The sequence below is a fragment of the Salvelinus namaycush genome, chromosome 4 (genome assembly GCF_016432855.1).
Source record: "Salvelinus namaycush isolate Seneca chromosome 4, SaNama_1.0, whole genome shotgun sequence".
Taxonomy (NCBI): domain Eukaryota; kingdom Metazoa; phylum Chordata; class Actinopteri; order Salmoniformes; family Salmonidae; genus Salvelinus; species Salvelinus namaycush.
This window is the reverse complement of record NC_052310.1, coordinates 42,826,265-42,897,320: the sequence shown is the minus strand read 5'-3', so window position 1 is coordinate 42,897,320 and position 71,056 is coordinate 42,826,265. Positions and strand designations below refer to the sequence as shown.

Genomic DNA, 71,056 nt, shown 5'->3' with positions numbered 1-71,056 from the left:
GATTTGTGTTTTAGGTTATTGACCTGCTGAAAGGTCTCCCAGTGTCTGGTGGAAAGCAGACTTAACCAGATTTTATCCTGAAAAACTCCCCAGTCCTTAACGATTACAAGCATACCCATAACATGATACAGAAACCACTATGCCTGAAAATAGGGAGAGTGGTACTCAGTAATGTTTTGCGTTGGATTTGCCCCAAACATAACACTTTGTATTCAGGACAAAAAGTTTGTTTTGCCACATTTTTTGCAGTATTACTTTAGTGCAATGCTGCCAACAGGATACACATTTTGTTATATTTCTATTCTGTACAGGCTTCCTTCTTTTCACTCTGTCAATTAGGTTAGTATTGTATTTGGGGTGGCAGGTAGCCTAGTGGTTAGAGCATTGGGGCAGTAACTGAAAGGTTGCAAGATCAAATCCCTGAGCTGACAAGGGAAACATCTGTTATTCTGCCCCAGAACAAACAAGGCAGTTAACCCGCTGTCATTGTAAGTAAGAATTTGTTCTTAACTTACTTGCCTAGTTAAATTTAAATGATTGTGGAGTAACTACAATGTTGTTGATCCATCCTCAGTTTTCTCCTATCACAGCCATTAAACGCTGTAACTGTTTTAAAGTCACCATTGACCTCACGGGGAAATCCCTGAGTGGTTTTCTTTCTCTCCGGCAACTGAGTTAGGAAGAACGCCTGTATCTTTATAGTTAACAACTTCAACATGCTCAAAGGGATATTCAATGTCTGCTTAGACATGTTTCACCCATCTACCAATAGGTGCCCTTCTTTGCGAGGCATTGGAAAACCTCCTTGGTCTTTTTGTTTGAATCTGTGTTTGAAATACACTGGTTGACTGAGGGACCTTACAAATAATTGTATGTGTAGGGTACAGAGACAAGATAGTCATTAAAAGCACTATTATTGCACACAGAATGAGTCCATTCAAATTATTATATGACTTTTTAAGCAAATTCTTACTCCTGAACTTATTTAGGCTTGCCATAACAAATGGGTTGACTACTTATTGACTCAAGACATTTCAGCTTTCCATTTTTAACAAATGTTGAAAAACATAATTCCACTTTGACATTATGCGGTATTGTGTGTAGGCCAGTGACAAAAAAATCGACGTTTAATCAATTTTAAATTCAGGCTGTAACACAACAAAATGTGGAAAAAGTCAAGCTATGTGAATACTTTCTGAAGGCACTGTACAACAGGCAGACAGTAAACAGAAGTGGGATCTTAATTTGATTACTCTGTTGTCGCTGAGAATGTTCCCTCCGCCACAGGATTTACATAAATCCACTGAAAACCTGCACTAACACATGGTTAAATTAACAGTATTGCACTTTCATGTAGCCTAATTTTGGCCAGCTAATAGCCTAACCACGATCAAGCAACATTACATCTGCAGAAAAGAGTGAATGGACTAAATGTTCAAATCCTGTTGCTGCAGGATTATTTTGCTGCGACAATACTTGTCAAATTACGATCCTACACGTGTACATGGCGGACAAAGACGATAAACCAGCATTTTTATATACCACAGGAGGTGAGGGATCACATACAAGTATCTTTTGTTTGACCTTTGACCTGTAGATTTCCGCTTGCTAAGCCCCCTATAAGAGCCACCATCAGGCCACTCAGCATTCCTGTGGGAAGCAGTTCTTGCAGATCTTGATGCATAGATAGGAATCCCTTAGTTCCACTCTCCTCTGACATGACTGGGAGGGCAATAACTAGTTTCCAAGGTGACACAGGTCTCAAGTGACAGGGTTTGTCCTTGGTCTCTGTTAAGTGGGTCTCATGGTTACACAATACACACCACATTGCTTTTGTACAGAGAAGAGGATTTGAGGATGTTGTTGGGTAAGGGATAAGACAGGAAATCATGCTGCGAATGACACCCCCCTGTTGACTCAAAGAGTTGTTGTTGTATCTGTAGGTTTGATCAGTATGTGAACAGCCTTGAGGGCCACAAACATATTTTCTTTCCAAGTACTTCAGTCTTCAAGGTGCATTTCCCATTAACCTTATCTGTCAAGTTGCCCACATCAATCCAGTCATAGTACCTTAGAATAGAAAATGTCCATGTCAACATTTTCCAAATGTTAACTGATGCTGCTGAGAGACAGTGCAATGACCTGAAGAGAGCTTTCTGTGCACATCACTGGGCATCACTCAACCTCATAAATAAAAAAATACTGTAAATTAAATCAAATGTTATTTGTCACATGTGCCAAATACAACAGGTTTAGACCTTACCTTGAAATGCTTACTTCCAAGCCCTTAATCCATTCACGACAAAATGTGAAATAAGTCAAGGGGTATGAATACTTTCTAAAGGCACTGTAGCTCCATCGCCTTAATCTCAATTTCGATTGGTGGTGGTTGACCCTCGCCCTTTGACCTCTGTGGATTACAGGCTATGGCATCTGATAGCTGACGATCCTAAAGCTTTGAAAACTTCTACTGTCAATGTGAAGGGTGTGGATAAAGTGTGACTAAGCAACCCAATAACAACACATCCAGTATATATGGTTGATGAGGAGTCACACTTTGTAGATTCTGCAAACTGTGTCTTACATTATAATATTTTGTTCCAGTTTTTGATATGAGTTTCTTTATTTCAGCTCATAATGTTCTCCTAGGTTTCAAAATGAAACAGTGCTTTGCATAAATCATAGAAAGCCATCAGATGATAATTATGCATACTAGGCAGATTCTTCTATCAGGGACTGTGAACTGTGAAGCCAGAATAGGAGAAACAAATTGGCTTGGGATGCAATCTAGGTCAAGGTGTGAGCCTGAGTGTGAAACTGAATATGCAGATGTAGAGTAGGTGTGTCTCAGATTTGCGTGAGTAGGCGTGTTTGCAGGGACACAAAAAAGGAACTGAGTTTTAAAAAGCACCTGCGAATGAACAATAGTGCACTTTGGAACTGCCGATACGCGTTACACCGAATCCACAGTTTTCACAGGAACAGGTGTGAGCTCCACAGCATGAGAGGGGTGTTGTGGCTAACGCTGAGGTAGCTAAAGCAACAGAACAAAGAAACTAGAGAGGAGCACTGGAACAACACAGACCTGACCCTTTATGAAGGTAATACGAGACATTAAATTGGACAGGACAAGTTATTATGCCTTCCAATCCTTCCTATTACCACATACATGCATGGCTTTGTATTATAACTTAATTCAGTCGGTGACAGGTGGTTATATAAGATTGTTACGGGTTTGTATGCAGATAAGAGTTTCAAAGAGTGTCCAATAGGTAAAATGTTTTGCTGTGTTGTACCATATGGTCCTGTTCCTTTATGCACACGTACGAATGTCCTATATGTACACAGCATAGGGGCTCAAATGCAGCATATGTGGCACTTTCATTTTGTTTGCTGTCGTGGACATAAACATGGACATTAGTATTTTGTCTTGTGGGTTTCCCGGGAGACAGGAATTAGATCAACCATTTATCTACAATATGACAACATCCAACTCCCATGATGCTCTGTGGCACAACCCCAATACACCACATCTCCTCCCCACCTACTTGAATTGTCCCCACTATGAACAACAGTCCTGAGAAGGTGACTTTAAACCCCTAGGTGATGACTTCTGGGTCAGGGTGTCACCTAGTAACAGTTCTGGACCACTCACGACTTGTGGTTCTGTCGGTGTTGCTTTTCTCAACAGTAACTGATCTGTGTGGCTTTTCCAGACTACGGCCTCTGCAGTCTGGACAATGTAGGACACAGGACCAGTCTGAGCAATGACTGTAGCAGGAACCCACTTTGGTCCGTTGAGGTAGTTCCTAGCTAAGACAGTTTCTCCAGGATTGAAAGCTCTGTCCTTTGCTCTCAGTTCACAACGTTTGACTTGAATCTCCTGTTGACGTAGGACTGTCTCCTTTGAGTTCGGATGTTTGAGTAGGTCGAAACTTGTGCGTAGCTCTCTCTTCATGAGTAGCGATGCAGGCAAAGCCCTCGTGGTTGCATGAGGCATGTTCCTAAAGGATAGCAGGAAGCTGTTCTAGCGTTGGTGCAGTGTCCCTTGACCCTGAGATGTTTCATGGTCTGTACGAACCTCTCCACCAGCCCGTTGGTTGATGGATGATATGGTGTGGACTTGATGAGTTGTACGCCATTCACCTGTAGGACATTAGCCATTTCTTGAAACACTAGCTGTGGTCCGTTGTCGCCAATGAGTTGGAGTGGCAAAAATTAACACTGATGATTGACATTTGTCCTTACGAACTTGCAGTTCATAATCTTTTAATCTCTGTAAGGTCGCATCCAAGTTCTGGAGATGGTCCTCTTCGTCCTTTCCAGTAAAGAGGATGTCATCCAAGTAGCATTGTACTCCTGGCAATCCACTCAAGATCTGGAACATTGCCCTCTGGAACAGCGCTGGCGCACTTGTGAATCGAAACGGTAATCGACAGTACCTGAAAGGCACCTTTTGTGTCCTTTGACTTTTCATCCACGTGCATCTGCAAGCAGGCTTGTCAGAGGTCGATTTTGCTTAACTTTTGATTGTCAGCTAAACCCTCAAAAAGGTTGTCTATGTGTGGTAGCGGATACTGCTCAGCGGACCACACAGGGTTAACTGTGACTTTAAAGTCTCCACATATCCTGATTCCACCATCCTTCTTAAGGACTGGTATGATGGGTGTTGCCCATTCACTCACGCTGACAGTTCTTTGTTTTTACTAAAGCGTCCAAGTCAGCCTCGACTTTTGGTCTGAAAGCATAAGGTACGGGCTGTGCTTTCAGAAATGTTGGTTTGCTGTCTGACTTAATGCTTAGCTTCACTGTAATGTCTTTAATGCTACCCAGCTTTCCATGAAAGATTTCTCCATATTTCTTTACAAACCTCTACAGGATGGGTGTCCCTAAACCGAGACGGTTGTTGCTAACGTGCGCTAATGTGACTAGAATGACGTTGTATACAACAACCAACTTTCCGGAACATAGACATGTCTTATATGGGCTGAAAGCTTAAATTCTTGTTAATCTAACTGCAGTGTCCAATTAGCAGTAGCTATTATATAGCATTTTTGTATGTTCTCTATAGTTATGTACTTGAAAATGTATCAATTGACAAATTCGGCACATTTGGGCAAACTCCTGACAGACTTGATACAAAATATTGTGCAGTAATGTAATTCTTCACAGGATCAGTTTGAAACTTTGCACACACACTGCTGACATCTGGTGGCCAAACTCTAAATTACACCTAGACTCCTATCTGAAAGTCTCTTGCATTTCAAAATGATTTTAAAAAGTAAAACAAATTACCGCATGTTTTTTTGTTGTTGTTGTATTATCTTTTACCAGATCTAATGTGTTATATTCTCCTACATTAATTTCACATTTCCACAAACTTCAAAATGTTTTCTTTCAAATGGTATCAAAAATATGCAAATCGTTGCTTCAGGTCCTGAGCTACAGGCAGTTAGATTTGGGTAGGTCATTTTAGGCTAAAAAAATAAAAAAAGGTACGAGGTTTTTAAGATAGTGGGTAGGCCTGTGTTTCCATGTGTCATTGTACACACTGATGGCTAGTCCAGTGTGATCTACTCCAACCAAGAACATCCCAGTAGTGATGGATAGTCTTCTTTCACAACATAGAGTGGCAGCTTTTCAGTTTGTGCTCATTAATATCATTTGCAAAAACAAAATGTTAAAACTGTTCTGTATATGCGCTCCACTGCTCCATACTTTCATCAAATGGTCCAATGTTTCCAACAATTCCATACATTTTTTGTTTCTCAATAGGCTCCTGATTGTCACTCTATTCCACGTTGGTGTACCGTAATTTAATTGAAATGATGTGAAAACAACATTGATTCAACCAGTGTGTGGGCAATGGGTCACTTCAATATTGTCCTTAACCAAGGCAATATTTCCCTCAGTCATGTGATCTTCACTCACTGACGTTTCATCCTCAAGTTCATTCATTTAGCAGTTTTAAAAAAATGAGTTGAATAAATGTCCTTTCCTTCACCGTACCCAGCTAGCACAGTGGATCTGGGCCGATTCCGTCTGAGAGTCGGGGCACTCGGCCGATGTCATGTGGCACGAGTCTGGGCCTCCTTCGGCAGTATCACTTATTGCTAGGATGCGGGGATTGCGCTTGGGCCGATTCCGGTGTGAGTTATCTGGCCCAAATGCATTACTTGGGGCTCGGGACCATTATGGCTACTCTTTGGCAGATGATTACATGGGCTGCTTTATATAATTAACATTTCATTATTTATTTTTCCATATTTTCTCATTGTTTCTGTGATCAAAAAATAAAATTAACATTTAAAGTCCTGTTTAAGTAGTATTTTAGTATTTTGATACTTTGTGCAAGGCAATTGATAAGCACTAAAAATTTGGATGGGGCATCCCGAGTGGCGCAGCAGTCTAAGGCAGTGCAAATCGGACCGGAATTGATGCTACAGATGCTGGTTGGATACCCGTGCCAGCCGCAACCGGGAGACCCATGAAGCAACGCATGGGTTTGGCCCGGCCGGGATGTCCTTGTCCCATCGCGCTGTAGCGACCCCTGTGGTGTGCCAGGCGCATGCCCGCTGACATGGTCACCAGGTGTAAAGAGTCCGACACCAATTCCGGTCCGATTCAATCAGTTCAGGCCCCTCGGAAGAGGGCCGCTTCTGGGCCGACTCCTCATTACTAGCTGGGTATATTCCTCCCTTTTTAATCACGTTGTTTTCCTGCTTTTCATCCATCTCGAATCCTTTTCTTCCATGCATGATGATGCTAACACTCTCTCTTAACTAGCTAGACTCTGCATTTGCCTCTGCTAGTAATACGCTGTGCTAACATTAACTTAGACTGTACCACGGGATATAACATTTTTAAACTTGTAAAAACCGACTTCTTCCAGACAAAATAGTTCCTGTAGGTTCAGACTTACTCGTCGCCAATCTTTTGTTATGTCTTGTGGGTTTCATAACCACGTCTTTATAACGATTAAATGATGAGACAGGAATTAGTTCAACCATTTATCTAGAACGTGATCATCTACCAACATCCAACTCCCATGATACTCTGATGGGACAACCCCAATACACCACATCTCCTCCCCACCTACTTAAATTGTCCACATTATGAACAACAATTATGTACAACCTTACAAGTCCAAGCGTCTTGGTGCCCGCCTATCTCTCGTAGGGTAACGGCGGCCAACCTGCAACAATGTCTCTTGACTGTGGCGTTGACTCCGGTGTAGGCATGTGAGTAGCCTATGTCACAGTCTCATCATACACTTGTGTGGGTGCGGCTGAGTCAGTGTCCTGAGAAGGTGACTGTGAGCCCTTAGGTGACAACTGCTGGGTCATAGAGTGCAGGTCAGGCCTGCAGATGAATCTGTCCCCCAAGGGGGAAACAGTTTGACTGAATATACAAAATGTAACATGAAACTTGAAGGATAATTACTTATTGTGATGTTCCTTGGAAGTTGAGGGAACGTTTGTTTTTGGTTTCACATTGGTTGTTGGAATGAAGCCATATGTTTCCTGACCGGTAAAACTGAACGTTTTTTAAACATTCTCAGAACAGAAATGAACATTTTGCCTGTTCTGGGAACATTTATTTTTAGGTTGCAGAGAGGTTCTGAGAATGTTTTATTCTGGTTCCTTTAAAGTTTTCCTGGTAGGTTTTATTAATGCTCTGAGAATGTAAATTATAGGTTATTTTGAGGTTTTTGAATAATTTCTTTAAACATTTCACTGAATGTTAAAATAAGACTTAATAACACTGCAAGCTAATTTTGGATTAACTTTTTTGAACTCCAAGCACAGATAGGACACATGGAAATGAATTTCCATAGGCATTAATCATGCAAACACATGTATTTTTTATTGTGAGATGGCATCAGTGAAATTCAAACCTATAATTATCTATTCTCCATCCATGGAATTAGTCCACTGCGCCACCAGAATGGAGCTAGCATGCAATATTTTTTTACACATACAAAGCAGTTCATTTTAATCTATTCAAACAGACCCCATTTAAAAGGAAAAAGGCACTCATTAAGATCAATTGTGACCAATTAATGGGCACGGTGAAAACACTTCAACACACTTAACAAGATAAAGAGTTTTGCTGATGCTGAGAATGGAATTAATGTTTTTAAATAACATTCTTTGAACGTACTCTGACCATTACTTCAGTTTTCTTGTGTTTTTTATGGAATGTTTTCTTAACGCTCTGAGAAAGGAATGTATGTTTTTAAATAACATTCTTAGAACTTTCTCTGAATGTTACAAAAGATTTCTTCTGTTTTTTTATGGAATGTTTTCTTAAAGGGATAGTTCACCCAAATTACAAAATGACATATTAGTTTCCTTACCCTGTAAGCAGTCTATGGACAAGGTATGACAGAAATCCATGCTTTGGTTTAGTTTCCATGGCACTGTTTCCACATGCTAATGTTTTAGCATTTGTGGCCAAATCCCATTCAAGTAATGGAACCGATATTAACATTTTTCACGCAATTCTCAAAACATCTATAAGTGACTTTGTTGAGCTTCACAATCATTTTTTGATACTTTTGGATGATTTGGACATGAAGCACAAAAAATGCTTATATCGGTCCCATGACTTGAAAAGGATTTATGCCACACATGTTAAAACATGAACATGTGGAAACAGTGCCAGGGAAACTAAACCAAAGCATGGATTGCTGTCATACCTTGTCCACAGACTACTTACAGGGTAAGGAAACCAATGTGTCTTTTTGTAATACCAAGAAAATAATGTTTTTGTTGTCAAGTTCCTTAAATGTGCTGAGACTGTATCAAAGCCAAGCAACTATCCTTCACCATTCCCAGAAAGTTGTGGGAAGGTTGTACGCAAAATAACACATGGTTCTGAGAACGTTATGTGCTAGCTGGAACTGCTGATAAAATGTGTTTTTGTAATGCTTATTCAAATGATCATGGATAGTTTGCACAAAGAATTGGGGAGTTGTTTGTGTGTGCAGGGAGTAGTAGGGGATCTATTCAGTGAGCCGGGTGTATCAGCCATGTTATATCTGAATTATATCTGAATGCATGCAGCTAAGGCTTTCCTGTCACAACAATGCCGGGAAAGATATCACGGCCATGCTAGGGCATTGCTGTTGCTGAGATACTATCAGGGTTGTATGATAGTGGATCTCATTTAATTTCAGTTTGCAACAATATGGTTTGCCAGCTGGAGAAACTCACTGACGAATGAAATTTGTCTCAATCTGTCTCCTTACCCTTCCTTACGCCTGATACTATTTAGGTCCTAAAACTGTTACTGTAATTGGTACAGGTGCCCTCCCTGACATTGTTCTTAGCTGTGAAGGCTGTTGGCCAGCAGGATCTTCCACAATCCTCCATCCCTCGCTGACTCTCTCTTTGAAATCTGACCTTTAATCCCCACACGTCTATCCCTGGCACTGCCCTCCTCCAGATGTTCAGTCTGCCGTAATGAGACTTTTGCTCCTAATACTAACACTACCTCCCTCCCCTCCCCCCAGAACTTCTACTACAACAATCCCAACCCCTGTACTTGAAATACCGCACAAGTGTAGCCCATCCAATCACACACAACCCCTACCCTCACCTCGGTTAACAATGCAAAAAAAACAATATTTTCATCATAGCAGCATGCACTAAGCACCGCTAATTACCAAGATCAAAGGTTACTTGTGTTCCTTCTGCCAGATACATATCATTCTTCCATTTGAGCTTCTACAGATGTACAATTACAATAACCCAAACAAGGATGTGATATGTCTGACAGGCTTTGTTATGACTGCCTTTTGTTTGATCACACATTTTCTGTCTTACACTCAAACCCCCTGTCTGTTTTTATTTTCCACCTGTTACTGCGGTGAGGAGTGGTCCTTTACTGTGGGTCCCCATCCCCCGGTCTTTACCCTCTTGTACAGCCAACAGACTCTCACTCACACATCTGTAAATTAGCCAGGTTTGTCTGACTAGCATGTTAGCAAAGCAGGATACAGTAAATTGACCCTGGATAATAATCTAAGGTCAGTTTTTCATTGTTCCCTCTAATGGTTAAGGTTTGATTTGGGAAGGGTAAGCTGATCCTAGATCTGTGCTTAAGGGCAACTTCTACCCATAGCCGTATTAACTACAAGAAATACTGTTTTATACTCCCATTACTTCCCATCTTAATGTGACTTCTCAAGCAAATGACATTCCTGCTTTTTAATTAATCGTCATGCAAAACACGGACATACCATGGCATGTGACATCCATGCACAAAAAAATTGACATAAAATCACATTGTTCTCTTGTTACTTGACAACCATGAGCACTGTCGTTTCCCGGCTGACATGTTTTTGCTGTCTGTCGCCTCACAGCAACATAGAAAATGAACATTCATCAGAGTCCCATTGAGTATTGCAGTTTCCATAGCAACGGGGACAGAGTGATGGAGAGTGGGCGAGAGTGATGGGGAGTGTGTAAAGGAGTAGGTGAGGTAGGAGTCAAAACAATGTGTGTGTGCGTGGGTGTGTGCATATGTGTGTGTGTGTGTGTGTGTGTGTGTGTGTGTGTGTGTGTGTGTGTGTGTGTGTGTGTGTGTGTGTGTGTGTGTGTGTGTGTGTGTGTGTGTGTGTGTGTGTGTGTGTGTGTGTGTGTGTGTGTGTGAGAGAGAGAGAGGAGGATGAGTGGGAGAGAGAGAGAGAGAGAGAGAGAGAAGAGGATGCGAGAGAGACAGAGACTGACTGTCTGTGTGAGGGGAGGCTGTTTTATCGCCGTGAAACCTTCTATTCGATAACACCCATTCATGCATTTTTCTGTCTCTTTTTTTTCTCCCAGGTGGATGGAGTGACAATGACGCTGTCTTCCTGACTATCTGTGCATCTCCTCATTATCATTCCCCCTCCCCCTCTCTCCATCCAATCCCCTAGTCCTATCTACCACCCCCCTGTACACCACACACAAAGCCAAACAACCACCACCACCCATCTCTAACAACGTCACACACACACACATATAGACAAACACACACATTCGCACACACACTACTCTTGTCTCCTGGAAAGGGATTTAAAGATTCGCAGCCTCTCATTTGTAATCAGATGAAAGAGAGGATTATCTCAAGGTTTCCTCCATCTTGTTCACAGCCAGGATAGAGGGAGGGAGGGAGAAGGAAGAGGAGGAGACTAGTGGAAGGGAGGGCGCTGTGAATGGTGCGTGGTGAGAGAGGGGGGGTCACCTGTGGATTTGAGGGAAGGAGAAGCGCTTTCCTTTTCCTTTCCAACATCCTGGACTAACAGGGGTTCTCCTGGGATCCTGGGGGATAACTGGACTCTGACACAGAGTGATTGAGGAAGAGAGGGAGAGGAGGAGGAGAGAAAAGGAACATAAGGCACGGATCTCATATTCTTCCTGAAAGGTAAGCAGGGGTTAGAACAGAGACTTTTCAGGATGAAATGGTTAAATCTCTGTGTGTGGGTGTGTGTGCATGCGTGGCTTGCATGTGTGCGCGTGTGTATGTACTGCATGCATGTGTGTGTAGGGTGGGGGGGGATTGATGTAGGCCCTTGAGTGAGTCAATACATGCAGTCAGTCACAATCTGGCCCTAGTCTCATACAAAGTTCAGATAGTTGAGGCATTATTATTATTTAGATGTGTGTATAGCATAGCAGAAAGAATATCCATTTGTTGCATTGTGTGAGGAGGTATATTCTGAAATATTATTGTAAAAAGAAACATTATTGTAAAAAGAAAAAAGGCCACGGATTCATTAATTTGACTTCTCACATCTCTATTTTCAGACTACCACAGATCAGATGTTTTGTTCTCGTGTCAGTGGGCAAAGTGTTAGCACACCATTATTTTTTACTGACTAGCCACATGTTCCTACACTTTATGGCATATCATCTGCCTGTTCTGTCTATTGTCAGAAGTGACCTTTGCTTCAAACCAGCTTAGATGTAGCCAATTTACAGGAGAAAGACAACTCCGTGCTTCGGATCAACAGCAGCTTGTTAGCTGTGGGGAACATGCGGCTAGTCAGTCAGTATTAAAGAAAGGCATTCTAACACTTTGCCCACTGACACCAGGCCATACAGTGATTTCACTGCACAACATTAAATGACTTGAGCGTTTGCTGTTATCTGTCAACATTGTAAACATTGAATTGAATGGGTTTGTCTTGTCTGTAGACAATAGGATTTACATGTGTTGTAATTCACTGTGGAAACATTCAGCTTGTGAGCTGTCAACACAGATTCCTTCAATAAGTACACTGAATAAGGCACAGAGACCAACATGGTCTTTATCATGCATGTTATCCCAAAAAGACTGTAACTGATATTCATTATTCATTATAATATTCATATTCAGCCTGTAGAGCCCCTCACAGAGACCCTACATGTAAATAACGAGGAGGTATACCATGGGACTGTGGTGGGATGGAGAGCCACCATGGGGCATTTGGCTCCAAGGGTAGAGCAGACTCATTGGTGATGCTTTTTAAACTGCCCCTAGAGGCCTCATATGTAAAGTAGAATAACAAAACATCAATGGACAATTAAATGCACATTTTTCAAAAGCCCATAGAAGGTACATGATCATTTATGTATTGTGTGTATATAATATAAGGGTATTTGACTTAAAGGTTATGTGATTGAGGTTCAGCACTCTAGCCGACATCGTATCATCACGCCATGTCACAAGTTAACACATGCACTACCAAAGCTTTAGAGAGCCTACATTGAAGACAACCCCTAATGCTCTCAAAGAAGACATAGACAATCCTGTGTTTCTCTTGTAATCTTATGGATCAGTGAGGGGCTGATCCAGACCTAATCTGAACGGCCTAATCTCTGCCACTGTGAGTGAGAGATACCTGACCAGTTTGCTCATGGCATGCCCCCTTCTGTAGTGGACAAAACCAATGACCCTCTGGTTTCGGCTGGCACCACAATCTGTGTACAAGAGATAATCAAGGCCTTAACGTTTAAGCTGCAGAGACCAAATGGTTGTGTCTGTGTCTCTCTTGTAAAGCAACAAAACAACTACACTAACACTTTGAAAACACTTGGGACTAGACTCAACTTCAATTATAAAAATGTAAAAAAAACACTGTGAAATTCTAGCTGTCAAGTCTGGCGTTACACTAGACTACTCCCAGCCGGATGATGACTCATCTCATAATGAAGCAATTAGCATAGTACCAGATGACTGGTTTCATCAGGGCGTCCTCATGCATAAACTGTGTTAGCTCTCCGTATCATACAATAAGAGCTTATATCCCTGAGCCATATTGTTGATGCTCTGTCTGTTTCCATTGTGTTCCAGGGCTTTTCCATGGCAGAGAGTGAGCGTCCTGTGTCTGAGTTATACCCACCAGAGGGCAGTGTTTCCCTTGACTCTGCCCTCATTACCGACCCCTTTCTACCCCTCTCCCAGAGCTCCACAGACGGGCTGACAGGTCACCCGAGGCAGGAGGAACTCAGGAAGAGCTCCAGCGAGCATACAGCTCTATGCTCTAACAGAGACAGAAAAAAATACAGCCAGGGGCCTACTCAGGCTGTCCAGCACACCATCCAACAACACACACCTGACCATGTGGACCCCAGGACTGCTGTTCGCCCTCACAGTATGGCTGAGTCATCATACACAGCCCATCGCCATGAAGAGGGCATCACCAGCTATGGTCACCAAGCCAGCGGGGACGTGTTATCAGCCTTCGGAGAGAGCCAGGAGCCCTACCCCTCGTCATCATCCCAGAAAGACCTGAGAGGACTCGATCTGTCCAGGCTGCCTGTCCAGAGGAGTCACTCAGATACCCTCCACATGCTCAGGGAGGTCCCTGCCCCCCCACCCCGCAGTGAGACCAGCTGCCCTTTGTATCCAGGGAGAGACTACCTTTTCCAGGATGCCTCTCCTCAGGCCTTCTCCAGGTTTGCCTGCAAGCAGCCCATGCAGGTCCAGAACTGCAACCCTGTCAACACCACCTGCAGAGGGGGAAATGGTGGAGGAGGCAGCCCCACACAGCAGCCTCAGGCCGGGAGTGTCAGGGTCGGTGCCCCTGGCCCCTCTAACACAGCCACTGAGGTCGGCGATGAGACCCAACAACAACATTCATGTGAGGAGGCCATCTGCTATTGCGCTTTTGTCCACCACCACGGGGCGTTGGAGGACACGTTTGCGGCGTACTGCCACCCCCAGCCCATCCTCGCCCCTGCCCAGCTGCTGCCACGCTTTCCAGGCACCGAAGCTAAGTTCAGGGACCAGAGGGTGCTGCCACCTCACCCGGCACCTACCCTCATCTCTCTCCCTTGCCTCATGTCCTCCGTCAGTGAGACAGGACTGGATGCCAAGCGCCTGCTGCAATGCTGCAACCTCAATTGCAACCTCAACTGCTCCTGGGCCAACACTCTGCCCCCTAGTGGAGCCCTGCAGCAGCAGGAGTATAGCTGTCCTAGCAGCAACAATAGAGCCACCAGGAACACAGGGACTATGACATCCCACAGGGAGCTCAGGGACGTGGGGGTGCAGACTGGGCAGATCCACGAGGCACGCCTGGCCCATATGTTCCCCCAGGTCTGCCTGGTGGAGAAGAACAGGAACGAGAATGGGAACGAGAGCGGGAATGAGACGGATACATCCCAGAAGTCCCCAGTGAAGGAGGTGAAGTGGGACGCGGAAGGGATGACGTGGGAGGTGTACGGGGCGTCTGTGGACCCTGAGGAGCTGGGTCTGGCCATCCAAAAGCACCTGGAGCTGCAGATCAAGGAGACGGCTGGCCGCGCTGCTAACCTTTCCTGCCAGGATACGGCCACGTCCAGGAAGAGCAGTAGTGGCGCCGGTGGCAGGAAGAAGAGGGGAGGGGTGATGGGCTCAATCAGGACCCCAGCCTGCTGCGCAAGCTCCAGCACGGCTGTGGACTGACAGGGGGAGACCTGAACACTGTGCTTAGTGGTCAAGATGGCTGCAGCTTTATTATGCATCAAATGTGACCCCAAAACACCAGAGACAGTGTGACCAGCCTCACGTAGTGAATAAGATCATCTGTGTGTCAGTCAGAATATTGGCATGTGTACAAGAACCTACCATCATATTGATAAAAGAGGTGACTGGACAGAGAGTGAAAGGTTGTATTTGGATGGAATTCATTCGTAATTGTACCTTCATCATCAGCATAGATGCCCAGTGATAGAACAGAGCGCTGCCACAACAGTCAAACAAAGGGATACAATTATTTCTTTATCATTTAGAGTTGATTTATTTACTAGGGGGGAATAACTAGGGGTTTCTGTAAATAGACAAGCTAAAGGTTATTAACAACACAGAGTGGGAAAAGAAAGCATCAATACACCATAGACTTCTAATCACAATGGCTAGAAATATATGTCTATCTTCCTCTCATTTCTAATGCTAGGATTTAATCAAATTCTGTGTGAATGTTTGAAGCATACAGTAGTTTTCGTTTTTGCATTTCTTTTCACATTATTTCTACTGCCCCATATTCACATTGAAAATCTAGAAAAGTTATCACAATCCTGATTTAGCAGTACTTCATTCGACTGGCATAAAATAAGTCTTTAACTAACCTCAAATTCTGTGATCTCAGATGATTCATCCGACACTGTGATGCAGCTGAGAATACCGTGACATAGAGAAAGGGTTAACAGACTGGAAAATGTTGATCAAGAAAGCTGAAATCTCATCAGATATCATTCAATATATTAATGCACATAACAATAGGCAAAATAGCCTATTTGTGAATAATATTTTCTTTACATTTTTCAACTTTGTCATATGAACATTTATTACATTTGACCCTGTACTTTAATATGTCTCTAAAACATTATGGGTAAAGGATCTAATGTGTTATATGTTCTGCATGATGATTGTCTCAAAACTACAGCCAATGTTTTAGTCATGTACTGTATCTAACCAGAGGGTTAAAGTTTAACTAGCACCACTGTAACAGTATCTCATCCATTTACTGTTCCATAAAAATGTACTGCAGTGGTAGGCCTATTGTAAAATGGATGAGTTACAACTAGCCGGTCAGTTTGATAAACCTTTCAAGTATGTCATTTCCATATTGCGTTTGAAAGAGATTTTGCTCAATCAATTATAACCAGATTTAAAGTAGCTTTTACTGTTGCTACAATGCAGGAATAACTGTTTTATCATTAAATCAGTAATATGAATGTTCAAGAAAGTTATTCTTGTGTATTAAATCATTACCAAGCTTGGCATTAAAGGGCTCTTTTGTTCTTTACAGTATAATTTGAATAAAATTCCTTTATCATATTTTGCCATTTCAGGTCACAGCACAGGCTGTTCATCATTGTTGGGTTTGTAGTGGAGGGCGTGATTGTCACGCCCTAACCGTAGAGAGCTTTTTATGTCTCTATTTTGGTTTGGTCAGGGTGTGATTTGGGTGGGCATTCTATGTTCATTTTCTATGTTTTGTATTTCTTTGTTGTTTGGCCGGGTGTGGTTCTCAATCAGAGGCAGCTGTCTATCGTTGTCTCTGATTGAGAACCATACTTAGGTAGCTTTTTCCCACATGGTTTTTGTGGGTAGTTATTTTCTGTTTTGTGTTTCTGCATCTGACAGGACTGTTTCGTTCCTTCTCTTTGTTATTTTTGTATTTAGTGTTCAGTTGAAATAAAAGCATGAACACTTACCACGCTGCGCTTTGGTTCACCTCTTCTTCAACAGACGACCGTTACAGAACTACCCACCAAAAGAGGACCAAGCAGCGTGGTTACCTGGAGAGTTGGACATGGGAGGAAATCTTGGAAGGCAAGGGACCCTGGGGACAGACGAGAGAACATTGCCGTCCTGAGGAGGTGGCACAGCGGAGCAGGCACGAGAGGCAGCCCCCAACATTTTTTTGGGGGGGGGGGGCACACGAGGAGTTTGGCTCAGTCAGATTGTAGACCTGAGCCAACTCCCCGTGCTTACTGGGTGGGGCGTCGTACTGGTCAGGCACCGTGTTATGCGGTGGAGCGCACGGTGTCTCCAGTGCACGTTCACAGCCCGGTACGCTACATCGCAGCTCCTCGCATCGGCCGGGCTAGAGTGGGCATCGAGCCAGGAGGGATGGTGCCAGCTCAGCGCATCTGGCCAGTGCGTCTCCTCGGCTCGGGTTATCCTGCGCCAGCCCTACACACGGTGTCCCCGGTTCGCCAGCACAGCCCAGTGCGGCCTGTTCCAGCTCCCCGCACTTGCCGGGCTACAGGGGGTATCCAGCCAGGACGAGTTGTGCTAGCTCTGCGCTCGAGACCGCCAGTGCGCCTCCACGGCCCAGTGTATCCGGTGCCTCGGCCAAGGACAAGGCCTCCTGCATGTCTCCCCAGCCTGGTGAGTCCTGTGCCTGTGCTAGGAACTATTCCTCCTGCATGTCTCCCCAGCCTGGTGAGTCCGATGCCTGCTCCCAGAGCCAGGCCTCCTGTGTGTCTCTCCACTCCAGTGGTGATCCATGGCACGAAGCCTCCAGTGATCCATGGCAAGAAGCCTCCAGTGATGATCCATGGCACGAAGCCTCCAATGGTGATCCATGGCACGAAGCCTCCAATAGTGATCCATGGCACGAAGCCTCCAGTGATGATCCATGGCACGAAGCCTCCAGTGATGATCCATGGCACGAAGCCTCCAGTGATGATCCATGGCACGAAGCCTCCAGTGATGATCCATGGCACGAAGCCTCCAGTGATGATCCATGGCAAGAAGCCTCCAGAGACGGCCTCCAGCCCGGAGCCTCTAGAGACGGCCTCCAGCCCGAAGCCTCCAGAGTCGCCCTCCAGCCCGGAGCCTCCAGAGTCGCCCTCCAGCCGGGCCCCCGCTACGAGGGTCCCCAGTCCGGGGTCGGCAGCGAGGGTCCCCGCTCTAGAGGCGCCACCTAAGTGGGCCAAGCCAGAGGTGGAGCGGGGTCTACGTTCCGCTCCAGAGCCGCCACCGCGGTGAAATGCCCACCCAGACCCTCCCCTATAGGTTCAGGTTTTGCGGCCGGAGTCCGCACCTTTGGGGGGGGTACTGTCACGCCCTGACCGTAGAGAGATTTTTATGTCTCTATTTTGGTTTGGTCAGGGTGTGATTTGGGTGGGCATTCTATGTTCATTTTCTATGTTTTGTATTTCTTTGTTTGGCCGGGTGTGGTTCTCAGAGGCAGCTGTCTATCGTTGTCTCTGATTGAGAACCATACTTAGGTAGCTTTTTCCCACATGGTTTTTGTGGGTAGTTATTTTCTGTTTTCTGTTTCTGCACCTGACAGGACTGTTTCGTTCCTTCTCTTTGTTATTTTTGTATTTAGTGTTCAGTTGAAATAAAAGCATGAACACTTATCACGCTGCACTTTGGTCCACCTCTTCTTCAACAGACAACCGTTACAGTGATGATACGTTAATAGCAGTCCTTATCAGTAGAATATTACTGCTGTTATCAGGTCTTTAGTAACCTGTATTAATGGTTATGTCTAATGTATATCAGTGGAGGTTGCTGAAGGGAGGATTGCTCAAAATATTGTCTGGAATGGATTAAATGGAATGGTATCAAACGTGTTTGCTACCATTCCATTCACTCCATTCCAGCCATTATTATGAGCCGTCCTCCCTTAAGCAGCCTCTACTGATGTATATTAGGACATAACCAGTTTATTAGGTATACCCAGCTAGTACCAGGTTGAACCCCCCCTTTGCCTCCAGAGCAGCTTGAATTCTTCGGGGCAATCTACAAGGTAAACTTTCCACAGGGATGTTGATCCATGCTGATGTGATGGCATCATGCAGTTGCTGCAGATTGGACGGTGGTACATTCATGCTGCGAACAGCCCGTTCCATCTCATCCCAAAGATGCTCTATAGGGTTGAGGTCTGGGGACTGCGCAGGCCCCTCAAGTTAACTGAACTCACTTTCATGTTCCGGGCAATGTTTTTCAACTCTTCAATTGTCCAGTGTTGGTGATGGCGTGCCCACTGGAGCTTCTCGATGAGTTGTGCGTTCCAAGATGCAGCTCTGCACACCACTGTTGTACTGCACCGTAATTTGTCTGTTTGTGGCACGCCGGTTAGCCTGCACCATTCTTGCCATTCTCCTTCGACCTCTCTCATCAATTAGCTGTTTTCGACCACAGGACTGCCGCTGACTGGATGTTCTTTGTTCGTCGTACTATTCTCGGGAAACCCTAGACACTGTCGTGTGTAAAATACCACGCTCAAAGTCGCTTAGGTCACTGGTTTTACCCATTCTAACATTAAATCGAACAGTAACTGAATGCCTCGATACCTGTCTGACAGATTTATATAACAAGCCACGTGACTCACTGTCTATAGGAGCGATCCATTTTCGTGAACGGGGTGGTGTTACCTAATAAAGTGTATGTCTCAGATAATGCATTCTAGGCTACTGTTGATGCTAGCAATAAAGTCTCTTAGATGAAGTCTGAAGTGGTGGTAGCATCTAGGAAACTGTTTCCCCCCTTTGTATTACTGAGGTTAAACTAACCTCTGGTGACACTGATGTCAGGTATTTAGAATGTCACACTGTAATTCAGTCACTACAAAGAATTAAAATATGTTGTGTCTCATTGTCTACCTTGCTGTAAAGCTATCAAAAACAACGTCACTGGAGCGGATAATTCACAAAATGCTAAATATTTTTCACCTACGGAAGGTTCAACCTGCAGTTGAGAGCTTGAGAAATGTAACCATGTTCTGAGGCGACACAGTTTTTGTTTATAATCAAGGGAGTAAAACAAGCTTATCTTTTGGAATATGATCGGGTATGACAGTTGAACTAAGCTCACGAGGTATTTAAGAATCAATGGGTACATATAATTAATTTCAACGTTTAAAAAAACGTATGTACTAATGGAGATTGCCCCTTTAAATGAAACTAAAAAGGTGTGTTTAATTAAAAAATATATTTCACCTTTATTCAACCAGGTAGGCCAGTTGAGAACAAGTTCTCATTCACAGCTGCGACCTGGCCAAGATAAAGCAAAGCAGTGCGACACAAACAACAACACAGAGTTACACATGGAATAAACAAGCGTACAGTCAATAACACAATTGAAAAAAGTCTATATACAGTGTGTGCAAATGGCGTGAGAAGGTAAGGCAATGAATAGGCCATAGTAGCGAAGTAATTACAATTTAGCAAATTAACACTGGAGTGATAGATGTGCAGATGATGATGTGCAAGTAGAAGTACTGGTGTGCAAAAGAGCAAAAAGTAAATAAAAACAATATGGGGATGAGGTAGGTAGATTGGATGGGCTATTTACAGATGGACTATGTACAGCTGCAGCGATCTGTTAGCTGCTCAGATAGCTGATGTTTAAAGTTAGTGAGGGAGATATGTCTCCAACTTTAGCGATTTTTGCAATTCGTTCCAGTCATTGGCAGCAGAGAACTGGAAGGAAAGGCACCCAAAGGAGGTGTTGGCTTTGGGGATGACCAGCGAGATATACCTGCTGGAGCGTGTGCTACGGGTGTGTGTTGTTATCGTGAACAGTGAGCTGAGATAAGGTGGAGCTTTACCTAGCAAAGACATAGATGACCTGGAGCCAGTGGGTCTGGCGACGAATATGTAGCGAGGGCCAGCCGACGAGATCATACAGGTCGCAGTGGTGGGTAGTTTATGGGGCTTTGGTGACAAAAATGATGGCACTGTGATAGACTGCATACAGTTTGCTGAGTAGAGTGTTGGAGGCTATTTTGTACATGACATCGCCGAAGTCGAGGATCAGTAGGATAGTCAGTTTTACGAGGGTATGTTTGGCGGCGTGAGTGAAGCAGGCTTTGTTGCGAAATAGGAAGCCGATTCTAGATTTAATTTTGGATTAGAGATGTTTAATATGAGTCTGGAAGGAGAGTTTACAGTCTAGCCAGACACCTAGGTATTTGTAGTTGTCCACATATTCTAAGTCAGAACCGTCCAGAGTAGTGATGCTAGTCGGGCGGGCAGGTGCGGGCAGCGATCGGTTGAAAAGCATGCATTTAGTTTTACTAGCGTTTAAGAGCAGTTGGAGGCCACGGAAGGAGTGTTGTATGGTGTTGAAGCTCGTTTGGACGTTTGTTAACACAGTGTTTAAAGAAGGGCCAGATGTATACAGAATGGTGTGTGTGTGTGTGTGTGTGTGTGTGTGTGTGTGTGTGTGTGTGTGTGTGTGTGTGTGTGTGTGTGTGTGTGTGTGTGTGTGTGTGTGTGTGTGTGTGTGTGTGTGTGTGTGTATGTGTGTTCTCATTCATGTTTCTGTCTCTGTCCTCTGCTGCCTGAGGAGGTCCAGCTGTATGAGTTGCTCCAGGAAGCCAGAGTTTGGTCCGATGGATCTGTTCAGATAGAGAAAGGCTCTTGTAGACCATCAGATACCCCAGGGCCAGAACATTGGATGTCCATGGCACAGTGAACAAACACCTTGCCTTCAGGACACACAGAGCATTATACCTTAGTAACCATTTTGTTTCAGTGTGTGTGTGTGTGTGTGTGTGTGTGTGTGTGTGTGTGTGTGTGTGTGTGTGTGTGTGTGTGTGTGTGTGTGTGTGTGTGTGTGTGTGTGTGTGTGTGTGTGTGTGTGTGTGTGTGTGTGTGTGTGTGTGAGATGGATAGATGGATAAGAGGAGAGAGGGATGAGGTGAGAGAAGCGAGGGATGAGAGGAGAAAGGGATGGCTGGTGGTCCATCAGTGGGCTAACAGGAACTCCAGCAGCTCAGAGACAGATGGAGGTTCATAGCACCGCTTCTTTAGAGACATGCTGACACCGTCTGGAGAGGAGGTGTGTGTTAGTTACAGAGACAGATAAACCTAAGCGGAGCAGAAAACAGTCTGGTCAACAACAATCAAACAAAACCTCTTTCCCATCTGATCCAAGTCAACTTACCTTTAACAGGCAGCACAGTCCCTCCTCTTACCGGGTCTGCTCCTCTTCATACACACACACGCACATGCACACGCACGCATACACACAAACACACGCACACACACACCTCTGCAGTTAGCTTCCATTTTTAGCATTCTGCAATTCTTTACCTCCTCACCAGTGACGAAAGCATCCTCCAGAATTTACTGGACAGATGACACTATTCATAATGTAAAGGATTTATAGTTCCTAATATAGTAGTAGTACACGCCTGAAAGTAATATAATAGACACCAATCTGAGAGAAAAAAGTACCTTTTAAATTGTGTAATCTCATTATTAATGTTTCAACTGATAGATTCCCAGGAGACAACGCTCAGCTGCACAACTCACAGCGGGCTCAACATGACAGTGAGCATTGATTGTCATGTGCCTTTCTTTTACTGAGGAGTGGCTTCCGTCTGGCCACTCTACCATAAAGGCCTGATTGGTGGAGTACTGCAGAGATGGTTGTCCTTCTGGAAGGTTCTCCCACCTCCACAGATGAACTCTGGAGCTCTGTCAGAGTGGCCATCGGGTTCTTCGTCACCTCACTAACCAAGGCCCTTCTCCCCCGATTGCTCAGTTTGGCTGGGCGGCCATCTCTAGGAAGAGTCTTTGTGGTTCCAAACATCTTTAATTTAAGATTAATGGAGGCAACTGCGTTCTAGGGGACCTTCAATGCTGCAGAAATGTTTTGGTACCCTTCCCCAGATCTGTGCCTCAACACAATCCTTTCTCTGAGTTCTACGGACAATTCCTTTGACCTCATGGCTTGGTTTTTGCTCTGAACTGCACTGTCAACTGTGTGACCTTATATAGACAGGTGTGTGCCTTTCCAAATCATGTCCAATCAATTTAATTTACCAAAGGAGACTCCAATCAAGTTGTAGAAAGATCTCAAGGATGATCAATGGAAACAAGATGCACCTGAGCTCAATTTCGAGTCTCATAGAAAAGGGTCTGAATACTTATGTAAATATGTTTTTTTTATTTTTTTTATGTATAAATTTGCTAAAATTTATAAAGCCTGTTTTCGATTTGTCATTATGGGGTATTGTGTGTAGATAGATTTTTTTTATTTAATACATTTTAGAATAAGGCTGTAACGTAACAAAATATGGAAAAAGTCAAGGGGTCTGAATACTTTCCGAAGGCACTGTATCCATCAGAGAGAGAGGGTTACAATACAGGGTTGATAAATGGGAGATTGAAATGGGGAGAGAAGGGGAAAGAGAGAGAGAAAGAGCAGAGAAAGAAAGAGAGTCATGTAACAGGCATTATGTCACAGCTGAGGTCACCAGATGACAGGAGGGAGGAATGGAGGGGTGTGCGTGTGTACTGTGTATGCGTGTTTATCATGTGTGTGTGTCAAAATGTATTGGTTGCGTACACAGTTTTGCAGATGTTATTGCAGGTGCAGCGAAATACTTATGTTTCTAGCTACAACAATGCAGCAATACAATAATAATACACACATAACCCTCCCCCCCCCAAAAAGAATAAGAAATTAAGACATATCAGAACGAGCGTGTGTGTCAGACCTGGGAAGACAATTGTTGTATTTGTAGTTTATTTGAAAATACCAACTTTAAAAATACTCAAGGCAGTTGAATATAGGCAATTATTAGTTAAATACACAAAAATAAATTATTTCCTTTGGCATTCAAATACATGTTTCAGAAAAACAAATCATTTCCTTTGGCATTCAAATACATGTTTCAGAAAAACAAATCATATTTGAAAGTATTTTGAATATCTCTCAGAAAAACAAATAATATTTGAAGGTATTTGAACATATGCAAGTTATTTGAAAACAAAAATATATATATTTGATGGCTGCCAAATATTTGACGAAGAAACATAAACTACAACAGTTAGTTTAATTAGTCTAAATCAGTGGTCACCAACCTTTACTGAGTCAAGATCACTTCCTCAGTAAAAAATCAAGCCGAGATCTACCACTCAGATTTTTTTTAAGCATGACTTACATTTTTTTTTTACATTAACCTAATAAAAACTGTTCTGTAGGAAAGAGGCTGGCCAGTAGGCCTGCTACATTATCACAGCATATTGGCTATATGTCTGGCCTGACAATATTGTTATTCTCAGACCATATTACAGGCTATTTCAAAACTCAATCTTTGATAACAAAATAGATCGGTGGGTGTAGAACTTGAGAGTTACTGCTGAGCATTAATTTAAATAATTCGCTTTTTTATTTTACTGGACTGATGGTACATCAGCATCTTGTGGTAATGGTGCTGGGACAACTGGGAACTCTGAAGAAAAAAACCCGATGTCAAATCATAACGTCATAGATCTTCAGGTCGGAAAGTTGAAGCTCTAGAAAGATGCCCGAGTTCCTGATTTGGAATTCCGAGTTGGATGACCGTTCAAAAAAAATCCCAGTTGGAGCTCGTTTTTTCAAGTTCCCAGTTGTCTTGAATACACTGAATTCGGAAGTCAGAGATTTCCGAGTTCCCAGTTCCGAGTTGTTTTGAATGCTGCATCTGTTTCCCACTTGATGGCGAAACTCTAGTCGCACCGCATCTGCCATGCACAAATTCATGTTGTTCCTATGACCAGAGAAAGTTAAATATTCCTCATATTAAAATAGACATTACGAGCTGCTAATAATAATAAAAACGCAGGGCTATCGATACACTTGGCTAGGCCACTCAAGCGCAGCTATTTGCTGTATTCTTTGACAGTCTCTCTGTGGCCATGGTTTTAAAAGTTATTAAATCTTACGTAGGCTAATATCAATATTTGCTGTGGCGGAGGTCTTGGAAGCGCTGTAGGTACGGTGATTTGAGCTATCTTGGCCAGCGCAGTAGGCACACTCGCACGATCCACAGATGCCCCTGTCCCCCGGGAAATCACGGAGTTTGTTTTTCAGACAAATTAAATTGTTCAAAATGGGAACTGTAATAAATACCATTTAAAATAACACAAGCATATTGCTATTACGTTGTTATAACTAACTTCTTTCTAAGCAGGGTTTCTTACAAACTCATGAGCAGAACCTGAGACCCACACACACCCAAGGACAGAGGGCTGGCACAGACCTTCCATAAACACTGATAAGAAAAGGGTGCTTGGGTCCGCATTTCACGAGATAATGAGACACACACACATACTCAAGGACAGAGGGCTGACATAAACCTTTCATAAACACTGATTAAATAGGAACATCTGCGCACACACCTAATCTCCTGTTTTAGCTGAACATTTGGTAACAAAGAACTTTTGCTGCAAGACTCAGAAGGATGACGCCCAGCTCATCAGGACCAATCTGAGAAGACAACAACCTGATCAGGACCAACCAGAAAAACCAGATCTACCAGACTCAACCTACTTTCTGTCCTGTATAAAATGTCTATGTATTTCTGTTATCTGGGCTCTGTCTGCAGGTTCCTTACGAGCTGAATGAACGAGTCCATGCATGCTTGTATCAGATATCTTTACCTCTGAATAAAACTGCTTTTTATTATACGAATATCCACCCTGTCCAGAGTCTCTACTTCGTCTCAGTTCTCCAGTAAACTTGTGACATCAACAGAACACTTTGTTTACCCGGTGCGCAGGGCTTCTGAATCAATCGCACCGCGAATAAAAAACGAAATGTTTAGTGATCGACTAATAATGACTTGAAGATCGATGAGTTGGCGACTGGTGTAAATATCTAGTGTGATCATTTAATGTTACTGAGAATGCTAACAGTAACTGCTAAAATATGTCAGTTAATTGTCTAAGGGAACTAAATATCCCTAAACTGCCTTCTTGAATCAACTACAGACAAGGTAGGTTGAAAATCATGTTAATTTGTATTCTGAGTAAACTATCCCTTTAAAGATAGTGTGTGTTTGATATTTTAAAAAATACAAAGAGTTGCACACTACATATTATATATTTCGGGGATATGTTGTGTAGTGTGTATTTGAAACAAAAACTCTCAGATGGACAAAGAGGTTCAAAATAGTTTTTTCTGAGCATCCAACTTCCCGTTTGCAATGTTTACAAATGGCTTTGAATTTCTCTGAAGTATTTTCTGGTATCATAAAATTAATTACAGTTTTTGACCGTTTCAGTTCTGTTTTAAAGAGTCATACACTCAAAAAAACAAACAAGGTATGAATACTGTTGTGTGCATGTTTTGTATAATATCTGTATAATTACAATTTTTTTTTTATTCATAAACTTCCCCCTCCCTACACCTCTGAATATAACAGGAAACCTGTTTGATCACCATGCACTGCAAAATCATTCTGGCTATGGATAAAGAGAACATCAACACATTAACATCAACACGCCAGAGGATATGTAGTTGAGCATCACAACTTATTTATACTTATCTGTACAAAATATGATTGGTTTGACTTGATTTTCTACACCTGGGGCCTGTTCAGGAGATTGAAAATGTACAGAATGTTCAGATATAAATGCATTATGTACATCAAATATGATCGACTGCAAGATAGATTTGAATAGTATAGGAAATTGTGTTTGCTCTATTCATTCTATTTCTATCTGCAACATGCATTTCCTGATACAGCCATGCCTTTAGTTGAAGGTAGCTAATCCAATAGTTTATGTGCCAGATACAACCCTACCATTAGTTAAAGGCATCCAATCGTTAAAAAAAATAAGTGGTTACTTTCTGAGATCTGTATTTAAAAAGTAGTCATTTTGGGATCTATAGTCACAGGTATAGTTACTTTCCACAAATAATATTCAAAACTATAGTTATCCCAGGTCTGGTGTGTGTGTATTCAGTCCCTTCTCTCTCTGTGAAGAGTGTAGTCCAGGTTAATAAGCTGCATTAGGAATCCTCTGTTGGGGAACACCCATCGTTTTTGCTGCACCAGCCGGATGGCTGCCAGCAGAGGATGATGATGATGGATCATGAGGAAGGCTAGGACCAACGCAGCCGACCGACTCACTCCTACAGCACAGTGCACTAACACCTTGCCTAGGGAAGACAATAACATATATACAGTCACGCATCAGTCACTCACACTCACGCACACACTCACACACAGACAACACACACACCAGCGCACTGTATGGATCGTGGCTTACCTCCTGACTTTAATGCCTGGTGGATGTACTGAGCAGCAGGGTAAAAGAAAGGTGAGAGGTCAAAGGTGGGTAGGTCATTGGCAGGAACACCGTAATAGCTGACTGTGGTACCGTAGTAATCATCACTGCCTTTACAACACATCTTACCATGGGCTGCATTCAGAACATGAGTGATGCCCAACCTCCACAGCTCATACTTGTTATGAGACATATACCTAGGAGAAACAACGTAGAGATATCACCACAATAACACACACCATCACGCACACACACGCCAACAGAACATACTGATTCAGCCCATACCTATCATGAGACATGTAGCTGAGACACACAACACACCATCACACACACCATATCCAAACATACGTGATGTGTAAGTATAGGTGTGTGCATGCACATGTGTGTGTCTGTGTAATTACGACTGGAAAAGCAGGTGTACTCACATATCCCCCAGGTATAGGTTGGGCCACACCTCGTCTCCATGCCTACAGGAGCTCTGGGCTGAATGTAGCACCTCTTCCAGCTCCTCCAGAGATGGAGGCTCACACACAGCTGGCTCACATTCACACCTCTGCCCAGAGTCACATGAGCCTGAGACACCTGACACACAACCCAGTAGCTCACCTGTCTTGCTGGACACTGTACTTGAAACTCCCTCACTGGCCATTGTAAAGCCGAAATATAAACAGTGACAGTCCTCAGCTCATACAGGTCTCGAACATAAACAGACCATTGCCTCTTGTTGATAATTCGTTTTACTTGAGACAGGAGACCAAGTGGAGACATAGGACGAGGTGGATAATTTTATAATAAGGCAGGTTTATTCAAGTGTAAAAATATTATGCAAAGCGTGCAGCACGGCTCTTTCTATCTGATCCGTATGGGGTCGTCAGGAAAAGAGAGAGTTTCCACAGTAGTACAGTTTTATATATAGACAACAAGCAAAGTAGGTTGATCTGCGAGTCTGGCCTTCCGATTGGACGATCTGGGTCTTGGGTAGTCCTGTACAGGCCTGGTGTCCACGTTCCATTGGTTCCTGAGGTAGTTCTTTGTCTGGAGCTCCAACCCTGAGTTGTGTGTGTCTGAGTGATTGTCATGGGGGAGGGGAGTTGTGGGTGTCGTGCATGTGTCCAATGAGTCCAGCTTATGTCCAATATAAAAGGGAGTGTGTATATTGTGTCAACCATAGCTAATGTTGAGAAGTTGTTAAAACAAGTTACCAATATCTAATACAATTCCTTACACTCTGTACTGCAAACTCTCACTAGGCACACTTGTTTTTGCTTGCCTGGTGTGCCAGGTAGGAAGAGTTTTCAAGCTTGCGTTATGACAGCAAGTGACTGACATGAACAGATGGAACAGTTAGCGGTGTTGACAAAATGTATAACTCCAACTTTATACCCCCTCTAGTGGACATTGAAGCCCAATGGCTTAAATGTCTGCAGGGTTGAAAAAAGGAAGAATGCTATTACAACCCTACTACATCTCTGGCTGCATACAGCAGCATACAGCATGATTCACAGATCCACACATTTCGGGGAGTGACAGTCTAAAACGCATTTAGGTTTGTCAGCAAATATACTGATAACTAGTTTTCCCTTTTGTCTTTGTTGTCAGGTTTCATTTTATCTGACGCTTGAGAGCGCCACAATAAGTAGAGCGAAGCGTGTGACGTCAATGAAAACATTGGCTAAAATGGCAGCGACCATGAGCAACGTGGATGAAATTCGGGATAGAGTGATATTAGGTGAATTTGATATAAAAAATGTAAGTGATTTAAGATTATACAATAAAATCAGATAAATTAAGATACTGTTTGTGTCTGAAATATATGTGCAGATCTTATTGGAATTAACGGGTAGCCAACATTTGCTGGCTAAACATAATGTGCAGCTAACGCGTTAGCTAGCTAACGTTAGTACGGTAGAAAAAACAACACAGTTCGCACACAGCATATTTGTCATGAAATATATGTACTGTGTTTAATACGCCAATACATGAGTTGATCTGCGACGTATAAGTACTTTAAAATTGTTCAAATGTTTCCAGGTTCATACAACAGATTACCCTGGCAATTATCCAGGCTACGATGACACATGGAACTTGCAGAAATTTCAAAAGGTATCTAACTTAGCTAGTTAGCTAACTATTATCATGCTGGTCTAATTTTACATTCAGGTCTGTTGAGTGGAATGCCAAAAATACCCTTTACGTCAATATTATGTATATATTGCAGAATTTCAGAATCGACGTGGTGCAAATGGATGAGACTTTTCTGGAGTTCGACATGGTGGGCATAGATGCTGCTCTCGCCAATGCCTTTCGAAGGATATTGCTAGCAGAGGTAGCAACTACTCAAAAGCGCCCTGGCAATAAAAATATATAATAATTAGTGGTGTCCATGTTTATTATGTTTTTATATGGTACATAGCAACATGACGTGTATTAATCCGCCCTCTCCTAGGTCCCCACTATGGCTGTCGAGAAGGTGCTTATTTACAACAACACATCTATCATTCAGGATGAGATCCTTGCCCACAGGCTGGGCTTGATCCCTATCAAGGCTGACCCACGACTGTTCGAGTACAGAAACGCAGGTACATTTATGCTGCATACCTTGTCTCCCCTTCCTCTGACAATGTTAACAGAAAGTTCCAAGACTTGTCTTGTAGAGGGTCACTGCCAACTACATCAGTTTTAAGGCATTTGTGCTTTTCTCAGGGGACGAGGAAGGCACAGAAATCGACACAATTCAACTTCAACTGAAGATCAAATGCACCAGGAACCCCAGAGCCACCAAAGACTCCGCTGACCCCCGGGAACTTTACTTGAATCACATGGGTAGGTAAGGCCGTGGACTGGGGCCAGCTCCAAGCATAAGTGGTCACTGGATGCTCAGGGGCCCCATTAGGAAGTCGGTGGGAGTCTCAACTTACTGTTGAGAGGTAGAATGCACATGGTGCAAGTTTGAAATTTGGTTGTGTGTCAGTAGTTTTTATGTCAGTCACTGACAGTCACTCAATTACCCATGTCAGCTAACAATTTTTAGATTGTTAAGTTAGTCTAGCCAGTTATCTAAACTTGTCGTAATCGTTGTCGAATACCGACCAGGCATGCAGGGCACGTGCCCAGGGCCCCTGACCTACAGGGGGCCTCTATTGATTTTTTTTAGTCACTCTCATATGATTAACATGGCATAAGTCATGGAAAAATGTGTAGAATTGTAGGAGATTTGCTTTAAAACTGCAAAGATTTCTCTGTCCCATGGTAAAATGAGTAGAATTGTATTACGTTTTTTATAATGTTTTTCCTCAGTGTACTCTAAGGACATGAAGTGGGCCCCTATTGGGAACCAAGCTGATGTGTTTGCAGATGCCAACATCGGTCCAGTACATGGGGACATCCTTCTGGCTCAGCTCCGGCCTGGACAGGAGCTGGATATAGTCATGCACTGTGTGAAAGGCATTGGTGAGAGGACTTTCTCTGCAAAATGTTATAATGTCTGCACAATGGCAATCTCACTACAGTTTAACCTTTCTCAAGCCCTGTAACCAGTGATGTAGTATACAATTTAAATAATGTGGGTAAATGCTGATATTTGTCTGAATAAGTTGATGCTCCCTGTATTTTCAATGCATTTTTAGCAATGGGTGGGTAAACACTCGTCCAAATAAAAATACTTTACGTTAATTTACCCTCGCTACACCATTGCCTGTCGCTACAGATCTCCGTCATATTCTGTTGAAATTAGTGATATTTCTTAGCTGTTCTGATGGCTTAATCCTATGCTCTATGTTTCCAGGTCAAGACCACGCCAAGTTTTCACCTGTGGCTACAGCCAGTTACAGACTCCTTCCTGAGATCACACTAATGGAAACAGTGGAGGGGGAGAAAGCGGAGCGACTAAAACGCTGCTTCTCACCTGGAGTCATTGAAGTGGAGAACCATGGGGGTAAAACAGTAGCTATAACATTTTGAAGCATTGTCCTTTGCACATACTGAAATTGTACTTTTACTGTAGCTATTTAAGTTCCATGTAGTTAATTCTCCGTCTCCGTCTCAGGAAAGGTTGTTGCCAAGGTGGTGAACAGCCGCTTAGATACCTGCAGTAGGGAGGTTCTCCGACATGACGACCTCAAGAATGCTGTGAAACTTGCAAGAGTGCGGGACCATTTTATCTGTAGGTACCCAGTGAATTTAGAAATCACTATGTTGCTGTTTCGTGAGTTTGTGAAATGTACAGTCATAATGTCTAGTAAACTCAGCATAAAAACAAACGTCCCTTTTTCAGGACCCTGTCTTTCAAAGATAATTCGTAAAAATCCAAATAACTTCACAGATCTTCATTGTAAAGGGTGTAAGCCCTGTTTCCCATGCTTGTTCAATGAACCATAAACAATTAATGAACATGCACCTGTGGAACGGTCGTTAAGACACTAACAGCTTACAGACGGTAGGCAATTAAGGTCACAGTTATGAAAACTTAGGACACTAAAGAGGCCTTTCTACTGTCTCTGAAAAACACCAAAAGAAAGATTCCCAGGGTCATTGCTCATCTGCGTGAACGTGCCTTAGGCATGCTGCAAGGGGGCATGAGGACTGCAGATGTGGCCAGGGCAATAAATTGCAATGTACGTACTGTGAGATGCCTAAGACAGCGCTACAGGGATACAGGACGGACAGCTGATACATGTGGTCTGCCTCGCAGTGGCAGACCACATGTAACAACACCTGCACAGGATCGGTACATCACACCTGCGGGATAGGTACAGGATGGCAACAACAACTGCCCGAGTTACACCAGGAAAGCACAATCCCTCCAGTGCTCAGACTGTCCGCAATAGGCTGAGAGAGGCTGGACTGAGGGCTTGTAGGCCTGTTGTAAGGCAGGTCCTTACCAGACATTACCGGCAAAAAGTGCTCTTCACTGACAAGTTGCAGTTTTGTCTCACCAGGGTGATGGTCGGATTCACGTTTATCGTCAAAGGAATGAGCGTTACACCGTGGCCTGTTCTCTGGAGCGGGATCGATTTGGAGGTGGAGGGTCTGTCATGGTCTGGGACGGTGTGTCACAGCATCATTGGCTTGAGCTTGTTGTCATTGCAGGCAATCTCAACGCTGCGTTGCAGGGAAGACATCCTCCTCCCTCATGTGGTACCCTTCCTGCAGGCTCATCCTGACATGACCCTCCAGCATGACAATGTCACCAGCCATATTGCTCGTTCTGTGCGTGATTTCCTGCAAGACAGGAATGTCAGTGTTCTGCCATGGCCAGCAACGAGCCCGGATCTCAATCCCATTGAGCGCGTCTGGGACCTGTTGGATCGGAGTGTGAGGGCTAGGGCCATTCCCCCCCCAAAAATGTCTGGGAAGAGTGGGGTAACATCTCAGAGCAAGAACTGGCACATCTGGTGCAGTCCATGAGGAGGAGATGCACTGCAGTACTTAATGCAGCTGGTGGCTAGACACTGACTGTTAATTTTGATTTTGACACCCCCCCCCCCCCCCCCCTTTTTTTTGTTCGGGGACACACATTATTACATTTATGTTAGTCACATGTCTGTGGAACTTGTTCAGTTTATGTCTGTTGTTGAATCTTATGTTCATACAAATATTTACACATGTTAGGTTTTCTGAAAATAAATGCAGTTGAACGTTAGAGGACGTTTCTTTTTTTGCTAAGTTTAGTACATAGCCCATAGTGTTTTCACTAGAATATTTTTGCAAGGGTTGTGGGAAGGGGGTTGGGGGAATTAAGGCTTTAAGTTTTGTTACATTTTTATTTTAGGTTTTCACACAATCAGTCCTTTTTTTTCTTCTTTTTTTTTACAGAACATCCAATTTTTGTTGTACATAAAAATGTTAAAACCACACCAGGAGACCACTTTTGAGGTCTGGGAAACATTTATGAAATTCTGACTTTTGCTTCAGTTACCCCTTAATTCAGGTACATATGAACAGCATTTTTTTCTTTGGTTAGCTGTTTGTAGCTCACGTGAAGGACTTGCAAAACAAATGCCCACTGGATTGATGCAAATAATAATGATAGCATTCTGCCAGGTAGATAGGAATAGGTTACTTTGTAGCTAGTTAACATTTAATTGAAGGTTTTTGGGAAAGCCTTTCCATCTATCAGAAGACCGATCATTAGCATAGCTATATTTTTTTCCCTGTTCAATATTTTGTTGTAGTGGCCCATATTGTTTTGCACTGTAGAAGCGAATTGTTTTTCCTCAGTGATTCTAGTACTTCGTTCGTTTAGTATAGTTTGGCATTCTGTGCATGAACACTGTCATCAATCCTGTCTTTCCTCTTTCCCATACAGTTTCTGTAGAATCCACTGGCATCCTGGCACCTGATGTCCTGGTCACAGAGGCCATCAAAGTTCTCATGACCAAGTGTCAGAGATTCCTCAGTGAACTCGATTCCACAGAGATGGAATAAGAGCTATTAAGTTGGACCAGATGTAAATACCCACTACAGGGGTTGGATATATGTGTGTGATGTGCCGGTGTCAACATGCTTTGGACAGTAGAATACAACACCAGTTGGAATAGCAGAACAATGTGTGAATCCTGAGGATTTCTTTTATTTTTTATTTTGTCCTTTTGGGTATACAAGAAAAATAGGTTGAGGTCTTTACTGAATGAAGAGGGATTTAGAACTAATTTGTCAATGGCGGGATTGGCTCTTCTCAGCCAGGTGCACAGTTATGTGTTGTGTTCTGTATGAACTTGTTTCATGAAACAATAAAGGTAAAGCATATTACTCTATATACTGATGTTGCAACATCTGTGCATACTTTAGATTTTACGGATGCTCTTATCTAGATCAATTACAGGACCAATTGGGGTTAAGTGCCTTGCCCAAGGGAACATTGACAGATTTTTATTTTTTTACCTAGTCGGCTTGGGAAGTTGAACCAGCGAACTTTCGGTTACTGGCCCTGCGCTCTTAAGTGCTAGGCTACCTGCCTATACGTTCCCCCCTCCAGTGCTATTCCACAGTGAGTTTGTTATTTAAAGGTACAATATCTTGAACCTATACTGAACAAAAATATAAATGCAACGTGCAACAATTTCATGGAATTCACTGAGTTACAGTTCATATGAGGAAATCTGTCAATTTAAATCAATTCAGTAGGCCTTATCTATGGATTTCACATGACTGGGAATACAGATTTGCATCTGTGGGTCACAGGTACCTTAAACAAAATGGGCCTCAATGGGTCACGGTATTTTTGTGCATTCAAATTGCCATCGATAAAATGCAATTGTGCTCGTTGTCCGTAGATTATGCTTGCCCATAGTATAACCCCACCGCCACAATGGGACACTGTTCACAACGTTGACATCAGCAAACCGCACACAATGTGGTTGTGCGGCCGGTTGGACGTACTGACAAATTCTCTAAAACGATGTTGGAGGCTTATGGTAGAGAAATTAACATTACATTTTCTAGCAACAGCTCTGGTGGACATTCCTGCAGTCAGCATGCCAAATGCGCACTCCCTCAAAACATCTGTATCATTGTGTTGTGTGTCAAAACTGCACATTTGAGTGGCTTTTTTTATGTGTAATGATCAAGCTGTTTAATCAGATTCTTTATATACCACACCTGTCTGTCAGGTGGATGGATTATCTTGGCAAAAGAGAAATGCTCACTAACAGGGATGTAAACAAATGTGTGCACAACATTTTAGAGAAACAAGCTTTTTGTGCATATGGAACATTTCTGGGATGTTTTATTTCAGCTCATGAAACATGGGACCAACACTTTACATGTTGCGTTTATCAAATCAAATGTTATTTGTCACATGCGAAGAATTAAACAGGTGTAGTAGACCTTACAGTGAAATGCTTACTTACAAGCCCTTAACCAACAATGCAGTTTTAAGAAGACAAAATATAGAAATATAACAAATAATTAAGGAGCAATAATAAAACAACTATTTTTTGCAGTGTAGATATGACATGCGCTAGTCCATATGAGGTTTTGTTGTCAGCAGGCTTTCATTACTTTTGCAGATTTTCACAACCCAGATACAGAAAAAAGATTGGGTAACGCAGCTTGATTATTGCTTCTTGAACAATATCAGTTGTAGCCAATGAGATGACTAAAGTGTAAATCAGATTGAACGAAGGCTAGGTACATTATAATTGTGACACTATAACCCAGGTCTGGACACAGCTGTTTGTAGGGACGAGTGGGTTAACGCAAAATCTTTCTACTTTGTTTACTCAAGTGAATTGAAATAGTTGTGTACAGTCTTGCGAGACGTTTTCGAGCGTTGTTCAGAGAATGTTCCCTATGAAACGTCATTTCCCCCTATCTAGCAATTGAAGATGGCTGCCGTGGTAGAAAGAGTCGAGGGAGGTTTTGGAGCCCTGGATTGCGACTCGGCGTTACCGAGATTGTCTACACCACCACCGGATCAACCACACCAGAACAACCCGCTTTTAGGACTTCCCATTGTGGCGATTGAGACTATTATCAATTTCCTGTCTTACGACGAAATCAGTCTCCTACGCTTGGTGAGAGAAAACAAAAACAAACCATGAAGCAAATACCAATGCAGCGTCTGGCTAATCTAGCTCCTGCCAACGTTAGCTATTTAACGAAAGCTAGTAGTAGTAGTAGTAGTATTAGTAGTAGTACTAGTGTGTTTAACTTTCGATAAGTCACTGCTTATATGTTAAATGTGGATGTCTTTCCCACTTTTAATAATAGCTAAGGGTACCGACATATAGACAATTAGTTAAGCTAGTTTAGTTTATTTGCATCGGCTTTTATTTCAATTCCATTTCCAGTTGCTTTAGCCAGCTAGGGCCCTGTCCTGGCTGGAACTCATGACAAACATGTCAAATTCAAACAAACAAATGGCTGTTTTGTTTAAATCTCTACTTTTCTACCTAAGTAAATGCGTTATCTAGTTACTTAGTATGTTTGTCAAGATTTAGCAAAAAATCTGTGTAATTCTGAATGTCCACACTAAATTGGCTTGCTAAACATTCAAAGTTGGGTTTTATTTCTGCTTTCCACCAAGTACAGTAAGACTTCCCTTTAATTTACAGTGGTGCAATAGGCCAATTGACATCTAGATGTTTGTTTGTGTGTGTTGGGGAGGAGTATTAGGCTATTTCAGCTCTACCTCAGCCCTTTTTGATCTGGCCATTGTAGAGTCCCAGTCGGCGTTAAAGTGGAATTGACAGCATTATAGCAACATGAAATCTTATTCAAATCTGTTCGTATACACCCTCAGAAATGACACATACCTGACACGTGTTCACTTAGATATGGTAATTTGTACAATGTTTGCGAATTGTCTACTAAGGCATTTGTGAAAATGTTATCGTAATAATAGTGTGAAAGCGGCCATGTGTTTGGACAATTTAATAGACACTGCAGTAAATACAAACATCTGTCTCCTCCAGGACTGGAGTCTACGCAGACCGGTGCACCATAGCCAATCAGAGCTACAGTAGGTCTTTATGCAAACAAGAAATTGCCACAGGCCTGCCATCATTCACTTTGAACTGGTCTGTGTTTACAGGCAGTTGTAACAGCATGACTTTAGGTCAATAGAACAAATTCACCAAAAGCCACAAATACACCTGAATGGATTTCTGCAGATGTCAATACCACGAGTTCTTACGTTTGGTAATTTTGCAGTCCTATTGCTCAAACCATGAAAAGGTAGGCTCTCTCCCTCAATTATGCACAAGATCAACAACTAATGCTAGCCAGAGCAAGAAGCTTACTGACCCCGGTCATATTCAGCAGGTGTTGTGTAAATTCATCAGTTATTCTGCACTCTGGCACACAGATGAATGCTCTAAAATTGGCATAGACAGCCAGAGTAAATTTGCCAACACAAGAGAGGCTAACTGGATATAAGTTTCAAGTTCTTGCTAGCAAACCAAATGACCCCTGCGTCTTTAGCTGTGTATAGCCACCGAAAATGAGATATGGCGGGGGGGGGGGTCACTCAATGACATCCTCCTAGCAGCTAGCTAACGTTAGTCTCTGTGTTTTAAGCTTGCTACATAAATGGGTAGCTAGCCTATTAGCCATGTTATGACTGACTTGTGATCATTGCCCTTGCTAGTTTGATTGTAGTGACATTCCCAGCCTTAGTTACATTTGTCTGTTTTTGTCTGCGATATTGAGTTATTGAAACTGAAACGGTGCATCCTGAATGGAGGCAGCAAACAATGTACCAGGCCAGCTGTGATTTACAACCTAATAGCAATATTTTTGGGACTACCAAGAAATTAATTGGGAATTATATTAATCATGCATTGAACCGCATCCAACTATTCTACCAAAAATGCCTTAGTGTACGTCTTGGAATGTTGAGTCAAATAGAACCTGTTTATAAATTTGGTTTTGTAGCATCAACTGGGAGTTTTATATCGCTTTCATATCTGCAAAGTAGTTAAAAAGCTGCCAGTTCCACTTTCAGGCCAGCCAAAGTTCAGTCTACTGTAGGGATTCTTCAATGGTCTTTCATTTAACAAAAGATGACAACATTTTCATGCACATTTTATCATTGTTAGATGTAAAATTGCGCGACTATCATCTCCTTGGAAAAACCGTCAAAATTCATGTCAGATTTCTTAAGAGTATGCAAGCACACTCGTTTTCCTAGCCTTTAGATAGGTCACTGCCCCGCACATCTGTGGGAACACAACCTGTGGTTACCTAGGTTCAAATGCAATTTTTCTTGTCTGCTTGGTTCAGTCATTACAAAACTACATTAAAGAAAAGTACATGTCTTAAGAGTACTTTAAAACATTGCATAAGGGCTTCCCTTATGCCCCTTTTCATGACTGCGAGCAGCCATGTGAGTGCTAGCTACTCAACATTAAGCTAGCCCAACGACTCAGGTAGACGTACATGTAAATACGGGACACTCCAATTAGTGTATGCTATGTATTCATTTATGGATGTCAATCATCCATTTCGTACAAAGTGTTAAATTGGAATTTGTGGTGGCTAACGCTAGTTGGGTTAGGGACAGGGTTAGTTAACATGCTAAAGTTGTCTGTGGTGAGATTCAAACATGCAATCTTTTGGTTGCTAGATGTTTGTTATATGCTCACCCATCCGCCCTACTTTTATTGTTTTTTTGCCTTAAGTAACCTGTCATGTATGTGTGTTTAATGTTACATTTGATGTGTGTATATGATACATTTCCAACCATATCAAATGTAACATTAAACTCATTTGAGTGTCCCGGATTTACATTTACTATGTTACGTGTAGTCTGAGACCAGGTGGGCTAGCAAAGGCCAACGCAAATAAATAGATTATTCAGCTACACGTAGAGTGGTGTTACAAACGGACTATACTAAACAAGTTAAGTCTTACCTGTGATGTTTGTATTTATTTCCACACGCATGGCTACGCCTACGTGCAGCCTACTTAGACACCGGGTCCGCACATTTCCCACTCTCCCATGCTGAATAGCCTGAAGCCATATGGCTCTTCTCACATGCTCGATTTCCCTACATGGGTGTATTGCAGCATTTTTGACCTGGTTACATGTACATTGAACAACACAACAGCTATTCGGCATGTTTTGTTATTTCTGTATAACAAAAAATCCATAACGAAGTAAGCTCTTTTTTATTTTCCCCAATTTGTGGGCGTGGTCAAGGGGAATTAATTCTTAGTATGAGTATACTGAAGACAGTACAGTATGATGGGCAGAAACTGCTTCGCAAATAGAAATCCCCGATCACACTTGTAGCCGATGTCATGGCGACATTGGCTAGCTAGGCTCATGTGTAGACCTGATGACATGTTTCTAATGGCCGTCTTGCGCCGAACTCCGGCTGTGCACTCTTTCGACAGTTTTTAACGTGTCAGTATGTCACTTTCACCAGGTTAGAGTAATAACATTGGCTGGAATCTAGATTGACTTTTTCGATTTAGAATGAACTACTCATTGGGCTTGTTCAACATTGCACCCGACAGTGCAGGTGACTGCTGACTGATCTACAAATCACCTTGCGTCATAAATAACGACTCGTTATTTAAAGTCAATCACAATTTACTCATGATTCATCACGGTTTTGATGCTCTCGAACACGGCCAGATTTCTCACACCTGGGTCTGTTTCGCAAGCATTCCCGGAAGTCTTGCGACGTTGTTTCTGGGTTTAGAAACTTTGTGGCCGTACCATCACCCCACTGGTGCACCCTGCAGTGCAAATTGTCACTTTAGTTTGAGTATCACAGGCTGTATGTGTCATGCAAGGTCATGGAGAGGTTGGAGGAACGGTAAAAGACATGCTCCTCAACCATACCTTCCCGACTCTGTTCTTTTCCCAGGTATGCAAGCGCATGGACATGATCAATCAGCGCATGCTGAACCAAGGCTTCCTCAAGGTGGAACGTTACCACAGCCTGTGCCAGAGGCAGGTTAAAGCCCAGCTTCCAAGGTCAGTCTCAACACCACTGGAGGGAATTCTATAGTATTTGATGTGTATGCTATTTGAATATACATGTTTTTGCTTGGCCTATGTCCGGTAGCAAATCAATGAGTAAAAGTTGGTCTATTGCAATTCAGGAAATTAAATCAGAAGTGCTTGAGCTCTGTAGGAACTAGGGCAGTCTTGTTCTTTCGACCAATCGATTGGTATACAACTTAAAATGTGTATTTTTCCATATAAACACCATATTTTATAAATCAACTAAGCTATAAACACCATATTTTATAAATCAACTAAGCTCAACTAAACTGAGCTTGCTTTACTCATTTTGCTAATTAAAAAAAGCTAGCCGATATTAGACTAGCCACCTATTTATTTATTTTTTAACCCTTTTTTTCCTCCCCAATTTCTCCCCAACACTCTCCCCAATTTCGTGGTATCCAATTGGTAGTAGTTAGTCTTGTCTCATCGCTGCAACTCCCGTACGGACTCGGGAGAGGCGAAGGTCGAGAGCCATGCATCCTCCGAAACACAACCCAACCAAGCCGCACTGCTTCTTGACACAATGCACATCCAACCCGGAAGACCCAACCAAACCGCACTGCTTCTTGACACAATGCACATCCAACCCGGAAGCAAGCCGCACCAATGTGTCGGAGGAAATACCTGGTGACCTGGTCGGCGTGCACTGCGCCCCGCCCGCCACAGGAGTCGCTAGTTCGCGATGAGACAAGGATATCCCTGCCGGCCAAACCCTCCCTAACCCGGACGACCCTGGGCCAATTGTGTGTCGCCCCATGGACCTCCCGGTCGCGGCCGGCTGCGACAGAGCCTGGGCTCGAACCCAGAATCCAGAATTTGGCACAGCTAAGTGATTTAAGTGGTCTAAGGCACAGCGATGCAGTGCCTTAGACCACTGCGCCACCCGGGAGGCCCCTTAGCCAGCTATTTTAAATGTCCATTTGTGTTTTCTCTTAGTGAATTCAATTGTTGAATCATGTTTTGTCTCATTTTCAAGTAACTAGCTGCAGGCTTAAAAATATTCCCTCATATACAGTGCCAGTCAAGTTTGGACACCTACTCATTTGAGGGTTTTTCATTAATTTTACTGTTTTCTACATTGTAGAATAATAGTGAAGACAACTATGAAATGACACTTGGAATCATGTGTTAAACAAATCAAAATATATTTACATTTTAGTTTCTTCAAAGTAGCCACCTTTTGCCTTGATCACAGCTTTGCACACTCTTGGCATTCTCACAACCAGCTTCATGAGGAAGTCACCTGGAATGCATTTCAATTAACAGGTGTGCCTTGTTAAAAGTTAATTTGTGGAATTTCTTTCCTCAATGCGTTTGAGCCAATCAGTTGTGTTGTGACAAGGTAGGGGTGGTATACAGAAAATAGCCCTATTTGGTAAAAGACCAAGTCCATATTATGGCAAGAACAGCTCAAATAAGCAAAGAGAAATGACAGACCATCATTACTTTAAGACATGAAGGTCAGTCAATCCGGAACATTTCAAGAACTTTCAAAGTTTCTTCAAGTGCAGTTGCTAAAACCATCAAGCTCTATGATCAAACCGGCTCGTGAGGACCGCCACAGGAAAGGAAGACCCAGAGTTACCTCTGCTGCAGAGGGTAAGTTCATTTGGCTTGACTGCCTCTGAAATTGCAGCCCAAATAAATGCTTCACAGAGTTCAAGTAACAGACCCATCTCAACATCAACTGTTCAGAGGAGACTGCATGAATCAGGCCTTCATGGTCGAATTGCTGCAAAAAACTCCTACTAAAGGACACCAATAAGAAGATGACTTGCTTGGGCCAAGAAACACGAGCAATGGACATTAGACCGGTGGAAATCTGTCCTTTTGGTCAAAATTTGAGATTTTTGTCGTGTCTTTGAGACAGAGTTGGTGAACAGATGATCTCCGCATGTTTGCGCTTAGTGGAACTATCATTTGTGTTTCAACAAACAATGACTCAACACACCTTCAGGCTGTGTAAGGGATATTTGACCAAGAAGGAGAGTAATGGAGTGCTGCATCAGATGACCTGGCCTCCACAATCACCCCACCTCAACTCAATTGAGATGGTTTGGGATGAGTTGGAGCGCAGAGTAAAGGAAAGGCACCAACAAGTGCTCAGCATATGTGGGAACTCCTTCAACACTGTTGGAAAAGCATTCCAGGTGAAGCTGGTTGAGAGAATGCCAAGAGTGTGCAAAGGGTGGCTACTTTGAAGAATCTAAAATATATTTTAACACTTGGTTACTACATGATTCCATTTGTTTGTTGTCTTAACTATTCTACAATGTAGAAAATAGTAAAAATAAAGAAAGACCTTTGAATAAGTAGGTGTCAACTTTTGACTGGGACTGTAGTTTGCATAGAAACCTAAATAAAAGCATGTAGATGGAAATATGCTAGAATGGAGGTTTAAAAATGAAATGGTGAATAGCACTTGGTTGATCTCTGGAGAGCTGAATAGATCAAGTGAAAGAAGAATTAATCAAATAAATCGCAGAAAAGGTATGTAGTGTGCGCGTTTAGTGTTTTTGTTTGCTCATACAGGAGCAATAAAGGCGGAGTTCACAAAAAATAAATTGGTAACGGCCAATGTTTCGCATTCATTGGTCGGCACGAGAGAAGCTCGCTCTCTGTAAAATTCCAAACGGTCTAAACCATTCGCTTTCGAGAGGCTGGTCCGGATCGGCCTTGAACCAATTAGACGTCTGTTTGGACCGTTCTGGACCAGCCTTGATTTGGCCCCAACTTTGATATCCATGTTAGGTTCAGATTTGGTGCGGTCGGACCGGCCTTGATTTGTAGGCTACATGCTACATTTTTTGTAGTTCTGTCTTTTGAGCTGTTAATGCTCTGTATTATGTCATGTTTTGTGGACACCAGGAAGAGTAGCTGCTGCTTTTGCAACATCTAATGGGATCCTAATAAAATACCAAATTTCAATGTCTACGGATGTAGATTTTTGGTCTGGAATAAATCTGAACCAATCAGACGTCCATGATTTTGACTGGATCGGCCTTGATTTGGTCCAAAAATAGACGTCTATAAGAGACTTAGGTTCTGAATGAAAGTTGAATATAACTTCAATGTCTGGGGACAGGGATTTTAGACAACTTTTCAACATTTTTGATTACTGGGTCTACTCTAGATTTGTGGGTTATAGGAGGGCATCAATTTATTTGCATTGCCTAGGGTATCAAGATGGCCAATTTAATATAATGCAGCTTTGGATTTTACCCCAGTCTCGAAAGCGAATGGTTTGGAATATTATGGAGAGCTTTTCTTGTGCCGACCAACATTACATAATACAGAACTTTTAATAGACAATAGCTCAAGGACAGCACTACATCAATAAAAACTCTATTTAAAAAAAGGTGCCTACAAATCAACGCTGATCAGACCGCACCAAATCTGCATTTAACATGGACATCAAAGTTGGGGCCAAATCAAGGCTGGACTGGACCAAACAGACGTCTATGATTTGGTTTAACGCTGGTCCCAACTGCACAAAAATACAATGGGACCAAAAACAATACGTCCAAAAAATGTTGGCATCGGTCCATGCTTACTGGGGTGTGGCCTACAGTGTCTGCTGCAATGGAATTTTAGAAATGCCCATCCATGTGGCAGCCCTACTGTTTGTAAAACAGGCAGTTTCATTGACTTTATTAGTCCTGATTCCTGTGACTAATCAATTTGCCTATTTGAGCTCTGAATATCAGCTACTTAACTTTATCAGGAGTTATCCTGAGACTATTTGCAATGTGTTTACAGAGCGGGAAATGCATATCACAGGTTCGGCATCAGCGCTCGCCTAAAAATACCATATTCCACTGGTTAAGGTTTAGTTTATTAATTTGACACATTTTTTAAAAACAAGCACACACCTTGAAAAAGCCATGCATGCACATGTATAAAATCATTGAGGATAACACACAATCAAGACTTATTTCCATTGTAGTCCTCTTGAGACAAGATCGAACACAGTATGGCAGTGAAATAATAAAACAAAAACAGAAGAAAAACTATCATCATTCCAGTTACATCATAGGGGTTATTCATATGGGCATAGAAGACATCAAACATATTTTTACTTTATTTTTGAAGCTGCCCAGAGAGGATGTTGTTTTTATGGGCAGAGGCAACTCATTCCATTCTGAGGCTCCAGTATACAAGAAAGTACCTTTCCCAGAATTACTCCTGAACCTGTGTAAGCACACATCAGCATCACCTGATCTGGTGCTGTGATTGTGTGCATCCCTAACACAAGGAAAGTAATCATTTAGATATCTGGGCGCAGGACCATAAATACTCCTGTAAACCAAACCTAGTCAAATCTGGAACTCCCTAGCCTCAACAGGCAGCCAGTTTAGTTCCTGAAAGCAGCTCCTGCCTATGTGAGTACGTGGACTCACCTTCAATACTACCATGATCAGCTTATTCTGGGCTATCTGGAGCTTCCCATTCATAAGTTTAGATAAGCCCCCAAACCAGGAAGTACTAGCATAGTCAAAATGGCATTAAATGAGGGCAGTAGCTAGCACTTTCATGGAGTCCTTATCAAGCAGCTTGGACTATCTAGCCAAAAACTTAGTCCTGGCATTAACCTTCCCTAGCACCTTATTGGCCATGCTCACACCTCCCAAGCTTCCATCTAGGATACATCCCAAGTAGCTAACAGAGGTTTTAGTAGTCAGCACCTCACCCCCCAACTCCACTCTGATTTCAGACGACCTACACAATTATCTAGGTCTGGATCCAAAAATAATTGCTTCAGTTTTCCCTAAGTGCAGAGATAGCTTATTATCTCTAAGCCATTTGCTAATGCAAGCCAAGAGATTGTTACTGTTTTTGGGCATAATTATGTGAGGTTTTGATGTTGGTGTGTCTTGGTCAGTTAAGCTTTGACAATGTCGCCCTCGTTAATCTGCCGTAGGTGAACTCCTAATCCTGCCTAATGGGCTAAATTCCATGCTTTCTAAATATAAATATTGACATGGTGCTAGCTCAACAAATTAAGTTAATCAATGGGTGTGAGTGATTTCTGACTTTCAAAAAAGACAAATCAAATTTCCCACACCCCTAATCTGATAGTCGGGTGGAGCTCAGTCTGCCCAATGGCTCAAGTGCCCACACACACAACATTGACAGAAGCGCGCGCACACTAGCAGAGGGCTACTCGGCATAAAGTCCTCTCAGACAGATCCAGCTCAGAGGCCCAGCTTCTGAGATCCCCCTCAGCAGCAGATATTAATTAAATTAAATGGAAAATCGTCTTTATTGACACTTTTTAAAATATATATATCAATTTGTGCCCCTACTCAAAATGAATCACTTTAAACTAAAACGTATTGGAGCGTTGCAATTCTAGAGCGAATCGTTCATGGAAGGAGGTCCATGTTTTCCTTGTTACAATAAGAAAGATGCATTGTGGATAATTAGATTAAATGAATAATTTGACCATAAACTTGTGCATGACTAGCCTAAAATTATAGCCTACTCACCCCAGTGTCAGCAGCACCACCAGTGCATTACAAAAGGGATTTACCTCATGCCTCGAGGCAATTTTTTTCTATGGCTATACTTTTATTCCAAACCATTCAGCAACTTCACTTTTTGATGATCCCTCAAGTTTGCATTCAATCGTGATAATGTTACTTGTATCATAAAGTTCTGTCATCTTGTCCAATGTATATATTTGGTGTGCTTAGGCCTCCCGAGTGGTGCAGTGGTCTAACGTACTGCATCGCAGTGCTAGCTGTGCCACTAGAGCTTCTGGGTTCGAATCCAGGCTCTGGGCATGCTGACACGGTTGCCAGGTATATGGTGTTTCCTCTAACACATTGGTGCCGCTGGCTTCCAGGTTAAGTGGGCATTGTGTCAAGAAGCAGCGCGGCTTGATTGGTTTGTGTTTCAGAGGGCGCACGTCTCTCGACCTGCGCCTTTCCTGAGTCCGTACGGGAGTTGCAGCGATGAGACAAGACTGTAATTGGAAACCACGAAATTGGGGATAAAATATATTTTGTGCTTTGTCTTGTGGCAGGCGGGAGTCGGAGCGGAGGAACCACTCACTGGCCCGTCACGCTGACATCCTGGCTGCTGTAGAAACGCGCCTCTCGCTACTCAACATGACCTTCATGAAATATGTGGACTCCAGTCTTTGCTGCTTCATCCCTGGCAAGGTGCCTAGATTCATCCTCTTTAACCTACCACCCACTAAAGACCTGCCACATCTGTACATTTAGATGCTAATTTCTTTTTTTTATGGTGTTCTTTTACATCGACTAACTTTAGAGCTTCTCACGTTTAGCCACAAGATGGCACTCCTGTTCTTAGATTGACTATAGTTTAGAAAAATTATTTGATTAAATGATCAAAGCATAATTTAAGTGGGAGACCAGTTCCATCCCAAAATGAACATGCTAGCTACTTCCATTAACTTGGATAGTCTTGGCCTCAACAACATTACACACACACACCAGGATCACATTCTTAACATTCTAAGCCCAAGCGTACAATTTATTCTAAGCTTAAGGTTCCCGGCATGTGACTGTGTCTTTCCCTGAGGTGATTGATGAGATCTACCGTGTGCTGCGCTATGTGAACTCTACACGTGCGCCCCAGCGGGCTCATGAGGTGCTGCAAGAGCTGCGGGACATCTCTTCCATGGCCATGGAGTACTTTGATGAGAAGATCGTTCCCATCCTGAAAAAGAGGCTTCCCGGGGCTGACCTGTCAGGGCGCCTCATCGGATCTGCCCCAGGTAATGGACAACTACACTGATCTTTCTATGGCCAATAAAGATTCTACAGATGGCCATGTTACTTAATATGAATACAATTTAACATGACGATATTTATTGTTCAACTTCGCTACCCATTTAAGATTGAACCTAAGATCATCACCCTCCCTATTCTCTCTGCCTACCCCAGTGGCTGGCCCCTCCACCTCCCTGACCACCATGTCCCTGCTGGCCAAGAACACACCGTCACGCTCTGAGATGACCAAGGTGCAGCAGCAGGTAAAGGTGAACGGGGCGTCTATGACGGTGCTGCGGCGGGAGAATCAGGAGGTGCGCGTCAAGCAGCTGGAGCAGCAAAAGCAGCTGCAGGACCAGGAGCAGAAGCTGCTGGAGCAGACTCAGGTTATCGGGGAGCAGAACGCCCGGCTGGCTGAGCTGGAGCACAAGCTCAGGGAACTGATGGACAGTGCGGTGGAGGGAGGTTCCAGGCCGGCCGTAGCCGCCTCCACCACAGCAGCTTCTTCCTCGACGGGCTCTTCTGCCGTCGCCACGACGTCTTCTGCTGCCGTCGCCACGGCATCCAGTGCCATGGCCGCAGCGGTGGAAACGGTGGGTAGCCCGCTCTTGAAACGCACCAGGAAGAGCTCAGACCTCCCGCGCCAGTCCAAACGCCTGCGCAGCAAGAAATAGGACACAATGTTTTTTGTTTTGCCTGATTGCACATCCCACCATGTCCTGTGACATTTATTTTAATTTTCATTGTTTGGATTGTCTTTAGGAGAGGGGGGGGTCATGGTAAAGGAGTCCGGAGTTGCTCTGTTTCCCTTGCGTTGAATTCCCTTTGTCATATCCTTCTCAAATTCCTACAGAAACTACACCATGGACATGTTTATGCTGATTTGGCCAGCATATTTGGGCAAGAGTGCCAGTAGTCTCCACAGTTTAACCACTGACTCTTAAAGCCACTAAGAATTTGCACACTAGTTGACAAGGTTAGGGTTAGTTTGAAAAGTCAAACACCAATTTTGGTGTTCACTCTTTCTTGTCCATCAACAAAAGTCAATCCACATTAGGTTGTTGGCTCCTAGTTGGGAGAGAGTCTTTGCAGTGAGGCAAGAAGTAATGAGAGCTTTCTAATATGCATCGCTTAACTACTGAAGAGGTTGACTTTGGTTGGTTAAAAATGCATTTGAAATATTGGCTAGACGAGACCACTCAGGATAAAGGATGTTTAAATTCTGCCTCTGAGACAATTTTGTTCTTATTGATGCAAATACCACTTAGTTTTAAGATGTCATTTTCTTATTGTTCTGTATGTTGGCCAGGTGGGATTGCTTGAAAAATATCCTTGCGCAATATTCTTCATTTTCTGAGAAGGGCTAAATTTAAAGTATTTGATTCCTGCATCGAGAGGATTATATCCCAAATGTGGCGTAATAAAATTAAAGGAAGTTAGTCTCTTATTTCCAAAAAATAGAAATTTGTTTATTTTAGCCAGGTCCTGGGAGATCACATCTTCATGAAAAGGACAGTTTGAGGGTTCCTGTTGTAATGAACAGTGTTCAGCTAGCATTAGTGAAATGACACAATTGATTTTAAATGCATTTCTGTGTTCCACATGAAGATGCAGTCTGGCACTGCATGTTGCGTTGAAGACAGGCAGGCTAATGTGGCTATTTATCATGTAGCCAAGGGCGCGTCTAAAGCCATGGTGCCTGGGGAAATTAAGGGAGTCTTTACATTGAGCAATGGAAGGACAGCTATAGGATCCCACTAAAGACTTATAGTTTTCAGAGATCAATCATTTCTTAAAATAGTTCTCGGACACCATGAAATCTTCCTTCAGGGCTAGAGTATTTCTGCTCCACCGTTATCTATAAGTTTTGCCAATGCTTGTCATTGATCAAATACTAGTCTGTGTAAAATGGGATTTATATGCAGTCAAGTATCTGCTGTTTTTGGGGAAGATTAATCAAGCTTTATCGAAGAGGTAGAAATGACCCTCTGTATTGATTGACCAGACTGGTAATTCTGAGGTCAAAGGTAAATTTGCCACTTAGAAAATGTCTCCACTCCAGGGTATTTAGTCAGTTGTCATCTAGACCTACTGATCTTATTGTTACGCTGTCTTTGTACACTGTTTAGTCCCATGTAACACAAAGTTCATCTGTTCAAGAAATATTCAGATTTGCCAAATGACTGTTGTGCAACTACAGTAGTCTGTCTACCAATGTAAGACCTACTGAAGATACATTGTGGAAGGCGTTCTACTAAAAGTGACAAGGTTTTTAAGTCTTAGGATTCTCCCTGATTTGCTATAAACACTCTTGCACAACAGCACCCTTCCCATTTCAAGATCTCAGCACACAGTTCTCTTTTCAGCTTGAGCCCATAATGCGGCTGGAAATGTAAGAATGACCTCAACTACTTGTGGCATGAAATCTCTGTGTGGCATACTGGGAAACGCAGTTCACAACTGAGTGGACTCAAGCGTGTATTCTAAACGGACTGGGCAGGGCAGGAAACAATATTATCTAGTGGCTTAATTTGAGACTGCAGTTTAGAAATGAGTGTACTGTAAACTTCATGTACTTAAAGTGTAGATTGTGGATTATAATGTATGTATAAGAGTGTAAATTGGCCAAACTGTATGGGTTGCGCACTTTACCGTTACAAGTACAAATGACGCATTAAAAGATGTTAACATATTGAGATATCGGTGTGTGTTTGAATAGTTTTGCATAACTTTTTTTTTTTTACTGTAAAATTTGACAATACGTGACCAAGCCTGATCCATATGCGGAACATGTGTGACCTATTCCTCCAGTATGGCTCCTCCTATCCAAAACCTTTTCATAAAAGGTAGCTGTAGTATGAGATCTCGTATCAGGCCTTTTACTTTATGTATTGGTCTGGCTTGTTTCCATTCCACGTCTGATCAGATATTATCTACAGGTACTAAACTCTTACCTGGGTAGTCCTGCACCATATATGCCATGCTCTGAAAATGAGTTAGAACCCCACACACAAGCACACTGCAACACGTGGAACTCAAGTCATTACTGTACCCTCCTTCCCAACAGTGACTCATCCGAACTTCAGAACAGTTTCATCAATACAAAAGACTGCATGAAAGGAGATGTCTGTCCTGCTGTGGGTATGATTGAGGAACAATTTCACAAAACTTGAAATGCCTTGGCTGATTATGTATTTATTGTTTAACAGATTAGCTTTCATAATACATACTTTGTCTGTATTAGAATGCCAATGTTTAACCTTTTTACTGTAGCTGATAAGTGGATTGTTTCAAGAGGACACGGTCTTCTGCACTTTGCTATTTTAAACTCTGCTGTGCAACTACTATAAAGCCTGGTGTAACAGCGACATAGATTAATTTACATGCCAGAGCAAGTTCCTGTTACAGAATTCGAAGGAATTTACATTGCGATAAGAAACGATGCTGTATGTTGGTTTAGCAACCCTGTAGGTATTTGCTTACCGGTATCTTAATTATATTTGTATCACATGTATCCTCAGTTTGTTTTTGGATAAAACAGGAAATGTTGCTTCCACACTGCAAAAGTGAGTCCTTCGATGGCAGACTGGATTACATCCGGAAGAAGAACATGATCATTAAGAACAGCAGCTAGCCACTGCAGTGCATATATTTGTTTTTATGTTCACTTACAGTGGGGAGAACAAGTATTTGATACACTGCCGATTTTGCAGGTTTTCCTACTTACAAAGCATGTAGAGGTCTGTCATTTTTATCATAGGTACACTTCAACTGTGAGAGATGGAATCTAAAACAAAAATCCAGAATCACATTGTATGATTTTTAAGTAATTAATTTGCATTTTATTGCATGACATAAGTATTTGATACATCAGAAAAGCAGAACTTAATATTTGGTACAGAAACCTTTGTTTGCAATTTTTGCAAAAAAATACAGAGATCATACGTTTCCTGTAGTTCTTGACCAGGTTTGCACACACTGCAGCAGGGATTTTGGCCCAGTCCTCCATACAGACCTTCTCCAGATCCTTCAGGTTTCGGGGCTGTCGCTGGGCAATACGGACTTTCAGCTCCCTCCAAAGATTTTCTATTGGGTTCAGGTCTGGAGACTGGCTAGGTCACTCCAGGACCTTCAGATGCTTCTTACGGAGCCACTCCTTAGTTGCCCTGGTTGTGTGTTTCGGGTCGTTGTCATGCTGGAAGACCCAGCCACGACCCATCTTCAATGCTCTTACTGAGGGAAGGAGGTTGTTGGCCAAGATCTCGCGATACATGGCCCCATCCATCCTCCCCTCAATATGGTGCAGTTGTCCTGTCCCCTTTGCAGAAAAGCATCCCCAAAGAATGATGTTTCCACCTCCATGCTTCACGGTTGGGATGGTGTTCTTGGGGTTGTACTCATCCTTCTTCTTCCTCCAAACACGGCGAGTGGAGTTTAGACCAAAAAGCTCTATTTTTGTCTCATCAGACCACATGACCTTCTCCCATTCCTCCTCTGGATCATCCAGATGGTCATTGGCAAACTTCAGACGGGCCTGGACATGCGCTGGCTTGAGCAGGGGGACCTTGTGTGCGCTGCAGGATTTTAATCCATGACGGCGTAGTGTGTTACTAATGGTTTTCTTTGAGACTGTGGTCCCAGCTCTCTTCAGGTCATTGACCAGGTCCTGCCATGTAGTTCTTACTGGTAGTAGGTGATCAAATAATTATGTCATGCAATAAAATGCTAATTAATTACTTAAAAATCATACAATGTGATTTTCTGGATTTTTGTTTTAGATTCCGTCTCTCACAGTGGAAGTGTACCTATGATAAATTACAGACCTCTACATGCAATGTAAGTAGGAAAACCTGCAAAATCGGCAGTGTATCAAATACTTGTTCTCCCCACTCCCCATGCTGTGAGCATTTTGTGAATTCATCATTCTGTATTTACTTGCGCTAGGTTTAAACATTTGTATGGACCACTATTCAATTGTTGTAATAAAAAATAAAATGCTATTGCCACCATTTTAGCATACTTTAAATGTTCAATGCAGCCTACAAAATATATATTTATGATTTCTGGCTAACAAAGTACCTTACTGTGATTGTTTTCAATTAAAATGCCCAAAAAATCGCTTCTTGGCAACGTGCTATTTCTCAAGCAAATAATTTAGCTAGGACTGTCTGAGTGAGGGGAAATTTGCTGTTAAAGACCGCAATAGTAATGACACTAACTTCGTTGGACAAAGCCAATGGGGAAATTAATGAAGTTTTTGTATGGTTTTTGGCTGAACGGTAAAAATAAAGTCTGTAGTAAACAGGCTTAGATCTTATACATTTGTTCTGAGATAATCATCAGCTAACATCACTTGTGAATTTTGAAGCATTTATGTAGTCAGAAAATTACAAAAATGCTTCATAATTAATAAAGGTCATGTTAACTGACTGATTTTATAACAATCTATAAGATCTAAGCCTGTTTTAACCTCAGACCTTATTTTTCCAATAGAAATGGCTGAACGAACCAGAGGTAAGTAATTTCTGTTTATTAGGACTACAAACTGGCGAGGTCTATTGGCAGAGGTTTGGAACTTAAAATCAAATCAAAGTTATTGATTTCGTACACAGTTTGGCGGGTGTTATAAACAGCTGCAGGAAAATGCTTATGTTACTAGCTCCTAACAATGCAGTAAAATGTCAAACAAGAAATCAAGAACGGCAAGACTAATCTGATTATCAACCCAAATAGCATTGTAGCAGTAATCAAATGCAATCTATACGTATTAGAGTGAGCCATGTCAAGAATAAATATGCAGTGTGTATAAACAGTGTAACTAAAATACAATGTACAGTAGTAGAAATATTATGAGCTACATTAGGGATACAGTATTTAAATACACATTGTGAAACGGGAAGTGATCATTGGTTAAATGTCTCTATAGCATGGGACAGCAGTGTTGGTTGTGTGTGTGTGTTCGTTAGTGTGAGGTGTGTGTGTGATAGCTTGTGTGTATGTTTGAGTGAGTGAGTGTTCATCACCTGGTACATGGCTAGTGATGGCTGTTCAACCGTCTGATGGCCTGGTAATAGAAGCAGCTGTTTAGTCTCGGTCTTGGCACTGATGCACCTGTACTGACTCCATCTGTCGGACAGTAGCCAAGTGAAAAGTCCGTGGCTCGGATGACTGAGGTCCTTAATGATCTTCATGGCCTTCCTTTGACACCAGGTGCTGTAGGAACTTGAAGCTTCTGACCCTATCCACTGTGGCCCTGTCAATGAGGAAGGGGGCATGCTCTCTTCTGTCTCCTGTAGTCCACGATAAGCTCCTTTGTTTTGTTGACATTGAGGGAGAGGTTATTTTCCTGGCACCATGTTGCCAGGGGTCTAACCTCCTCACTGTAGGCTGTCTCGTCGTTGTTAGTAATCAGGCCTACCACTAGCACTCAGATCCACAAAGTTCTACAGCTGCACCATCAACAGCATCTTGACTGGCTGCATCACAACTTGGTATAGAAAATGTACCGCCCTCGACCGCAAAGCGCTACAGAAGGTGGTGTGTACAGCCCAGTCACTGGAGCCAAGCTCCCAGCCATCCAGGACCTCAATATCAGGCGGTGACAGAGAAAGACTCCAGCCACCCAAGCCATAGACTGTTCCGTCCGGCAAAAACGGTACCAGAGCATCGGCTTTTGGAACAAAAGGCTCCAAGACAGCTTCTACCCACAAGAAATAAGATGGCTAAATAGCCATAAGATTCCAAATAGGTAATTAAATGGACTATCTGCACTGACCCTATCTTGCACTGACACGATGCACACTCACAAGACTATATAGGGTCAGTGCTCATACCCCTTAACTTATTCCACATTTTGTTGTGTTACAGCCTGAATTCAAAATTGATTAAATATATATTTTTCTCACCCATCACCCATACCTATTGTTCACCTAATACCTTTTTTTGCACTATTGGTTAGAGCCTGTAAGTAAGCATTTCACTGTAAGGTCTACACCTGTTGTATTCGGCGCACGTGACAAATAAACTTTGATTTGATTTGATCTACACACAATACCCCTTAATGACAAAGTGAAAACATGTTTCTAGAAATTTTAGCAAATATATTGAAAAGGAAATACAGAAATATTGCATTTACCGAGTTGCGCAGCGGTTTAAGAAACTGCATCTCAGTGAAAGAGGTGTCACTACAGTCCCTGGTTCGAATCCAGGCTGTATCACATCCGACAGCAATTGGGAGTCCCATAGGGCAGCGCACAATTGGCCCAGCATCGTCTGGGTTTGGCCGGGATAGGCCGTCATTGTAAATAAGAATTTGTTCTGAACTGACTTGCCTAGTTAAATAAAGGTTAAATAAATAAAAATTACCAATGTACATTGACCCCTGAGTCAATACTTTGTAGAAGCACCTCTGTCAGCAATTACAGCTGTGAGTTTTTCTAGGTACGTCTAAGCGTTTTCCATACCTGGATTGTGCAACATTAGCCCATTAGTCTTTTCAAAATTCTTCAAGATCTGTCAAATTGGTTGTTGATCATTGCTAGACAAACATTTTCAGGTCTTACCATAGATGTTCAAGTATATTTAAGTCAAAACTGTAACTCGGCCACTCACTGTCTTCTTGGTAAGCATCTCCAGTGTAGATTTGGCCTTGTGTTTTAGGTTATTGTTCTGCTGAAAGATTAATTCATCTCCCACTGTCTTGCCATATTTTTTGCAGTACTACTTTAGTGCCTTGTTGCAAACAGGATGCATGTTTTGGAATATTTTATTCTGTACAGGGTTCCTTCTTTTCACTCTTTAATTTGGTTAGTATTGTGGAGTAACTACCTTGTTGATCCACCCTCAGTTTTACCCTATCACAGCCATTAAACTCTGTAATTTTTTAAAAGTCACCATTGGCCTCATGGTGAAATCCCTGAGCAGTTTCCTTCAAATCGACAACTGAGTTAGGAATGACGCCTGTATATTTGTAGTGACAAAGTGTAATTAATAACTTCACCATGCTCAAATGAATATGGAATGTCTGCATATTTATTTTTTATCCATCTACCAATCAGTGCTCTTCTTTGCGAGGCATTGGAAAACCTCCATGGTCTTTGTGGTTGAATCTGTGTTTGAAATTCACTGCTCGACTGAGGTCCATTACAGATAATTGTATATGTGTGGTACAGAGGTGAGGTAGTTATTCAAAAATCCTGTTAAACACTAGTTTTGCACACAGTGAGTCCATGCAACTTATTGTGACTTGTTAAGCAAATGTTTTGAACTTATTTAGGCTTTCCATAACAAAGGAGTTGAATACTTATTGACTCAAGACATTTCAGCTTTTCATTTTTTATTCATTTGTAAAAACATAATTCCACTTGGACATTGTGCGTAGGCCATTGACATCGATAAGGGATCATATCTTTCATCAGTCTGTCATGGAAAGAGCAGGTGTTTTTCATGTTTTGTATACTCAGTGTATACACACACATACATATATTTAAACTCGGCAAGAAAAAAAACGTCCCTTTTTCAGGACCTTGTCTTAAAAAGATAATTTGTAAAAATCCAAATAACTTCACAGATCTTCGTTGTAAAGGGTTTAAACACTGTTTCCCATGCTTGTTCAATGAACCATAAACAATTAATGAACATGCACCTGTGGAACGGTCGTTAAGACACTAACAGCTTACAGACGGTAGGCAATTAAGGTCACAGTTATGAAAACTTAGGACACTAAAGAGGCCTTTCTACTGACTCTGAAAAACACCAAAAGAAAGATGCCCAGGGTCCTTGCTCATCTGCGTGAACGTGCCTTAGCCATGCTGCAAGGAGGCATGAGGACTGCAGATGTGGCCAGGGCAATAAATTGCAATGTCCGTACTGTGAGACGCCTAAGACAGCGCTACAGGGAGACAGGACGGACAGCTGATCGTCCTCGAAGTGGCAGACCACGTGTAACAACACCTGCACAGGATCGGTACATCTGAACATCACACCTGCTGGACAGGTACAGGAAGGCAACAACAACTGCCTGAGTTTCACCAGGAACGCACAATCCCTCCATCAGTGCTCAGACTGTCCGCAATAGGCTGAGAGAAGCTGGACTGAGGGCTTGTAGGCCTGTTGTAACATCACCAGCAACAACGTCGGCTGTGGGCACAAACCCACCGTTGCTGGACCAGACAGGACTGGCAAAAAGTGCTCTTCACTGACGAGTCGCGGTTTTGTCTCACCAGGGGTGATAGTCGGATTTGCGTTTATCGTTGAAGGAATGAGCGTTACACCAAGGCCAGTGCTCTGGAGCGGGATCGATTTGGAGGTGGAGGGTCCGTCATGGTCTGGGGCAGTGTGTCACAGCATCATCGGACTGAGCTTGTTGTCATTGCAGGCAATCTCAATGCTGTGCGTTACAGGGAAGACATTCTCCTCCCTCATGTAGTACCCTTCCTGCAGGCTCATCCTGACATGACCCTCCAGCATGACAATGCCACCAGCCATACTGCTCATTCTGTGCGTGATTTCCTGCAAGACATCTTATAACTCTTCTGCAGTAACATCTCGTACACCAAGATACTTCTCTGCAGCTGCCACCTCCACTCATTAAAATTAAAAACCCACTACACCATTCCACTACTTTGACCCTATCTGCTCCTGCACCATGCCAACGGCCTGGGAGGGCGGAACACCACCCCTCGACACACCCTGTGACTCTCCTGAAGTCAAGTCTCGTATACCCAAATACTTCTATGCAGCTGCCATCATAACATCTATTTTCTGAGATGTATGTTCCATTTCTGTGGTAGTTGATAACCATTGCTATGAAAGCTTAGAAGCCAACCTTACTGAAGCATAATTCACTCGTTGGCCTATCCCTCTGTGCTGGCACAAATCTACTACTCATTGGGATCATCTCAGGATCCCTCATGCTTGAACCATCCTCTACTTTCTTCACTGACTCGGCATACGACACCTTCTGCACTACTCTGACCACTTCAACCTGCCTCTCTCACACCGGACACTTCTGATCCCGCAATTGCACCCTTCTTCTTCTTCTATGATATCATCACTCTTCCTCCCTTCAAATTTTCTTTAATATCTACTGTGGACATAGATATTGGGACCCCAGTGATGACTCCCCTCAATCTAGTGTAAGCACCAGGGACATGGCTTTTAATCTTCTTCCCATTAAGCTTTTCCATTTTCAGAATCTTCTCTTGCTGAGCCTGGCTACTACAACATATGAGCAATCTACCATTTCCAATGAACCAAGCTAATTTGACTTCATCTACCTCTTTCTCTACAGCGTTGGTTAGTCGGATAGGGTGTAAATGAGGCCCTGTGGACTCAAATACAATCACCACTTTCTACTCCAACACATTATTACTCTTGCTTCCTACATTGGCCCTCTTTATGCTTTCTTTACTAGACGCTCCATTGCTTTCTGTATTATGATCTCTCTTCTTCCTCCTATGTCTTTCCACTCCTGACCATTCCAGTCCTTGCCCCTCATCCTCCCATACCATCAGAACTGACACATATTATTCACATTACAGCACAGCTTTTGCTTCACCAACTTTTTCTGAATTTCCTCGATTTCATCCGCACTACTCGCCGCAACTTTCCGACTCTCCAATTAAACAACCTTCCCCCGGTCCTCTTACATTTACATTTTAGTCATTCAGCAGACGCTCTTATCCAGAGCGACTTACAGTAGAGTGCATACATTTTATTACATTTTTTACATACTGAGACAAGGATATCCCTACCGGCCAAACCCTCCCTAACCCGGACGACGCTATGCCAATTGTGCGTCGCCCCACGGACCTCCCGGTTGCGGCCGGCTGCGACAGAGCCTGGGCGCGAACCCAGCCCAGCCTGGGCGCGAACCCAGAGACTCTGGTGGCGCAGCTAGCACTGTGATGCAGTGCCCTAGACCACTGCGCCACCCGGGAGGCGGGAGGCTCTTCTCCACCCGTCTCTCAAAGGCGACCCAATTGCACCCTTCTCAAGTTGGAGGCGTGTAAACTGAATTTTTTATTGAAAGAAAGAAAAAGTGGGCAGGCAAGCAAGTCCCAGCCCTCAATCAAATAGCCTAAATGACCAGAAACCGTGCACTGCGCTGTATGATGTAGAGGGAGAGATTGTGTGAAAGGGTTAGGAGGCTGGACAGGGTTGGGGTAGGAAGTGTTGTCTAGGGCTCTATTTTGCCTTCTTAGAGGAACAGGACTAATGAAGAGAATTGAATGTAGGTAGGCCGTGACTGGCCTTACACTCCAGTACAGTAGGTGGCGGTGTATGCATCTTAAAAGTTGGATGCGATCCGCCAAACCACTCTCAAAGAAGAAGAACGGCGCACTGCGTGATCTGCATTCGGAGTCTTTTCAGTGAGTCATTCACAGATGCGATTCGGTTCCCGACGTTCACCAAAAAGAGCCGTTCGTTCACGAACGACCAATCGTCATTACTGCGCAGTCCCACAGGGCCGGAGAGGGTGGTGTGAGTCCGTTAGGTAACCAGGGAGTCAATTTGACACTTTTAGTAAAGCAAATGTTTTGAGACGTTCGTTTTCTGTTAATTACACCAACAAAAAGATATGGGCAACCGTGTCGCTCGTGAGGATTACGAATGGGTTTATACAGATCAGCCACATGCCGACAGGAGGAAAGAAATTTTGGGTGAGCAATCCCCACACCCCAGTAACGTTAGAAGCTAACATTAGCTTGTGTATTTTTTTAAACAACTAGACCTGATATCTAACTTGCTAATGTAGAAACCACATGTTGTTCGCTTAGCAAGCTCATGAATCAATCATTTAGCTCATGTTTATCTTGTCTTGCATCACAGCTAGCTGGCTGCTAACTACAAGTAACTAACGGCAACCCTCTTCTTCTTCTGTGTGGTACGGTATGCTAGCTATGTAGCTAGCAGTGGGTCATTGCAGCCACGGATTCATGGTTAGTTAATTAGCTAGCGTTAGTACATTGGCTAGTTACTTACATTGTTAGCCAGACAGGGAGAGGGGTGTTAGCTAGCAGCTGATCTAGTTTCAACAATAACTGTTGCTAACATTTTTCGTCGTCTAACGTTAGCTAGCCAGGCCAATTATTCGGTGTAAAGATTTCTGTGTACGGGTGTGGTTTTGCTAAATATTGCCTAGTTAGCCATTTCTCCAATTAAGCACAAACTGGAAACCGTTACAACTAAGTCCCTGCCATGACCCGGGCCCTAGACTCACTGACTGCGCCACTCCCTGAAAGTGAACAGTTAACTAGTCAGCATGTAACGTTAAGCTATTTGGAGATTACACGATGGTAAAGATTCAGGAGAAAAATACCGTTGGCGTAAGCTGGTAAATGATAAAATCATGAAGCTAGTTACAAATAATGATATGTATTATTGTTTGCCAACTCGCCCATTGAACATTGTCATGGGATTGGAGTGACACAACTGTAACTGAGAACAAAGGGGCGGGGGCAGCACGTACAATTACAAAAGTACTGTAGCTAGAGGTAAGCCAGAGGCACTGGCACAGCTGATCTCTAGGGCTAGTGTGGCAGCCAAAGCCTTGTGGGTGTGGTACCTGTAGTCCCTTGGCCATAATTACTGTGGCCTTCTTTTGAGGCGAAGAGGACACCTGTAATGAGCAGTAGGTGGTCTTCTGTATGCATGATCTTGTCATGGATGATTGGGGTTGAGTGAGCTTTCTGAGGGTCCAATGTTGATATAGTCCCAACATGTTTTGCATGTCAGCAATCACGTTTTCAATAACTTTAGAAATACAAAAATACAGTATTTCATACTGGCTATATTTCATATGATGCTAAGTGCATTATACCAGCAGTATTACTGTATTTTGAAACTTGATTGCTAACTTGTAAAACATCCCTTTGTGCTGAGTTCGGGCTCTGTTGATGTCATAAAGAACTCATTGAAAAAGTTAACATATCCTGTCTGAATAATTCATTGTATGCCCTGGGAGTACAGCAGCACCAGGAGGCACAGAGGGACACTGATAGTTTCTATCATAGAAACAGGGTGGCTACGGGCTAGTATTTCAGTCTGGTGATCGCTTTTAACTTTTTATCTCAGTGTAGTTTACTGTAGGACAGCCCATGTAAGGTATTTAGACCCTTTCTGAGCTCATCACATTGAATCAAGCATGTAAAGGCTTATGTTAATCACATGATCAGTGATCACACATGCCTCAGGCCTCTCCCACCACACAGCCCCTTGACTCAACACAGAACAATGTAGCCTACACAGGAAGTGGCATTTCTTTGCATGGACTTGTCCCCTAGATTAACTGCAATCATCATGGCCTCTCTAAGTAGCCTATTAAACAAAACAAAAAAACATAAGTACTCTTGAAATATGAATAAAAACACAGATTTAAAAAAATAACTATTTACAACTTTATTTCTAGATTTTCAGATATAACAACAAAAACAGTACAACCCCCAACCCCTCATTCTTCCACTCCCACCCTCCACCCACCAACCAAGGCATCTATAAAAGTAAATTAAATAGGAAAGAAACTAAAAGTAATAGAAACAAAAACAATGGGGGGAGGACAAGTTCTGATTGTGCTGGTTCTTATCAGCACAAATGGCCACTAGAACAGCTTACCAAAATATGCAAGTTACACTAAGTAAAAGACAGGCTCTCAACGTATTGTATTAATGGGGACTAGGTTAAGTCTAACTTTTGTCGGGAACAGTATGGTTTCTTAATAGTGAAAATTAAACTGTGCTTCCTGGCACTGGTAAAAATGGCCCTAACGAGATGGGGCGTGCATGTTGCTTTTGTCCATCCACACCAGACGTGATAAGGACACAGGTTGAAATATCAAAACGAACTCTGAAACAACTGTATTCATTTGCAGACAGGTCGAAACGCATGAAGCATTCATGGCCATTTAGCTAGGTAGCTTACTGTTGCTAGCTAATTTGTCCTTGGATATAAACATTGGGGTGGTATTTGACCTGAAATGGACAAGGTCCTTTTTTCTGTATATTTTTTTAATTTTCAGTCACACACAATTGTGTGTTCTCTACTCCAGTAATTAATCCACAGATAAAAGGGGAATCTTACTTAGTTTCTAGTATCTCTCCTTCAGTCTTCTTCTGTGGACTTCATATGGCGATTGGCAACCAACTTTAAGGTGCATTACCACCACCAACTGGACTGGCGTGTGGACCTCAGTTCATCTTTCAAACACCCATGTGGGTATATGCTCCTAAAAACCAATGAGGAGATGGGAGAGACGGGACTTGCAGTGCATCAAGCATCAAAAATAGAACCAAATTCTATTTTAGCGCCTGGCTACGCAGACGCTCGTTGACGTGTGCAAGTAGTTTGGATGAAATGATTGAATGCATTGGATGCATGTCTACATTTATTTTGCAACGCTCGCACGCAACGCGGGCGACGGGTCAGCAAGTAAGGTAAATATTTTGAAAACCATTATGCAAAGGTGGCGCTGTTATGTTTTGGAGACTTCTCTGAATTCTAAGATTTCTCACAGATTCTCTTATCCCAGAGAAATTGTAAGTTCCCAGAAGTGGTAAAGCTGACCTTTAGAATAATTAGTCCAGACATCACACCAAAATCAAATTATTAATTTGATCACTCCACAAAGTGATAAGTGAAATTAGACAGGATCACTGGAATATTGTCAGCTAGCCAGCCCACCTCCTTCCACCTGAGTTTATCCTGTCTCTGTCAGCCTTTATCATCCTTATCATTCAGTACTACTGAGGAAACCAACCAAAGTGTGTTACCCTGTGATGGGACACTGCCCAGAAATCCAACAATGTTACTTAAATTGTTGAGTAGGATTTGGTTATAACTAGGGCTGGGAATTGCCAGGGACCTCACGATATGATATTAGCACTATACTTAGGAGCCGATACGATATGTATTGCAATTCTCATGATTCTATATGTATTGCAGTTCGATACTGTGATTTTTATTGCAATTTGATGTTCCAAACATATTGCTCACCATATGTCTGTCTTTTGCTGATGGACACACGAGAGCCTTGAGAAAACAAGTTTTGATCAGTCATGGAAATAAGTGCTGAAAAGAAATGATGTCCCTATTTAAAAAGATGGAAAAGAAGCTATGAAGGAAAAGTTTTGGTGCAGGTACAACCTGTCAAAACGATACGATATATATCGTGAAAAATAATATCCCAATGTGTAACTGTCAAGTTTTTCTCCCCATCACTAGTTATATCATTGCCTTGATAAACACCACCATCCCCCATTGTTACGAAGTTGAAAGTTCATTAATCAAGAAGCACTGCAGTGAGTAGGCTGAACAGTCCATCCACACAAGTCCTGTCTGTCCACACATCCATTATAAAGTAACACAGTAAACTCAAGGTCAGTATGGCCCGTCTTTCACTTTGTAGTTTATAGCCTAGTTAAATAAATCCATGTGATAATGTAGGCTAGGCCAACACATACACACAAAATAATCTTACCTTTTGTCCACAGTAGTAGGCGCTACCAACACTTAAATAAAAAAATTAAACAAAAAAACATTTAAAGTAGACTACTACAAGCTGGTGATGTTGTTTAGGTCCCAGAAATTGTGGTTGGATTAGGAAGTATCACCATATGCATCATTAGAATGACTTCTCCCTACCTGCTGAAAAGGTTTCCCTATTTCCCTTTGTACATAACTCACATGTATGTGTTTTTGTCCAAAACTTTTCAAACTGGTGTTTATGGAGAGTTCTTCAAGTTCTACATTTCACCCATTCTCCATCAGCTGTGAAATCAAGGCAATAAGGATAAGTCAGTTTCTGTTTGGTGTTGCTTCCCTTTACCTGTTATGTGGTGTAAACTACTAGGCCTGCATCTAAAACCCTCTGCCCTCTGTAACCACCCATGTCCAAGTCTTGACCTCCTGTATAGTTTGTTCTCATGAACATTAAATGTATTTCAGGTCTTTTTTTTTTTTTTTTTGTGGGGTGGACCGCTCACCCAACAGTTTGGTAACCACTGCTGTAGTAATCCATACCCTCAGTGCTTTGCTTTTGTCAATCATCGTCTGGGCCATAGTTGTTGTAGGCCTAATCTGAAACCACCCTTTGTGCACATTAGGTTACTTTTTAGTCAGGAGTGATAAGATTAATTCTCAATGACATGACTTCATTGTCACAAAATGTAAGTTGTGACTCGCAGACTGCTTTATTTGCAAGTGGAGGGTGGATTTGGTAACCTTGTTTGCATTGCCCTTATTCTTTGAAAGTACTTGTATCATTGTGGTCTCATATCCTGGTGTGGCTGCTAGCCAAATAAGATACTGGTATAATTGGTGTATTTTTGAATTGCATTTGCCAGACTGTTCCTGCAGGCACCTTTTATAAATTGTGTTTTGTAGTTGACAGTTTTGGATCTCTGGGCCTGTCCTGTCTGGGTTTTAAGGGTCCATTTGACTGAAGTAGCAAAGATGCAAAACTCCAGGGCTTGAGGTCCTGCAAACGGTTACAAAGATTACAATTTGTAGGAAATGGCTGATTGGTTTGTAGCAATTAAAGTTCTGAATTGGAATGACATTACAAGAACGGAGTTGTGTATCAGTGTTTTATGAAGTCTTGATTAGTGCTTTGCCAAATTTGAAAATGAACCAAACTTGTATTCTTTCTCTTCTCTAACAGCAAAGTACCCAGAAATAAAGACACTAATGGGGCCTGATCCCAGGCTGAAGTGGATTGTTTGCATGATGGTAATCATCCAGTTCATAGCATTCTACCTGGTCAAAGACCTAGACTGGAAATGGGTCCTGTTCTGGACTTATGCCTTTGGCAGCTGCATCAACCACTCTATGACCCTGGCCATCCATGAGATTTCCCACAACACAGCATTTGGCAACAACAGGGCCATGTGGAACCGCTGGTTCGCCATGTTTGCCAACCTGCCCATTGGGCTGCCGTATTCGGCCTCCTTTAAGCGCTACCACCTGGACCACCACCGCTACCTGGGAGGAGACGGTATAGACGTAGACATCCCATCTGATTTTGAGGGCTGGTTCTTCTGCACACGCTTCCGCAAATTTGTCTGGATCATCCTCCAGCCTCTGTTCTACGCCATCCGCCCTCTCTGCATCAACCCCAAGCCCATCACCGGCCTGGAGCTGGCCAACGTGGCCGTGCAGCTGTCCTTCAATGTGGCCCTCTACTGGCTGTGTGGAGCCAAGCCTGTGGTCTACATGATGGCGGGCTCCTTGCTGGGAATGGGCCTGCACCCCATCTCTGGACACTTTATCGCCGAGCACTACATGTTTCTCAAGGGCCATGAGACCTACTCCTACTATGGCTCCCTCAACCTGCTCACCTTCAATGTGGGCTACCACAACGAGCACCACGACTTCCCCAGCATCCCAGGACGTAGGCTACCTATGGTATGGATGTTGAAAACAACATTGGGGGGTGACTGTATGGAAAGGGAAGAGGAACCAATGTAGCATTGTAACTGTTGTCATCCAGTAAACATATATAAATGTAGAAAAGATAATTGACCTATATATTTTAAATAATATAATCTTTGACAATCACCAAAATAAAAGCTAGACAGTCAGGGAGAATTAAAAATTTCAAAAACAATTTAGCAGTATTGATTTTGTTATGTTTCAGCAAAAGAACACAGCATTAGCCATGGCAAAATGCATTGAATTGTAGGAAATTAGCTATAAAACTGCAACATTTTCTCTCGGCTCCAAGGAGAAATTAGTATAATTGCAGGAAATTTGTCTAAAAATCCCAGTTTCTCAACACTGCCAAGATGGGGGGCCTCTAAACCTTTCTCTAAAATTAAACTGCCGACTGGCTGACAGTGCCCATTGCCACGCCTACCACCTAAGCCCCTTTTTGATTCAGAAAAAAACCCTGCTAATGAAATGCTAATAATTATCTTTATTTACTTACTATTTGCATTTGCTTGCTTATCGCGATGAAACAGGATAATTAATACAACACGAGGGTAATACTTAAAAAAATTTTTTTTAGATACAACCATATTCCTCCAAATATGTTTAGGCAGACTGTGTCCGGGCTCATTCATAAGAAAAGCATTTGACTCCCTCAGACACAGGAAGACTTTGACCGTAAGCTCTATTTCGCAGAACATTCTGTGTTTGGAGACGTAAATGATTTAAAGGATGATACACCGTTGTGCAAAGAATGTCTACATGTTGGTTTATGGGGAAAGGTGTTGCATCATGAGTATTATATGATTCAGGACTGCTGCGATTTCGCTTTATCTGTTGTAGTGCACCTGATTGGTACAGAGAGGTGAAAGGGGAATCTCAGATATGTCACATGGGGTAAAAACCTGAAGATTCCGGTTAGAACTTCCACTCAACACCTAATATTAGGGCCGGGACGATACTAGTATTGCGGCGCTCGTTCGTGTCAAGGAAACTTTTTTAGGAAAGTCGTAATGTTGGAAACAAACATCATTATGTTGCGTTTATAGATTTAAAAGCTTTAGCATACAATATTTTACATACAGCAGGTTTTTAAATTCCCAAAAAGTTTAGCCTGCTTTGTGTTATCTTTTTTGCCATGGAAAAAATATTGCGATACTGGTATTGTCATAGCCCTACCAAATATGGTGATGAGTGGAAGTCCAGTGGCAGGCAGAGGGGGAAGATGAAGCTGGGCTAACGTTCTGCTTATTTGATCATCGATTAAACATCCAATCTCTTACAGTTTTTGGTTCCCTAAACAAGAATCTGTTATGAGTGCACTAAGTTTTGTAGAATTAACCCTCTGCCAAAGTATAAAAAAATTATATTGTTTAGAAGGAGTGCAAGGGCGAATTTAGTTAATGCACACGGGCACTTCTGAGTAGGCAGAAGTGCCTGTGTGCACTTATGGAAATATGTGTTCCCTAATGGAAATATGCAAATACATGTTAAAACATGCCAGGATCTCGCTAGCTTGTGCTTGGCTCTGCCCACCTCCTTGTTTGTTCTGACCACTGTGTATAATTGGTTCCCAATGTCAACAACGTATGTCCTATCTTGGGTTAGTTATAATAATTTTTGATTGTAGCAAACTAGACTAATGTTTTTTTCTTCCGCTAAACCTAGGTGAAGAAAATAGCATCAGAGTACTATGATGACCTGCCCCACTACACATCGTGGGTGAAGGTCCTGTATGACTTCATTATGGACGACCAGCTCAGCCCCTATTCTCGTGTGAAGAGGAGGCTGAAGGGAGATGTCAAGCAGGAATAAATCCTTCCCGCTCTCCTACTCTCGAACAAAACGACACTGACGCACCTGACACCAGCCCCAACTCGCCACCAAGACTTTTTACAGCTTTTGCATATTAATACACATTTGCACTGAATGTGAAGAGAATGTGTGGACAGGACATGTGCGACATGTATGTAAAACTTTGTTCAAAGTCAGTCCTTACAAACAAAATAATTTGTTCAACTAGAAATTACACACAATTACAGTTGTCATTTCACCTATTTCTTTGCACTTGTGGTCATTTTAGAAACTTGTAATGCGGACAATTTTTTCCAGTCAAATTTTATTCCAGAATTAATTTATATGTATAATTGACATCTTTAGATTTGGGTTTTGCACTGGTTTCTGCATGTGTTGAATATATTAGATCCTGTTTTTTATAGTTTATTATATGATCACTCCGGTTTTATTTCGTCTCTTGAAAGAGTCTGTATAGCAATATACAGTTACCCATTTCAATGCTACTGATCTGCATTTGCTGTGGATAGTTTGTTCTCTCCTCACTCAATCGTAAAATGTCCCTTTCATTCCATGTAGACGGCACTTAGCACATGACTGTGTGTGTGGACATATTGTCTTATGTTCTGAGCTTTAGTTTAGCTCATTTTGATCCAAGTGCCATTTTGTATTGTGCTTTTGCCAACACCTCAGTCCAATATCTGATCCACATAGCCTGAAGCACCAAGTTCATTTGCTCTTCTCTAAATGTCGTTTTTGATACAATGGGGAGAAAGATGGTTCATAGCAAGGTTAGGTAAGACGAGGGCCGGGATTCAATCGATCGTGGGTTGGAGACAATGCAGATTTGAATCTCAGCCAAGGTCAAACGCTGTCTTTGTTTTGTTTAGTTGAGCTTTAACGGAAAGACCAAATGCGGCCTTAAATGTGTAAATTACTGTGATGGAGAAGAATCATTCATATTTTGTCTGATAAGCTTGTATACGCTCCAAACATCAACTTTTCCGGACTTATTTTACAGGTTCCCCTTCTATAATTAATACTCAATCTTAGAAATATAATGCGTGTTAAAGCTAATTTAGATTTTAGACTAGTGAAGTCTTTTGACAATAGCTATATTGAGTTTCTTATGGAAACTCAATCGAAGGCCAAATTTATTTAAACCAAATGTCCTTTTGTTCATATACTGTATGCTTTCATATTTTTTTTACACTTTCACTTCATTCTGAAAGTCTGATTATTTCCAGTTGTGACCTTTAACATTTTTCAAAGCAGTATGCAATGCCGTAAGTAGTCTAATTTAATGTGAGAGAAAACAAAATGGCTTTCTTTAGCAGTGATTGACCTCAAGAACAGAGCAATGCCCCCTTAGTCATAAAGTCTGAAAGCCACTCAAATGTTTAACTTTAAAGTAGCTACCAATGAGGGAGTGAAACCCGATTGATGCATCACATTATATAAACCATAATGTGGATGAATATTGTCCAAAGTAGAATGGAAGCTTGCTGACAGCGGTGCTGAATCCCAAATTAACCCTTAACCCTAGACACTCCATGTAGATCTGGAATGAACCTTAGCAGTATGGTAATAGATCCATCTTGCCATCTGATTGGCTTGGAGGGAGATTTGCATTATTGAGTAGACTTAGGGCTGGATTCAATCTGTACCGCAGAACTAATATGGAAGATATATCTTTAAAGGCCATGTTCCCGCGTTGGCAGAGACTGCATTCATGGTAGACGCCTCATATGTCGGCTCAATCGTAAATTACCTTTACATATTTAACGCAGATCTTCCACTATACGGATTGAATCCACCCCCTATACTTATCTAAAATAGATGTGGCTAGGGGTTGATTTGGGATTCAATGGCTTCTAAAACAGTGTAAAGGAGCTGTTTGTTACATCTACATCTGTATTAAACACAAGCTGAACTCATGCTGGATAGCACCTCATGAGGCCATTTCACAGTTGGGCTTATTGGATTAAGGGTGAAAGAATTATATAAAGTAGTCTATCTTCTTAAATCAAGCATATTCTTTAATGTAGAATACTCCTCAGCGCTATGGGAAGGGAGGAGTCATGATTCCACCCTCATTATGTAACACATGCCTTTTGCATTATTGAGTTTTGTCTGATTGTCATCCTTTTTGCTGGGCAGCCATAAGGTCCGCAACGTTGGTAATAAAATGTTTGCATCTGAGCTCCTAGAGTGTGCGGCTCTCCTTTATTTTTAAGCCATAAGGTCCTGTCATAAGATGGAGTAGCAGGTCAGATCTATTGGGTATATAGGCTAGAGCTGTACTGGTAATTGGAGTAGGACTAACGCAATCTCCCTTTCACCTCATTTAACACCTGATTTAAGGGCCTCTTTACACTACACTACTTTGACGATGCAAACTTGGTCCAGGCGAGATACTTGTGTCGTGTAAAGAGATGGATCTAGATTCAAATCTGTCTGTAAGAGATGTCTCCCACACTTCTTACAGCGGTAGTGTGGGAGACATGTACGCTAGTGATGCCGATCCCTACGGTTATATCAGCGGGTTTAGGGTAATTAAATATTGTGTGGATGAAGGGCGGGTTGAATAAAGAGAAAACAATACCTTACATGTATCATTCTTGTACAATTTATATCCATAAGATCTATAAGGTACATTGAGGTTTTTATTTCATAATTTTAGGCTATCTGGCAGCCTAAGCTTTAGGGCTTAACTGTAAGCTTGCCAAATAGCTTTTGGGAACGGGCAGAAAAATAGATCCACAGAGGCAAAAATTGGGAGTTTAATTCAATAAGAGGAAAAATAAAGACGAGTAATGTTCGGAAAAGATTTGGTGAAGTGGTAAAAGAGGATGATAGCAGTGCCTTTTTATGTTATGTGTGATTGTAAGGCGCTATACAAATTCAAATGTCACTAGACTGGGACTTTAAATAGGCCTATGGCACGTCAAGGGAACTGTAGCCAACTGTTGAGATGGGTTAAATGGAAACTGAAATCTGGACACTGACTAGGTCTAAAACCTCTCACATAGCCATAATATTAACTCTTGCAGAATTAAGCATTTCTTGCAGTAAAATAGTACACCAAATGTTGGTACAATTTTGACTAGAGAACAGGAGTGGAGAAATATAATTTCTTTCAGCATCTTGAGAGAATGCGCAGTTAGCACCTCCACAGACCTATCTTGAGTGGAGAAATATAATTTCTTTCTTTCAGCATCTTGAGAGAATGCGCAGTTAGCACCTCCACAGACTTTCTATCTTTTTTTTCTTTATTTTTACTATTTTCTACATTGTAGAATAATAGTGAAGACATCAAAACTATGAAATAACACATGGAATCATGTAGTAACCAGAAAAGTGTTAAAACAAATCAAACTATTTGAGATTCTTCAAAGTAGCCACTCTTTGCCTTGATATCTTTTTTTTTTTTTTTTTTTTTTTCTTTTTTTTGGGGTGGATCAGCTTAATATTGCGGAAAGAATGTTGCTTCCAATGTAATTGTCTGCATCATTTCCAATCCCCCATATTTTTTGGGGTAAATATATATATCCATACACGCATGCATACATATATACATATATACATACACATACCTATATAGACATACATACTTTTTTAAAGAATATACCTTTATTATTATTCCCCGCAACCCTACCACCGCTCCCCCAATTGGAGTAAACTAATAAACACTTCTGCTTTTACCTTCAATTTATACATCTTATACCTATTTTACAGACACAGACTACTTTATAATAGTTCTCTCTTGTTTGTTCTTAGTCCTTCCTCTATTTCTGTTGTCCATCCAATTTTATTTCCACTTGTAACTGTGCTATTTCACAAAAGCTCCGCACCTATACAAATTTCACAGATCCCGTATGCCCTACATTGTTTATCTTGTTATTAGTCCCACCCTTCAGTTCCACTCAACCCTTCCCATCTATCTTCCAACATCATCCATTTCGGATTTTTATTTGCCATATATTTTTCAACTGTGCTGTGATGCTTCACAAAAGATATGAACCTTCCTATTCTCATAGCTTCTACAGATTGTAAATTAAAAATAAACATTTTTGCTAAAATAATTATTATATTATTGATTGATTGACTATGGCTTTTCAAATCCCCCAGTATTGCTATCTGTAGCGTTAGTTCTAGGCAAATGTTGCAATTCTTCAGCCATTCCTGGACCTGTGACCAAAAACGAGCTACATATGGACAATACCAAAATAAATGATCTAATGACTCTGCCTCCTCACAACAGAATCTGCAGAGCTGGGAAGATTGTATACCCCATATATATAACATTCTATTAGTTGCAAGAATTTTGTACAGTAATTTAAATTGAAAAATTCGAAGTTTTGAATCCGGCGTTGTTTTGCGTATCAATTCATAAACCATGTGCCATGGAATGGGTACATCGAAAATCTCTTCCCAACTATTTTGCAATTTATATGGCACAGCTGTCAGTTTTTTGGTCCTTAAATGAAATTGGTATATGTTTTTATTTATCACACTTTTCTTTAACCATTTATGTTCTTTAATACAGGGCCGACATACAAGTTCCTTACTTTTTCCCCTTCTACTTGCCTCTTCCATTTTTGTGGTAATGCTGCAATTAATTGGTTGTAATTTTGGGTAGAGCAGACATTTCCATATGTCTGTGTTAGCTGCATGTGTGATAACTCCACCAGTCCTATTTATGATATCATTCACAAAAATTATACCTTTTTTAAACATTTCTTCGATAAATACAGTTTTTTTATCAATTACTATATTTGAATTTAACCACAAGATTTGTTGTACTATTTGTTCCGTCCTTTCAGGTGGATTAAACTGAAATTGCAACCAACTTTCTAAGGCTTGTTTAAAAAATAAGGATATTTTGGAGATTATTTCCTTTTCAAACAACCGAAAGTGAGCAGGTGTAATCTGAATAAAGGGAAAAAGGCCCTTCTTGAACATAGGATGAGACATTCGTACCAATTTACTAGAGAACCAGTTTGGATTTAAGTATAACTTTTGTATGACTGATGCCTTTAGTGAGAGGTCTAATGCTTTAATATTTAATAATTTCTGCCCTCCGAATTCATATTCGTTATATAAATAGGCCCTTTTAATTTTATCTGGCTTGCCGTTCCAAATAAAATGGAATATTTTTTGTTCATATAATTTAAAAAGCAGGTCACTAGGTGTAGGCAAAACCATAAGCAAATAGGTAAACTGTGATATGACTAAAGAGTTAATCAGGGTGATTTTTCCACAAATAGACAAGTATTTTCCTTTCCATGGTAGCAAGATCTTATCTATTTTTGCTAACTTTCTATAAAAATTTATTGGAGTGAGATCATTTCTTTCTTTTGGGATTTTTATACCGAGTATGTCCACATCTCCGTCAGACCATTTAATTGGTAAACTACATGGCAATATAAAATGTGTATTTTTTAGTGATCCAATACGTAATATGGTACATTTATCATAATTTGGTTTTAATCCAGAGAGGATAGCAAAGGTATCTAGATCCTCTATGAGGCCGTGGAGAGACTCTAGTTGTGGTTTTAAAAGAAAACATGAATCATCAGCGTACAATGACACCTTAGTTTTTAAGCCACGGATTTCTAATCCATTAATATTAATGTTTGATCTAA

General features: G+C 42.1%; 5 protein-coding genes across 6 annotated transcripts; 4 read left to right on the top strand and 1 right to left on the bottom strand.

Annotated features, from left to right (window-relative positions):
* The first annotated feature begins 13,329 nt into the window (after window positions 1–13,329).
* LOC120045875 (G protein-regulated inducer of neurite outgrowth 2-like) lies at window positions 13,330–14,916 on the top strand. The gene has a single exon (XM_038990807.1). The coding sequence runs from the start codon at window positions 13,330–13,332 to the stop codon at window positions 14,914–14,916; it is 1,587 nt and encodes a 528-aa protein (XP_038846735.1).
* An 11,740-nt stretch (window positions 14,917–26,656) lies between these two features.
* On the bottom strand, window positions 26,657–27,633 carry LOC120045874 (dual specificity protein phosphatase 13-like). The gene is made up of 3 exons (XM_038990806.1): window positions 27,410–27,633; window positions 26,967–27,181; window positions 26,657–26,856 (listed from the first exon to the last, which is right to left on the bottom strand). The coding sequence occupies exons 1-3, from the start codon at window positions 27,631–27,633 to the stop codon at window positions 26,657–26,659; spliced, it is 639 nt and encodes a 212-aa protein (XP_038846734.1).
* Window positions 27,634–28,643: 1,010 nt separating this feature from the next.
* LOC120045626 (DNA-directed RNA polymerases I and III subunit RPAC1-like) lies at window positions 28,644–33,741 on the top strand. 2 transcript variants are annotated; one of them, XR_005476739.1, is made up of 10 exons: window positions 28,651–28,733; window positions 29,016–29,087; window positions 29,203–29,310; window positions 29,431–29,563; window positions 29,688–29,807; window positions 30,282–30,434; window positions 30,769–30,918; window positions 31,030–31,146; window positions 32,799–32,913; window positions 33,292–33,406. XR_005476739.1 is itself a non-coding variant. In XM_038990534.1 (9 exons), the coding sequence occupies exons 1-9, from the start codon at window positions 28,644–28,646 to the stop codon at window positions 33,408–33,410; spliced, it is 1,062 nt and encodes a 353-aa protein (XP_038846462.1). In that variant the 3' UTR covers window positions 33,411–33,741. The 2 variants fall into 2 exon arrangements, 1 of the variants encoding a protein (XP_038846462.1); XM_038990534.1 differs by lacking the exon at window positions 32,799–32,913 and having other exon boundaries at window positions 28,644–28,733; window positions 33,292–33,741.
* Window positions 33,742–35,269: 1,528 nt separating this feature from the next.
* On the top strand, window positions 35,270–48,888 carry fbxo28 (F-box protein 28). The gene is made up of 5 exons (XM_038991879.1): window positions 35,270–35,500; window positions 39,305–39,414; window positions 45,476–45,614; window positions 46,000–46,195; window positions 46,365–48,888. The coding sequence occupies exons 1-5, from the start codon at window positions 35,312–35,314 to the stop codon at window positions 46,862–46,864; spliced, it is 1,134 nt and encodes a 377-aa protein (XP_038847807.1). The 5' UTR covers window positions 35,270–35,311; the 3' UTR covers window positions 46,865–48,888.
* An 8,729-nt stretch (window positions 48,889–57,617) lies between these two features.
* Window positions 57,618–67,617, top strand: LOC120046548 (sphingolipid delta(4)-desaturase DES1-like). The gene is made up of 3 exons (XM_038991878.1): window positions 57,618–57,853; window positions 62,848–63,590; window positions 65,283–67,617. The coding sequence occupies exons 1-3, from the start codon at window positions 57,772–57,774 to the stop codon at window positions 65,427–65,429; spliced, it is 972 nt and encodes a 323-aa protein (XP_038847806.1). The 5' UTR covers window positions 57,618–57,771; the 3' UTR covers window positions 65,430–67,617.
* The last annotated feature ends 3,439 nt before the right edge of the window (window positions 67,618–71,056 follow it).

What these genes read in the sequence shown, in the direction of transcription:
- LOC120045875 (XM_038990807.1), top strand. Translation starts at nt 13,330, where the DNA reads ATGGCAGAGAGTGAGCGTCCTGTGTCTGAGTTATACCCACCAGAGGGC.
- LOC120045874 (XM_038990806.1), bottom strand. Translation starts at nt 27,633, where the DNA reads ATGGCCAGTGAGGGAGTTTCAAGTACAGTGTCCAGCAAGACAGGTGAG. An exon ending in AACCTATACCTGGGGGATAT is followed by an intron (nt 27,182 to 27,409) that starts GTGAGTACACCT and finishes TGTTTCTCCTAG; the next exon opens with GTATATGTCTCATAACAAGT. An exon ending in CCAGGCATTAAAGTCAGGAG is followed by an intron (nt 26,857 to 26,966) that starts GTAAGCCACGAT and finishes TGTCTTCCCTAG; the next exon opens with GCAAGGTGTTAGTGCACTGT.
- LOC120045626 (XM_038990534.1), top strand. Translation starts at nt 28,644, where the DNA reads ATGAAAACATTGGCTAAAATGGCAGCGACCATGAGCAACGTGGATGAA. An exon ending in GTTCGAGTACAGAAACGCAG is followed by an intron (nt 29,564 to 29,687) that starts GTACATTTATGC and finishes TGCTTTTCTCAG; the next exon opens with GGGACGAGGAAGGCACAGAA. An exon ending in AGTGCGGGACCATTTTATCT is followed by an intron (nt 31,147 to 33,291) that starts GTAGGTACCCAG and finishes TTTCCCATACAG; the next exon opens with TTTCTGTAGAATCCACTGGC.
- fbxo28 (XM_038991879.1), top strand. Translation starts at nt 35,312, where the DNA reads ATGGCTGCCGTGGTAGAAAGAGTCGAGGGAGGTTTTGGAGCCCTGGAT. An exon ending in AAATCAGTCTCCTACGCTTG is followed by an intron (nt 35,501 to 39,304) that starts GTGAGAGAAAAC and finishes TTCTTTTCCCAG; the next exon opens with GTATGCAAGCGCATGGACAT. An exon ending in GCTGCTTCATCCCTGGCAAG is followed by an intron (nt 45,615 to 45,999) that starts GTGCCTAGATTC and finishes TCTTTCCCTGAG; the next exon opens with GTGATTGATGAGATCTACCG.
- LOC120046548 (XM_038991878.1), top strand. Translation starts at nt 57,772, where the DNA reads ATGGGCAACCGTGTCGCTCGTGAGGATTACGAATGGGTTTATACAGAT. An exon ending in CAGGAGGAAAGAAATTTTGG is followed by an intron (nt 57,854 to 62,847) that starts GTGAGCAATCCC and finishes CTTCTCTAACAG; the next exon opens with CAAAGTACCCAGAAATAAAG. An exon ending in CAGGACGTAGGCTACCTATG is followed by an intron (nt 63,591 to 65,282) that starts GTATGGATGTTG and finishes CGCTAAACCTAG; the next exon opens with GTGAAGAAAATAGCATCAGA.